The sequence below is a fragment of the Ochlerotatus camptorhynchus genome, unplaced genomic scaffold (genome assembly GCF_037179485.1).
Source record: "Ochlerotatus camptorhynchus isolate MF236.1 unplaced genomic scaffold, CSIRO-AGI_Acam_v1.1 ptg000041l, whole genome shotgun sequence".
Taxonomy (NCBI): domain Eukaryota; kingdom Metazoa; phylum Arthropoda; class Insecta; order Diptera; family Culicidae; genus Ochlerotatus; species Ochlerotatus camptorhynchus.
Window position 1 is genome coordinate 786,607 of NW_027040532.1, and position 72,089 is coordinate 858,695.

At 39.1% G+C, this 72,089-nt stretch overlaps 2 protein-coding genes across 6 annotated transcripts; one reads left to right on the forward strand and one right to left on the reverse strand.

Annotated features, from left to right (window-relative positions):
* Window positions 1–3,241: 3,241 nt before the first annotated feature.
* On the reverse strand, window positions 3,242–59,446 carry Sec16 (Secretory 16). Of its 4 annotated transcripts, XM_065236670.1 has the most exons (18): window positions 58,883–59,446; window positions 45,126–47,887; window positions 44,784–45,064; window positions 44,308–44,722; window positions 31,028–31,315; window positions 30,487–30,677; window positions 30,170–30,423; window positions 29,250–30,107; window positions 29,052–29,183; window positions 28,833–28,988; window positions 28,633–28,770; window positions 28,210–28,578; window positions 27,785–28,042; window positions 13,383–13,591; window positions 13,229–13,316; window positions 12,780–13,167; window positions 12,538–12,710; window positions 3,242–4,583 (listed from the first exon to the last, which is right to left on the reverse strand). In XM_065236670.1, the coding sequence occupies exons 1-18, from the start codon at window positions 58,913–58,915 to the stop codon at window positions 4,539–4,541; spliced, it is 7,038 nt and encodes a 2,345-aa protein (XP_065092742.1). In that variant the 5' UTR covers window positions 58,916–59,446; the 3' UTR covers window positions 3,242–4,538. The 4 variants fall into 4 exon arrangements, with proteins under 4 accessions (XP_065092742.1, XP_065092736.1, XP_065092754.1 ...); XM_065236664.1 differs by having other exon boundaries at window positions 28,210–28,770; XM_065236682.1 differs by lacking the exon at window positions 31,028–31,315 and having other exon boundaries at window positions 28,210–28,770.
* A 5,459-nt stretch (window positions 59,447–64,905) lies between these two features.
* On the forward strand, window positions 64,906–66,642 carry Sec22 (vesicle-trafficking protein SEC22). 2 transcript variants are annotated; one of them, XM_065236459.1, is made up of 5 exons: window positions 64,906–65,010; window positions 65,124–65,284; window positions 65,350–65,459; window positions 65,529–65,784; window positions 65,850–66,642. In XM_065236459.1, exons 2-5 carry the CDS (start codon window positions 65,210–65,212, stop codon window positions 66,042–66,044), a joined length of 636 nt encoding a protein of 211 aa, XP_065092531.1. In that variant the 5' UTR covers window positions 64,906–65,010; window positions 65,124–65,209; the 3' UTR covers window positions 66,045–66,642. The 2 variants fall into 2 exon arrangements, with proteins under 2 accessions (XP_065092531.1, XP_065092523.1); XM_065236451.1 differs by lacking the exon at window positions 64,906–65,010 and having other exon boundaries at window positions 65,044–65,284.
* Window positions 66,643–72,089: the final 5,447 nt, after the last annotated feature.

Sequence of the window (72,089 nt, forward strand, 5' to 3'; positions counted from 1 at the left end):
CTCAGTACCAAAATGCGAGGTTAAATTCGATTCAATTATAATAGACGATGATCTTCAGCTCTTGATCCGTCTTAAAAATGTCCGTAGGAGACAATTTCAAAGAACACGCGATCCTGCCATGAAAGTTATCTGGCGGGATTTGCAAAAACAAATTAAAAAGCGATTCTCTGCCCTGAGGAACAAAACTTTTGAAAATAATGTTTCTAAATTAGACCCGAGTTCCAAACCCTTTTGGAAACTCACAAAAATTTTGAAAAAACCTCAAAAGCCAATTCCAGCGCTTAAAGAAGGTGGTAAAATTTTGATCACAAATTTGGAAAAAGCTCAGAAACTTGCTAAGCAATTCGAGAGTTCCCATAATTTCAGTTTGGGTCTTACTAGTCCTATTGAGAATCAGGTTGCTCGGGATTTTCGGAATATTTTCTCTCGGGAAAATATTTTTGATGATTCCTGGGGGACTGATTTGGACGAAGTAAGGTCTATAACTAAAAAATTTCAAAATATGAAAGCTCCAGGTGATGATGGAATTTTCTATATCCTCATCAAAAAACTCCCAGAGAGTACCTTGTCTTTCCTGGTAAAATTATTTAATAGATGTTTCCATTTGGCATACTTTCCTGATAAATGGAAAAATGCAAAAGTTGTTCCAATTTTGAAGCCGGATAAAAATCCAGCTGAAGCTTCTAGCTACCGTCCAATAAGTTTGCTTTCTTCAATAAGTAAACTTTTTGAAAAGATAATTTTGAATAGAATGATGCTTCACATCAATACGAACTCAATTTTTGCAGATGAGCAGTTTGGATTTCGCCATGGGCATTCAACTACTCATCAACTCTTAAGAGTTACCAATTTAATTCGTTCAAACAAATCTGAAGGCCACTCAACTGGAGTTGCTCTTCTAGACATAGAAAAAGCATTCGACAGTGTTTGGCATGAAGGTTTGATTGCTAAATTGAAAAAGTTTAATTTTCCACTTTATATTATGAAATTAGTTCAAAATTATTTAACTGACAGAACTCTGCAGGTAAATTATCAAAATTCCAAATCTAATCGACTACCTGTTAGAGCAGGAGTTCCTCAGGGTAGCATTCTTGGGCCTATATTGTATAACATTTTCACTTCGGACCTCCCTGATTTGCCTCAGGGTTGCCACAAATCTTTGTTTGCTGATGACACAGGCATTTCCGCTAAAGGAAGAAGTCTTCGTGTTATTTGCAGCAGACTTCAGAAAAGTTTAGATATTTTCTCTTCTTATTTACAAAAATGGAAGATTTCTCCCAACGCTTCCAAAACTCAACTTATAATATTTCCACATAAGCCCAGGGCTTCCTTTTTGAAACCTAGTAGTAGTCACATAGTCACTATGAACGGAGTTCCAATTTCCTGGTCAAACCAAGTGAAATATCTTGGATTAATACTTGACCATAAATTAACTTTTAAAGATCACATTGAGGGCATTCAAGCCAAATGTAACAAATATATAAAATGTTTGTATCCTCTTATTAACAGGAAATCCAAACTTTGCCTGGCGAATAAACTTCTAATATTTAAACAAGTTTTTAGACCGGCCATGCTTTACGCTGTGCCAATATGGTCTAGTTGTTGCACTACCAGGAAAAAAGCACTTCAAAGGATTCAGAACAAAATTCTGAAGATGATTTTGAAGTTGCCTCCCTGGTACAGTACTACCGAAGTACATAGAATTTCGAATGTTGAGACTTTAGCACAAATGTCCAACAAAATAATTAATAATTTCCGGCAAAAATCGTTACAATCCTCAATTGCAACGATTAATTCCCTTTATACTTAGATAAGATTTAGTTTTAGTTATTTAGTTTTAAGCTATCAATTGTTATACTGACATGCAGGTTTAAAAAAACCTGTTTAAAATACTGAATTGCCAAGACAGGAACAATGTAAAAACACTTAGATATATATCATAACATTTAAGGCTGGTAAGTTACTGTAGTAACTGGAGCACCTAGGTTAAAAATGAAATGTAATTTATTTTGAATTTAGAACAAATAAAGAGTTAAAAAAAAAAAAAAAAAAAAAAATGAAATACAATACACTAAAGAAACACAACATTTCCCTGTCTCTCCCCGTCCTTCTTATTTTCGGGTTAATTTTCCCACAGTTGAATAATCGTTTAATAAATGTATAATAAAGTCTAATTAAACGTTACTTCACATGAGAATCAAGCGTATACAGAGCATCACTGTTTTAAGGAAGCAGTGATGTCTAATAAACGCTGAATAATCAAAAATTGTATCGTATAAACTCTGTTACAACTCATATAAGTCGAATAAAAGCTTCTCTACAACCTTATACAACACCAAGTAGTTCAATGTTGTGGTTGATAAATTCTCCAGATTTGTGTGAACAAAGCCTGAACAGAAGTTATTATTAAAAATAGTACAAGTACTGTTAAGCATGCAGTTGAATAAAAAATGGCCAAGAAGTCGTTTCTTCAATAAACGATTGTTTGTTGGGTTGTTCCAACCATCCCAACAGCCATAAGGAGCTGACTAATTTCGCCAGATTTGCTTGTATAGAGGTTGAGTAAAGGTTGCCTCCAGACATGGAAAATCATTTGCATTCATTTCATATATTCATTTACATTCATTTGCCTCTAACTTTTTTCATCAACAGCATTCTGCAAAATGATGTATAGAGGTTTTGTAGGTTTTGTTATTAGCTACAACTTGCTCATAACTTAAATCTGTATCTCTTATGCGTTACGAACTAGAGCGGGCAGAACTTGTTACTGTTTTTCAGTGAATGTAAAATACATTCACTGAAAAACAGTAGTGGCTTCTGTTTGCTCTGGTTCGTCATGCATAAGATATACGGATTTGACTTGTTAACAAAAGTTGTAGCTAATAACAAAACCTACAAAAGCTCTTTACATCATTTTACGGAATGCTGTTGAAGAAAAAAGTTAGAGGCAAATGAATGTAAATGAATGCACGAAATCAATGCAAATGATTGTCCATGCCTGGTTGCCTCATATCGTATAACAGTTGAATACAGCTTAAGGCATATACAGGGAAAGTTATACATTATACAGATTATGGGTAGCGTATATCAAAGAAGATTTTACGTAGATGGATTCAAATTTTATTTCTGAAGCCTCCGTCGTGCCTGACATGGCCGAATGAATAACGTGGAATTGTATTCATTCAAGGTATAAGAATTTCTCTAATATTTCTAGATGGAGATGTCACAGACCGAAATGCTCTTTAATGAATAATAGGTAGATGTTTTATTTTGATTTTAAACTTCATACACATCATTTCACTAGAAAGGGGTATTACACTTCTTCTTTTTTTTATCTAGATCACCACTTGCCATGCTTACATATCTTTCGCTCATTAATCACTAGAAAACATGATTTCCTTTTTCACTATGATGCATCATCACTATCTACTGTGAAGGATTTTTATCTTTGCAATCACCTAGAATATTTGTTTTTTTTTTCAATAACTGTTTCGAGGTGTTCACCTTTTTTGTCTTTTTCTTATGCATTGTTTCGAAAAATAAATGAATCATTTTGCACCTAATCAGAAAATAGGAAAAAATCTATAGCATTGAAAATAAACTTTAAATAAAACATACATAAAAGATAATACATATCACATTACCTCACTAACTCAACTTTGCATACTTTTTCAAAGCATTCACTATATTATTCTTCCGGATGTGCTATTTCATTCCATTTCTATTATTACTACGATGAAAGAAACTTGACCATGTGTACATTATATGTATGTCCTAGGAGCAGTAAGTAAATTAAAGTGAGCAATCGAAAACATTCAAAGAAAAATATAGAACCTTTTCACAAAACGATTTAATACATACCACAAATCCAAGTGAATATTTCAAAAATCTGCCTAAAAATAATCAACGGCGTAAAACGTAAAAAAGCAACCAATCCGTTTCATTTCTTTCAAAAAACATGCTTATGTTAAAAAGAGGCACACATTAAACAAAATTTTGTAAATCATTTTTCTAAAAAAATAGGTTTATATGCAGAATCATACTGTACAAATTTATCAAAACCCTATATCGAAAGAAATACTATTACTCATATACACAAACGTAGTTAACATATACAAAAATTAGAAGAAGAAAAATTATACACGCATTAATTTTGACTAAATTCGCTCCTTTGTCCCAAATTCGAAGTTAAAAATGAACAACAGATGAGAAACGCACCACACGTCGCTAAAATTGGATCGTGAAATTTATTGTGTTACGATTATAATATGTCCTTGTCCTGCTATGAAAAAAAGGCTGTTTCTAAATTTTACATTCTGTCCTAGCTTTATCTAACCTCCTACAACAGTTTCACTGACTTGCACGCTGACTTTTTAACGTTAAATGTTGTTATGCTTTCTTTCATTGTTTGTGTTAGTATTGTTGCCACTTTTACTGTCGGCAGTCTCTTGGGTAGAATAGGTAGATGTTTGTTTCATTTATTTAGGCTACACATTAGTACACTTAAAGACGCGCGCGCGCGCGCATCTCTACTGCTGTTACCCTCCGGCGTACTGGTTGGGATTGTAGAACTGAGGTACTCCCTGTGTGAATGACAAGAAGAGAAGAACGATACATTTGATTTAGTTAGAATTTATTATTATTATTTAGCTTTATTTAGGAGGCTTTCAGCCTTAGTTAGAATTTGGGGTCTAGCAATTTCTTCGCATTTTTTTTTGCTCGAGACGAAGGAGTGTCGAATTTCGCAAACACGGACATCAAAATTGAAGAAGGAGATAACTTTTTTTTTAGCTCTTGATTTTAAAATACTTAAGGCTGTTTTCGACGTTCAATGGGCCAATACAATTGTCCCAAGCAGGGATGTTAGCAGGTCACTTTTAAGTGGCTAGGTCACTATTTTCAAGTCACCAAAAAGCGAGCCAAAAAGTCACTTACAGTTTTTTACGACCAACGTTCAGACTAAATCGCATCAAACTACTATTAAAACCAAGGGGCACGCAAAACAAAGAACCGGTGCGTTGAAGTTAACATACAATCAAAAGTACTTTAAAGTAATTAATGCTTTTTGAAGTAGTACTGACGGTAATTAAAATTATCCATCCGTAATTAATGTAATTAAAAGTATTGAAAATGTAATTAATGTACTTTAATTACGAAATTTCAACTGTAATTAATATTGTTAAAAGGTAGTTAATGTTCTACATTGTGTAATTAATGTAATTAAAGCAGTTGTTAATGGAATTAATTTAATTACAGCCATTGCCTGCGTTGGAGTTATTGCGTGCCCCTAGATTAAATCATACAGGTAAATTAAGGCTCGATTTGGTAACCCATTTGTGTTAGAAAGATTAATTAAAAATCAGCGTGTAAAGTCTAACTAGAAGAGTAGCGAACAACTGGGAACAATAACTGTCCAATTGGGTTGTTTAGGGGTATTGAGGTAAATCTAGATAGAGCTGGAATTAGGGCCTAACAGTTTTTGTAAACAATGTTTTCAAGGCTCACACACGCAAACCAACATCCTTATCGGGTAGGGGAAGTCTTTCCCTACCCGATGAGGATGTTGGTTTGCGTGGGTGTGCCTTGAATTTCTAGAAATCATCATGAGAAGTCATTGTTTACAAAAGCTGTTAGGCCCTAATTCCAGCTCTATCTAGAAATACATATTCGTTATCTTCATTAAAAATGGAACCGAAATCCAAAATTTCATCAATTTTGGTACACTGGAACTATTTTAAATAAGTACGATTACATTAGCAAAAATCACCATCTTAGCTCCCCTTGGTGGGACTTTGCATGGGATCGAGCTGTCAACGAATAGATTTAGTGTCAACGATCAAAAATTTAAATATTGATTTAAAAATCGAGATGAATGTATAAAAATTGGTATATTTTTCGAAGTGAAACAACCCAATTGATATTGACGGAATCACTAATGTTTTGATTTTGTCCACTTTGTGATCTAGACTTTCCGTCTAGAAGTGAGTCCGTCACCTTCAAAAAATTTGTCAAGATTAAAAAAATTCAATTTTTTCCTGGAATCCGGTTTTTTCAACTAAGATCATGCCTGTAACCACTAGGCTGCAAAATTATTTCAATTGGGCTTCAGAAAAATCTCCAATAAAAGAACACTGGTTGCTGCGCATGCTGTTCAAGCTCATCTTGCACATTAGACAATTTCTCATTTATATGACACATTAGGGGCTGTTCATTATCTACGTAGACAGTTTATGAGGGGGGGGGGGGAGCAATTATCCACGGCCCATACAAATTTAATTTTTTTATGGACAATTGTCTACGTCAAGAATATAAAAAAACGGTCTACGTAGTTAATGAACAGTTGCTTAGACAACAAGTTTTTCAAATTATCTGCCCCTGTAAATTAATTTTTCGGTAAGGTACAGGTACGCATGTCTCATCTGGGAATACGTTCAATATGCGCGTGTGTATGGCTTACCACCGGAGGTTTCTGAGCATGAGCTAGCGTTAGTACTGGGCAAATATATATTTTTTTTTTGATGATGATGGTCCCACCTTCTACCCCTACAAAGGTTTGAGCTGGACGATTTATCTTTAAGATAATTAAATATGACATTTTAACCAGGTTGGCAAACAAAATCGAACTGGTTTCAGTTACAGATATAAATTCCCTCTAGAGTTTACAGTTGCTTCACAGCGATATAAATGTTGAAAAGCTCAGGCGTCCACCTCTTAGTTCGCCTTTTTTGTCCACCTAAAATATTCATAAGTATTACAAGCAATCAAGAGTTAATGATCAATCAACAAAGCATCATATTACACTAGTAACCCCGCAATCTGATGCTATCATAATTTTCAGTAATGTCAGGAATGCTCACGAACCCCCAACATTTGCCAGAAAACTTACTACTAACTCAAGGTATCTTCCAAATAAGCTTCAAAATTGCATTTTTTTTTATCAAATGTTAAATTCAGTCCTCTATATCCGTAATACGCGCGCGAGGCTCAAACCTTTGTAGACTACTTTTTTTTAAATTAATCTACTATTAAATCAAATATTAAAAATCCATCATCACCCTCGTGGCGAACAGAAATAGTTTTTACAGTGCTACAATAATTATTAAAAAGTCGTTATGACAGCTATCCATACAAAATAATCTGTTAAAAATAACTTCGTCAAGATACATAATTTGTCAATTCATAAAAAAAATCACTGGATAACCGTTCAAAAGACAGTTTTAACGTGTGAAATGCAATGTCTCTTAAATTCTGCTAATGTTGTTGAACGTTTAATGTGTCTAGGCATCAAATTGAAAACATTTATTCCTTTAAAAAATAATGAATTCTGTGAAGCACAAGTCAAGAAATGTGGTGTTCTTATTTCATCCGCGTTTCTAGTATTATATCTATGAAAGTCACTTCCTCTTTCAATTCGATCACACAAATATCGAGGCAGCAAACCGTTAACTACTTTAAAAATGAACACCATAGTCAAATATACAATTCTTTGCTTCACCGACAACCATTGTAAGGCGTCTAGCATCAAAGTTGAGGAAGTGAATCTATTACATCTCAAAATCAAACGCATTATTTTATTCTGCAAGCGCTGTAATCTCGATATTTGTGTTGCATTGGACAGAAATAAAATGGATGGGCAAAAGTCTAGATGAGGAGAGATGATTGATTTGTATAGCTGTATTTTACTGGCAATAATTAAATCGTTTTTCAATCGACATAGAATTCCATACTTCTTGGCAATTTTCTTGATGACATTGTCAATGTGAGAGTTAAACTTAAGTGTGTCATCAATAATCACGCCAAGATATTTAATCTCCTGAACGCGATCAATAGTCTCATCATCAATTACAACAGAGACGTTCTCATTTAATCGATTCCGCGAAATTACCATAAATTTAGTTTTACTTGTATTCAATATTAACTGCTTACACTTCAACCATCTACTTAGATACTGCAAATCTTCATTCAAGTGTGAGACGGCAACTTCTAAATCTTTAGCTGCAATGAATAACACAGTATCATTTGCAAAAAGGTTAATGTCGCAAAACCGTAAAACACGTCGCAAGTCATTAATAAAGGGTGATACGGTCAAAATTTGGTCAAGGGAAAACGCGTGTAAATCGGTGAAATCGTTTATTTAAAAAATCAAATTAAATTTCTTTTTCAAGTTCAATTAGTATAAAATTCAGGAAAAATATTCAGTTAGGCTTCCACTTTTCGAAATCCGAATTGCCGGGCCTTACGCTTGACCCCTGCCATCAGATTTTGTACAGCCACCTTGTCCACCTTCTTCGCCGCAGAAAGCCAGTTTGCCTTGAACTGCTGCTCGCCCTTAGCAGTTTTTTTGGTCTTCTTTAGGTTCCGCTTGACAATAGCCCAGTATTTCTCAATTGGGCGGAGCTCTGGCGTGTTGGGAGGGTTCTTGTCCTTGGGAACCACCTGCACGTTGTTGGCGGCGTACCACTCCATGGCCTTTTTACCGTAATGGCAAGGTGCCAAATCCGGCCAAAACAGTACGGAACAACCGTGTTTCTTCAGGAAAGGCAGCAGACGTTTATTCAAACACTCTTTCACGTAAATTTCTTGGTTGACAGTCCCAGAACCTATGAAAATGCTGCTTTTCAAGCCACAGGTACAGATGGCTTGCCAAACCAGATATTTCTTTGCGAACTTTGACAGTTTCATGTGCTTGAAAACATCTGCTACCTTTCCCCTTCCTTTTGCCGTATAAAACTCCTGTCCCGGAAGCTGCTTGTAGCCGGCTTTGACGTAGGTTTCGTCGTCCATTACCACGCAGTCAAACTTCGTCAGCATCGTCGTGTACAGCCTCCGGGATCGCGCTTTGGCCGTCGTATTTTGTTTATCATCGCGATTTGGAGTCACTACCTTCTTGTAAGTCGATAGTCCGGCCCGTTTTTTGGCTCGATGCACGGTTGTAGACGATACACCCAGCTTATTTGCGGCATCTCGGAGAGAGAGGTTAGGGTTTCGCTTGAAACTACCGGCAACTCTCTTTGTCGTCTCAGCGGCTTCCGGTTTTCGATTTCCCCCCGATCCAGACTTCCTGGCTGTCGACAAACGTTCCCCAAACACTTTAATTACATTTGTAACGGTTGATTTGGCAACTTTTAGCGATTTTGCCAACTTTGCGTGCGAGTAGCTCGGATTTTCGCGATGCGCGAGCAAAATTTTGATACGCTGCTCTTCTTGCTTGGACGGCATTTTGACAACTGAAGAGTGAATTCCAAAATCAAAATAAGAGCAACATTCTACACACACACACCTTCAAAATGAGGGGTGTTCAGGTTTTTTAAATGCAAAATTGAAAGAAATACGTCAAGTTGATATTGACCAAATTTTGACCGTATCACCCTTTATACATAATAAATAAAAGGGGCCATAATACACTTCCCTGGGGCACTCCAAGGTTGTTCCCCACGGGACTGGAAACAGAATCATTAAAAACAGTCCGTTGAGTTCTGTCAGACAAATAGCTTTCAAACCATTTATATGCAGTACTCGTAATTCCAAAGCGCTTGATTAATGTACTTAACAGTAAGGGCCTAGAAATTATTTCAAAAGCGCGTTTCAGATCCAAAAAAAAACAGCAACAATCGTATCTTTACGCTCCAAGTTGTCTTTCCACTTTGTGTGTTTTCGGATCCAACTGAGTTTTCAAAAACTTACGAGTATCTTCGCAAGGTTGTTTGGACTCTTTCGGTTTAATCACAATGACTGGACGAGTCTTCCGATTATCTGGTTTGTTACTTTTACTATTACTGTTACTATTAGTTTTACTTTGACTAACACGACTATGTCTTTTTACAACATCCGCAAAACTCGCATTTTCTTGAAAAACAACATCATCATCATGATCACTATGACTAATTACTAATTTACGTTTTTTGCGTCTGATATTTTGGTCCGATTCCGACTGAATCGTCCTAGATGAACTGCACTGATCATTCTTTACAGCTAATTGGTTTTTCGCATCAATTTAAAAAGAATGAACTTTTCATATTATCCAATTTCTCACAAATTAAATGTTCAAGACCATTTACATTTATTCTTATATCTGCCATCCCGCTTTTAACCACGATGTCCACCTGAGCAGCAATGTGATCTCGCATGCCAGTGATCGAGTCCGAGAGTTGAAAAACCTTCTTCATATCTTCCTCTATCCTTTTGACGCGCGAGATCAGATCATTCTGCTCGTCACAACTCTGATCTGATAGACAACTATCACACTTGAACAGAACATTTGCATTATCTGCTATAAGCCTCGCCGCAGTCTTCGTGAGTGCCGCACAAGCGAAATGGAACGTTCCATTGCACGGACCTACACATGTAACTGGGAGCCCACTCATAGCAATAGACTGCTCGCATACATTACACACATCCATTTTACCAAATTAAACGCTAACACTGTTAGCAGCAGACATATACAGGGGAGGAGAACACAAAATAAAATTTTACCGCCACAGCTCACTATACAAAAGCAATAGCGCGCCGGGGGGGAAATACAAAATTAAACAAAAACTTGTTGCTAGGCAACCTTTCCTCTACTTATCCTGTTAGAAAAACACCACGGGCACGCGTTGGAATAATCCTTTCGCGGCACACGCCACTATTTCACACGAAATTATGAATTTATTTTCACAGCACTACTCAACAAAAACACTACTTTATACGCCATACTACCATAGAGGTAACTCTAAGACCATTGGGTCCCGAAGAAAATCATTATTATTTTTGGCTCACTCAGTACCAGAACAACGGTCCCAAGCAGTCCCAAGCTATTTCACTCACCCCTGCATGTTCTGCATGAATCCACACACCCCTGATGTTATCTGTCAAACTTTCATAGCGAATCAAAACAAACATAGTGTAGTAATAGAATTTCAACTAGAATAGGGTACGTTAATCGTTTGCTTGGGACCAATAGGCTACTAAAGTGGTGAGCCAATTTAAAATCGTTAGTTTAGTATTGATTGTTGATACTACGCTACTATATGAGAAAGTAAAGCGTGTAATCCGGGAGAAATTTCCAGCTGAGCTGTGCTTCGACATGTACACAAGGTGTACGTGGTGTATACAATGTATACTATACATGGATGTGAAAAAATAAATCCACACATCGCTACATTTCCTCAATCGGAAGTGGAATATATTCTATGATGATAATAAGAATGACTGCTTCCTTTGTAAGACGGAGGAACACCGGATAGCATCTTCCCCCAAGCCGAAGACTGGGAAGCAGCTAGATAAGCAATGACAGGACGAAGAGCAGAGCGGTAGAAGCAACCGGTGGAAACTAACGATTTTAAATTGGCTCACTACTTGATTGGCCTATTGGTCCCAAGCAAATCGATTAACGTACCCCATTCTAGTCGAAATTCTAGTACTACACTATTTCTGTTTTGATTCGCTATGAATGTTTGACAGATAAAATGAGGGGTTCATGGATTTTCCTATGTTTCGAGGGGTGCATCGAATAGCTTGGGACCGAAGATAGTACCAGAGCTGAGCCGAAAAGTTGTGCACGTTTCTCCGGGACCTTCTCTGCCCATAATCGCAAGTCAGTCCCATCTGTAAAAATCTGGAAATGAGTAAACGGCGTTCAAAGATGTTTCAAGTTTTCTGATTTGACACTTATTTTGGAGTGATAAATTTAAAAAGAAACATACAATGTGATAGAATGCATCTATGTTTACCGAAAAATATTGGAAAAAATATCGTGAAATTTCTATTTTATGGCCAAAATCTGAGTGGGACTGACTTGCGATTACATTTAACGTCAATGAGAAAAATAACCGCAAGACAACAAACTCACACCGTAGACAACGGTAAAGTCACCGACAAACCGACATGAATGACCATACAAAGTACCATCACATTTCTGATCAAAGCACAAAACTGACATCTGCCGCCGTGTTCGCGAACAATTGGTATCCTTTTTTTTTTTTTAATTCTTTATTTAAGAGATTTTTAGCCTTAGGCTAGTTCATCTCTAACACAATGGGTATCCTAGTCACGAACACGCATGCAAAATGTATGAGTTGGTTCGTGTCTAATCTATTCCGGGCTAATTATTTTAATCTAGATAGAAAATTTCTATGGTTTTGACAGATGGGCTCGCTGCACATTTGAAAATGCCGTTATAGATTCTCGATCAAGAGTTAAGTTTAAGTTTCATGTCGGTTTGTCGGTGGTAAAGTCACGCACAAAGCTGGAATATTTTGTTCTGTGGCAAGTGTTGGCAGCTTTTGTGAACAGAACAAATCACGTTGCCAGATCGTCTGATTATAATTCCGTGAATCTGTATATAGGATTACTACTAACTACTGTATTGTATTCGATTAGCTACACTGCCGTTCGACGCATATTTGTCCCAAGTGTTATGGAGGTTTATACATACACATGGGGCAAATGTGCGTCCACAGGTTCTTCAATATTGAGTACAATCCGATTTTTCAAAGACTTTCCAATTTCCAAAAATCCCTCTTTGATGTGGACCGCTTCAAAACAGCATTAACATACCTCTGCTGCAGAACTCTCGTTGGTTTGCCCACCGGCCGGAGCCCCTCCTGGTACGAAGTAACCAACCTGCGGTGTCGGCATAGCAGGAACGGAAGGTGCCATTATAGCTTCCGCTGGCCGACTAGGTGCCGCACCGGACGGGTTGAACACATCCACGTAAGAGTTTTTCAAAGCTGAGAAAGAAATTTTTAAATTTATAGATTACCATAATTGTTAGTTAAACAGAGTTTCAAATTACGCACTTCGGTTCCTCTGCATTTTGAACATGTTGGACTGTAGCGTTGGAACTTTAGTCGGTTCGCCCATCTTCGTTGAGGCCGGTGCGGCAGGCATGTGGCCTACAGGCTGAACCTGCGTCTGAGTAGGATTTTGAGCACCGTTTGGATCAGCATTCAATGAAGTTGCCGCTCCGTAGTTGCCACCACCAACGGTTGGTGTTGGTCCAGGAGGAACAGCGGTCATTGACATTGCTGTTGGCGCTGCAACCGGCGCAGCCATAATTGGAGCTGGTGGAGGTGCTGGGCCACCTGGCATTAAGTCTGACATTTTTGGTGGTGGCTTAAACGCTTCCTCCCCGGCCTCGTCCCCATCCTTATTTACCCAGCGTTTCTTCTCGGGATCCCACACGATCTAGAAGACAGTATGATAATCGACCACTAAAATCCTGTAATGCAGCAAAATCAATACTTACGGTTGGGTTCTTATCATCAGGAAGAATCATTTGATTTTTTGGTTTCAACGATAATTTGTTCCATATTCCACCGAACCAACCGGAATTGCTGCGAGAAAAACAACGGTTGAATATTTTTTTTTTTTAAAAAGCAGTGACTAACAAATTACATTACCTCTGGGCATTTCCGATCAGTTTACCATCCTTGGCGGGAGGTGCCTTCTTTGTTGGTTCGTTGGCCGTTTTCCCGGATGAACCGCTTGGTTGGCCTTGCTGTTGAGACTGGGCTTGATCTGCTGGCGACGCATTAGTGTTGTCATTGCCATCTTCGAATCCCGGTCGATTGGACACCGAATTTGGCATCGAAATGGAGGGTTTTGGTATCTGTTTAGGGGCGAGGGGGGGTTGAGAAATTACACAATTAGTTCCAAGCCTTAGCCGACGATCGGAATAAAATAGATAAAAAAATTAAGTCCAAAAATAAAACGAATCAAATGTATTGTAATAACATAAATTGAATAGAAAAGACTGAGATTGGCTTTTTTTTTCGCTAATGCTCACAACAAATGTGATATATATTTCCGGCTTTAGTGCTATATTTCATCTTTTGCTAAGGCTTTCTTCTTCATTTATATTATTATAATACATTTCACTTTTCTCTACACAACAACAACGATAGATGACACAACATGGTTTTAAGTTACAATCAAAACAATCATTCGGTGATAGTTTCACACTCAAGATTTTTATATTTCCGAATTAATCACAAGATTGAATAGAAGTTACATAGGTGGAAAAACGAGAAAGAAAACTATCATTTAAAACAACCGCTTTCGGACGAAAGGGCATCGAAAAACAGGTGGGGTTAGTAGGAATATTATGGTTTTATTGTTTGATTATCGTCAATCTATTGTCTTAACATTCGGTGCGAATAGATTATCGTAAGCCGTGATTGTACTAATGTGGCATGATTTATGCACTACCAATTCTAATATATAGGTAGGGAGTTTTGTAACACGTTGGTAAATCATCCAATAATAATTAGAAAATTGAGGTTAATATATGTTCTAACTTTGAAAAACAAACAAGTACGTTCATATTGTATGTTAATTGTATATGGACCATATAGCAATGATCTCAATACTTCAGCAATCAAGCAGCTTATATTACCACACAAGTATAATGTAAAACATTTAACCTTAACTATTTGAATTAACACTGACTTCAACTAATTCACTAGTTAATAAATTTTGACACAGCATATTCTATATTTTAATAAATTTTGTATGTGTTAAAAAAACAAAATGAAATCTTTGTGTGGCTACAACTAATGGGAGCCCAACTAAAACCACGGAGAACAAAGCATATTAGACGCAATCGTATGTCTGGCTAGAATAACTATATTGTTCAATTGTTTTAGAGATAACTCGAAACTATACTTAATTTTACTAAATATAAAGCTCTGCCAATTTAGAATCGGTACACTTCTTTTTGTCTGGTACAGCGCTCCTAATGGTCGGGTCTGGAATCTTTTGACAGAAATTTGTTTACAATGTCTTTCTCTTGAAGTCCAGTGCAAAAATTTTACAAAAAGTTTTACAATTAATTCTGCACAAAAGATATGAAAACCCGAAATGGTCGCATGGAGTTAAAAATAGCCAAAACCATCGTCTGTGCAGCGCTGAAACGTTTCAAGGAACGTTTGTCTGTTTCCCTGAAGGTGCAATCAAGGCGTCGAACCGGTATAGTGGACCGGAAACTGCGTCAGAACGACATGAAGGCTTCCAAAGCAAATCCAGGACTTTCGGACGTGAATGTGGCCAACAAACTCGGTGCTTCGGTTTCTTCAAGTATCGGGCTTTTAAGCAACCGAACCAAATGTAAAGCAAAACATTACGGCCAAAACGCGGGCCCGAAAGCTGTATGACCAGGTGCTAACCAAATTCAACGGATGCATTCTTATGAACGATGAAAGTATGTCAACATCCGAGACAGAAGTTTTATGTTTCAGGGGTCGCGGAGATGTTCCCAAGAAATAGAAATTTCCCGGTAAGCTGATGATCTAGCAAGGAATATGCAGCTGTGGCCAGAAGACTCCGAATTTCATCATAACCAACAATATGGACGAACAGTCAACGAATGCCTGAAAAAACGTGTATTGTCGTTCATTAGGTCCCACCGGGGCCCCGCTAAGTTTTGGCCAGATTTGGCGAGTTGCCACTACAGTAAGAATGCGCAACAGTGCGTGGTCTCGCGATAATTTGATAGACGTCATTGAGAAAGGGGTGAACCCCCCAAACCGCCGATTCGAAATGTATCATCAATGCTGAAGAAGGGCGGAAAAATGGTTGAGGATGCTATTTCAATGGCCAGATACTGGCAAAAAGCAGCCGGTGAGGTTGACCACCAGCTTGTGCAGAAGTTGATGGCACGTATCAAGCGCAAAGTTCAAATTTTAATTCGAGAGGAATAAAAATCGCAAAACCCATATTGTATCTTTAAACTACAATAAATACATCACATTTTCTTCTAACAACGTTTTATTCTAAACCAAACAGATTCGGCGATACATGCGATTGAAAGCGTACCTATTCTAAATTGGTAGGGCTTTAGAGGGCAACAATTATATTCCATAGTTGGCTCATCTATATTTTTCAATCAAACACGACGCAGGCAAAAGAACTTAAGAATTCCATAACAAACACTTATGAATTTTAGCCACAAGAAATCAGTATGAACTTCATTGATTTGCCTTATGAAAAAAAATAATTGACAAAAAATAATAAATCGGAGCAGACTTGAACCGAACCATGGACAATGAGATTACGGGGCCCTATGTTGACCACTCGTCTTTCAATGGTTGGAAAAATGGAATGATTAAAGGCGTATAAGAGCTACCTCATGTTACCCGAAAATCATTCATAAGTCACGCTTATGAAATTCATATGTGTTGTTCATAAGTCGAACCTAATAAAATTCTTAAGTCTATTTGCCTCAGTGAACTTCAAAATACAACTGTGTTTTAATTGTGTTGATTCAAGTAAACTATTGTTGGGAAAACTATATTTTAAAATGTTTGTTAAATGAATTGCTCTTCATTATCGACATATTTAGGAAGTTTTTTGCTTCTTTATCGACTTCAAAAACACCACCGCAAAATCTTATACAATGTGATAAAGCACTTTCAACCTAGATTTGAACCATGTTCCTCTGTGTAAGAGCGAAGACATCATATCAAGAAGACTGGCAACTTTGCCAGAATCCAAGTGACCGATACAATAGCGCTGGGCCTGAGTGAAGGTGGAAGCAATTCCCATGTACATATTTGAAAAAGCATTGTAAATTAATTAATAACTTTTCCATATTAAAATCAGTTGCATTCGAGCTTGCATGTGTTGTTATATCAGCGAAAAATATGGCAACTCAAAAAGCTGAACTGTAACTTGACCTCTGGACGTTTGTATTTCAGAATGGGACTGATATGCGATTACTTTGCTTGATGGAACAAACTGAATTGATATTGTTTTCACATTTTTCATGATCCAAGTCCGTAGTACGCAATATGAAAGTAAATGCCAATTGATAGTGGATAACGTTGGTATCTCAAAATTGACGAAAATCCATATGGGTATGCGATTATAGGCAGTAATCTTTGCTATCAACTTCGTTCGAAGCATTTACCTTTGAGCGGCAGATGACGCGATTGTACCTGTCTCATAGCGTTCGTATGAGAAAATGGAAGAGTTGCCATTCTTCTTTATTTGTTGTCTTCGGTAAAAGCCACCTATATTATCGCCTACTCTGGGGTTCACAAGTTAAATGTATGTGCATTTATGATGATGACTAAAAGATGTAGGGGAATTTACGAATTCTCGTCAATCTAAACAGCATCCACACTTCTATTAGAAATTTCTCAGCTTCACACACACACATATGACGAAGTTGTTTGTTTACATTTATCTGCTGCTTGCTATTCTATCCATTACAATCGGCAAAATTGTCCAAAACGGTTTGAAAACGATTTTACAACGCTCCAAACTTCTCAGGTGAGTGTGACTATTATCGGCAGCCTTTCCATTTGAACTACGCGTTAACCATCTGTTCTATTATCGGCAACTCGAAATCAGCCGTATTTTGTACTGCGTATATTTTATTTGAAGAAAAACCTGACATAACAGGTTTGCTCAGTCGTAAAAATGTAATCAGATTGAAGCTGAAAGACTAAGGAATCGTTTGAATACATTCAGTGAAGTGTTTTGGTGAGAAAATACAGCGAAATTAATGTTTAAATTTTGGTTGCCGAAGCCATCATTTGCCCTAAATAAATTACATTGACGGTTGCTAAAATTTATCAAAGTTATAGTTGAGTTGAGCATAAGATGAACATTTGAATTTATTGGGTACACTAAGGAAAAGGAACGTTTTTTTCCTCTGTTCGGGGCCTAACACTACTGCGACCAGTAAATTGATCTATTGTAGTATATCCCGTGTCCTTAGTTTAGTGCATGTCATATTACCATAGAGGTAACCCTAAGACCAGAAGGTCCCGAAGAAACGTGCTCAACTTTTTGGCTCAGCTCTGGTACTATCTTCGGTCCTAAGCTAATTGATGCACCCCTCGAAACATAGGAAAATTCACGAACACCTCATTTTATCTGTCAAACATACATAGCCAATCAAAACAAACATAGTGTAGTACAAGAATTTCGACTTGAATGAGTACGTTAATCGATTTGCTTGGGACCAATAGGCTAGTCAAGTAGTAAGCCAATTTAAAGTCGTTACTTTCCACCGGTTGATAGTAGTCAGGAGCAAAACTGACTTTTCTTGAGTTCACTGCCGGCGTATCTTTAAATGATTCAGTGAGGGTGTGAACTCCAATTAGCCCTCGTTTAAATTCAGAAAAATGTGGTAAGATTTGAACACTGCTTACCCTGCATCCGTTCTTCCAGGAATTCGAAAAGCCTCCAGGGGAAGTGGTCGGACCATAACTTTTTCGTTGCAAGCGCTTAGACTCCACGTGAGAAGAAAATCTCCTGTAGTTCGGGCAATTCCGCATCCTTAGGCAAATTGTGAAAAGATTTTCGCTTGGTAACTCCTTGTTTATTTGCGAACCAAACAAACAATGTTTAGCTCACAACAATTTTGACATTTATGTTAAGATGCCGTCTGCCGGTCATCGACGTCGATGGGCAGCGACACTAGCACCACCATGTTTGTTTTGATTTTCTATGAAAGTTTGACAGATAAAATGAGGGGTTCGTGGATTTTTCTATGTTTCGAGGGGTGCATCGATTAGCTTGGGACCGAAGATAGTACCAGAGCTGAGCCAAAAACTTGAGCACTTTTCTTCGGGACCTACTAGTCTTAGAGTTACCTCTATGGTATTACCATAGAGGTAACTCGAAGACCAGAATGTCTCTCTGGTACTCTCTTCGGTCCCAAGCTAATCGATGCACCCCTCGAAACATAAGAAAATTCATAGCGAATCAAAACAATCATAGTGTAGTACTTGAATTTCGACTAGAATAGGGTACGCTTATAGATGTACTTGGGACCAATAGGCTAGTCAAGTGTGAGCCAATTTAAAATCATTACTTTCCACCGGTTGTCAGAACCCTAGTCTTAACCACTTCAACCTAGGGAACAACGAATATAAGATTAGGAATCACATACATGAAGACTAACTAACTAATGTTTTCTTTCATCATCCTCGGTGGACAAAGCCGAGTCTTGTCACTATCAACAAAGCATAAAAAGTAACTAGGACTAAGATGTGTTCTTTTGATTACTGAAAAATCCTGTTCCCCTAGTTTGAAGTAGTCAGGACTAGGAATCGGTGGTAGATCTTACATCCCGTAACGTACCACGAAAAGGTGATATTCCCCACGTTACGGCGCTAAAAATGGAAACGAGGCAGGAACGTTATAATTCCATTAGAATCACAGACAAAACGATTTCTTATGTAAATCATAAGTTTGGCGTATGAAAAAAAAAAATCATAGGTTAGCTTACGAAACTTAAAAAGTAATATAAAATGTAGCAGACCGTAATCGAATCGTTTTGATTATTGACTCCGTGATTTGTTCCCACGTCTATCAACGCTCAAAGGTGTATAAGAACCTCATAGTACCTCATGTATTACGATTATCATTCATAAGCCGTGCTTATAAAATGCATAACTCATGACTATGGAATGTCTCAGCATCTTATGAAATCAAAATTGTCCAGGTTTAGAGCTTCCATCCCGGGATTGTGACATTTTCCGTGACGAGCTGCAACTGTTCAAAAATTCAAATGACATCTTTTAGACATCCTTCCAAGATGGAAGTTTGATAAGAGAGTATTTAAACGATATGCAGTTGGTCCGAGATTTAAAGACCTCTGGATATTTTTCAAGACTTCAGGTTGATCAATTATTATTCTTAAGATATTCAACTGTTCATAAAATTCAAATAACGTCTCTAGATAATCGTTCAAGATTGCTGGTTGGTCAAATATTAGTGAATTCAGGTTGATCAGGAAATCTGAATATCTTAAACTAGTCAAACATTCAATTGGCTCTCTCAAGCTAGCAGATCGGTTAGGAAGTACTTAAATATCTCCAGCTGATCGAAGATCACAATAAAGTCCTCTGGATATTTTTCAAGGTTTCAGGTTGATCAAGTATTATTGTTAAGACATTCTCCCAACACTATACGTTGATCAGAAAGTATTCAAAAGATCTCCAGCTAACCGAATATTGCAGTGAAGTCCTGTGGATTGATTGATTGATTCAATTGGATCAAGTTTCATACTGAAATATCCGATTTTGGTTACATTATTCATATTCAACAACAGGAAGAAGCTTAAAATATAAAGTCAAATCTTCATTTATTTACCAAAAATCTTCATATACCAGCTTAAAATTAAAAAAAAATCGATCGGAAGCCTCCTTCAGCTTCCGCATGTCTTGAAACAACTTCACAAATCATAAGATGTCTTCAAAATGTCTGCATGAAAAAAATACGTTCACAGAATTTTAAATGTCTTCAAAATGAAGATATCTCTTTAAATCTGGTGTCCCTAGTACTGAAGGAATCTCCATTTTTAATCTTTCTTCGATGGAGATGAAACATGCAAATATTAAAACAATTTACTATCTTTGTTGACTTCCCGGGATTCCGGGATATCAAATAAATATTTCTCGAATCCCGGGATGGAGGAAACCACCAGGTTCATTAGTCATGTCTTATGGAACCCTTAAGATTGTGTTACACTGAGGTAGGTATGATTGAGTTGATGGTTAAATTAAAGTTGGAATAAATATAGGTTTCTTTTAAACAACAATCTGTCCATGTGAAATTAACTATTAGGATTATTATAGGTTAAAGGTGTATAAGAACCTCGTAGCACCGACGAACCGACATCCCTAATAAATATAACCATAAAAGAGAGCTTAACGACGTGTTCGGGGTATCATCCAAACCATTTGTGGGATGGTTTACCAATTCGGGATACAGTTCGTTTATGGTTTTTGTTTATTAGGGATGACACTGGAGCATTTTGTTTGTCCGCAATTCGATTTGTCAAATGAGCGATGAACGGACGCATCAGTCAAACGAGGTGAAACGCAAACCAAGTCATTATAAATTTAACGTGAGCTCGTGTCCTTGCTCATGATATGTCGCGATCAGATGAGAAGATGCCGGTAGTGTTTAAAGTATTTTAAATATGGCGTCTTGGGCAAGATTTTGAGAGTAGCTTCTATGAGTTATCACGTCGGTTCGTCGATGCTCATCTGCTAATCTCAACACTTTATCATTTTTCAATGGGTCACTATTGAAAATTACACAAATGTCCAACAATTGCAATGGTGATAAAAAAAATATTGCCTGCAAAAAAAGTGGTTTCCCTAACACAGTCGCCGAATATTGATACCAAGCCACGGGGCAGCAATCAATGTCAATGTGATAATAATAGGGGTTAGGATGACTACAACAGACTATTCTTTCTAGCGATACAAGCGTGAAAGAGTAAGTTTTGTTCTTTGGTATCACCGTCAGTTTTACCGTTGTCAGTATGCCCAAAAGAGTCAGAGTGTCCAAAAATGTCAAAATCATGTGAGCTATAGTGCATCTATATGTGGTTGGGATCCCCCTGTACCGAACACGTAATCCTTCGTCAAACCTACGGTCGTGTCTTGTATACAACTTCTTTCTTTTTTTTTAAAGTATCAGAATCTAGAAAATCTTTCATTAACCGAGATCTAAAAAAAAAAGTCCTAGGTACATGAAAGTTGGTTAAGTTTATTCAAATCGCAATCATTTTTTACGTCAAATATTGATACATAAACATGACATATGTGGAACTCGATCATCAAAAATCGACCCCATTTCAGTGATTTCAAGTGGTATAGAAGGACATCGATCTGTCAAATTGATTTTACCAGCTGTAAAATGAGAAAGGGGATCAAGGTATAGTCGCTATATTCATAGTCTGCGGATAGAATCTCGGGAACCAATTGAGCTGTCAAATAGCGGAACCAATTGAGCAAATCACGACTAACAACAGAAAAGAGCACATCAGCTATTGCGAACAAAACGTCGGAAACCATTTTCTCGTGACTCAAAGCTCGCCTACGCAAACTAATATCATCTTTGGGTTGTGGAAAGTTTCCCTTATCCGGTGATGCCGGTAGTTTGCGTTCGATTGGCGTGGAAAGAATAATTTACGTTTGTTTATAAATGTTGATAGTACCTTTTCCATTGTTGGTCTAAAATATATTGAATTGGTTCCACTTTTTGATAGATCGAAATTCTATCCGCCAGACTATGAATATAGCGACTATAGATCAAGGGGCTTGTTAATTCTTTTAAATAATTCTACCGTGCTTTATAATTCTATGTGTTCCTAGCACTCCTGAACTCGTCTTACTATATCCTTAACCAATTATGTGATTTATTTATAATTATATAACTAACATTAACAAATTCATCACCTTGATTCACATAGCAAAACTGTGGTAAACTTATAAGAAACATGTATGTAACATTTCCTTCTTTGGACATTTTTTTTTGGAACCAATTGCATCAAACTTAGATTTCATTAGGTTTCGTAGGAGGAAAAACACGACCACGTAAATTAGGAATTAAGCATTTTGAAGTCCAGAGAGAAGCAGCAACATTTGGAACAAGAGTCAGAAGTCCCATTTGCAAAATATGCAGTGTTTTGAGATGACTTTGCATCGTTTCTTTCGCATGAATTTTGCAAGCAGGACGATAAATGAAATCGAGCGCTTATCAATACCTGCAATATCCCATATTTCAACACTCCCTATGTTTCTCAATTGCCGTCAATTGAAAAATCCTTCAAAAAACGTGGTAAGGTTGATCCTTATTGAGGCAAAGGAGGAGCTACACACAATCATTCTACCACTATGGCTAAGGTCCCAGGGTGAGACTCCCAGCTAGCTGTATCAAAGTTAAGCACTATTTACTAACGAAAATAATCGGTTATATGCATCAACTGGATATTTCGTGGTGTAATCATAAGTTGACTCTCTAAAAGCACAGTTAACAATATTTCAACATACCACAGACAAAATGATAGTTTTACATCTATTCAACGTAATCATCAAATCTTCGAATTGTTTGCATTAAATTACATTCAATTGGGTTCTTTAATTTTGAAAAATGTATCGGTATTTATACATCATCTGAAAAAGCTTCGTTTTCTAAGCATAGCGATATTTTTTTCGAACCCACACACTTCATCTTGATTTTTAAATCAAGATTGAAAACAAAATAATAACTTCACTGTTGACACTAAACTAACAAACTGACAGCTCGCTCCCATATAAAGTGACACCGAGGGGCGCTAATTTGCGCTAACGTGATTTTTGCAAATGTAATCGTACTTATTTAAAATAGTTCCAGCACGTTCCAGTGTGCCAAAATTGATGAAATTTAAGATTTGGGTTCCACTTTTAATGCAGATTACGAATATGCATTTACCTCAATACCCTTAAAGAACCCAATTAACATAATTTCCGTGAATCTGGGTTTAGACTAGACAAGTCAAATGATCAACTCAGTTGAATTCAATTGGCTTCAAAAGTTGAGCCTGGTTCAACTTTTTTTCAATTCAAGTGAGTTGATCAAGTCAGTTGAATGGGATGGTTCACACGTTCAATTCGAGTTCAAGTCAGTTGAATTCAACTGACCTGATCAATTGACTTGCCCTGTCTAAACCCAGCTTAATGAATCCAATGCAAACCAAACATATCAAATAGAATATTGCATCTGTAAATAAGCAATAGTACTGAATAACAACGCTCTTGATTGGCTTCTGACCGACTTGAAAATACTAGTTAAAAAATCATTTGAAAAGCCCCCTGTCGAGCTAGTCGAAAAAAGAATGTCCACACGTCAAACTCCGTCAAGCATTTAAACAGCGGAGGAACAAAAGAGACGACACATTATCTGGGCCTCATCTGTTTACATCTCATTACGCATTACCGTGACTATTGACAATTCGCCTCTTAGGTCACTCTGTAACTCTTCACTCTTATGGTAAAATCCCATTGGCAAACATCAGTCTGTGCGTGAAACTTGGTGAACATTTCCTTACCCTTTCACTCCTATGAAAATCCCATATTTTTTTATTTTTTTTATTTATCTGACAGTAGTTGTCTTAATGAATAAAACTTAGATAATGCACACAAAAAGCAACAGATAAACAGATAACAAAAATAATCACAATCTGCTCAATCGGTTTCGAAATTGGTTCGATGTTTCTCCACAGCTCTTTCACAGCGGAGAATGCCCGAATCACCGCAAACATTGGCTCATGGTATCCATATGCAGTCCGATCGAATCTTGGTTGTAGTAAGGATGATTCCCGCAACATCCTTTGAGGAACACGGAAGTTTAATTGTGAAAGCAGTTGAGGGCAGTCCGCATCGCCATTTAAAATTTGCGCTACAAATAAGGCTTGTTGCATTTTTTTTCTGTGTTCCAATGTGTCCAGGTCCAATAGCATGCATCGGTCTGCATAAGGTGGTAAATTCATTGGATTGGGCCACGGCAGGCTGCGCAAAACAAGACTCAAAAATCTTTTCTGAACACGTTCTATTCGGAGATTCCATACTAGCTCATATGGAGACCAGACCACAGATGCATTCTCAAGTATGGGCCGAACTAAAGAGCAATATAGTGTCTTCAAGCAGTGACGGTCTTTGAAATCTCGTGCAATCTTCGAAATAAATCCCAGTTGACGATTCGCCTTAGAGATGATCGAGGAATAGTGAAGAGTGAAGGTCAATTTTGGATCCAAAAGAACACCAAGATCAGTCATACGTCCTACTCTGCGAAGCGTTACATTGTCAATGCAGTAGTCGTAAAAGATTGAACTCTTAGAGCGGTGAAACGTCATCACTGCACACTTTAGAACACTGATGATGAGCTTATTGCGACGGCACCAATGCACAAACAAATCTAGCAGAGCTTGGAGACGATCAATCGAGGAAACATCGTTGAAGAATAACGTAAACAAAAGTGGACCCAGGTTACTTCCCTAAGGTACTCCAGAGGTGCTGGTAAACGTACACTGCAAAAAAAGTTGTTGAATATTACATCGAAACTGCTGCAACCAGGTCAATCCATCGGTTGTGTAATATCACATTGTACGATGTATATCGATTTTGCGAACAAAATTACATCCATTGATGTAGTATTGTATCTGCTTTTTGCTATTACATCATTATTTCATACATCAGCTTGAATTACGTTGATCGATATTACATTTTTTTTTGCTGTGTAGAAGACACACAAGATCCTAGTCGTACTCGAAGAGTTCGTCCAGTCAAGTAGGAATGTAATCACGACCTAAGTTGCTCAGACGCTCCTAGTCGAATGCGGCTTTCAGATCAGTATATATGACGTCGACTTGTGCCTTATCCACGTACTGTACTGGTGAAATCCAAAAGGTTAGTAGCTACCGATCTACCGGGAATAAATCCATGCTGGTCAGTTGAAATGTAGTTCTTCGAGCGATTCAGGACAAATTCGCTCAAGATGATCCCAAACAGTTTGGACGCTGCCGAAAGACTGATGATTCCTCGATAGTTCTTAATATCCCATCGAGTAGCACGTTGGACGGTATACTGGAATCTTTCCTTTTGCTGTTGACAAAGCTCCAAAATTTCGGGGTTACGCCGCAAATTTCACTGGACTCTGAGGACGTGTGATTTGTACAAGGCACTGTTAAGTTTAATGTAAGCGATACTGGCACGCTTGAAGTAACGCTTCGTGTCAGCTGTTCTGTGACGACGTACTTTTCTCTGGACTGCGTTACGCTCACGCTTCAGCACTCTAAGCTGAGGAGTAGTCCGAGCTGGTCGTCTTTTGAGAGGAACATTTGATTCCAACCAATGTTGAATCTTTGCGTGAATAAACGGCGGCTTGCCGGAGGAACGCAGAGATAAGGCAGTCCGCTAGAGTTTATGCACAGATTGTCAGATGCTTATGGGATTTTACTGGGAGTAAAGAGTTGCAGAGTCGCCGTCAACGTCAATGCTTACTTTTGTAAGGGCCAATGCTGCAAACGTAAACAATTACTTTTTGCGTGAGTTTCTCGGAAATGAAAACTCACTCACAAAAACCAATACCATGATTGTGTAGAGAAAGAGTCGACCTATTCGATAAAATTAGTGACTTACATGGATTGACTTTGACCTAAGAGACATTTACGAAAGATCGATATCATGAAAATTTTATTTTGACTTATCGATGTCCAACTATGCAAAACAAAAAAGAGGTCAGCTTTGAGTCATCTGTTTGCATGAAGTTCCACATGTGTTATATGGTTTTTGGGATCGTCTTTAAGTTGCAGAATCAACCGTTTCCAAAGCTGCTCATTCTAGTTTTTTTTTCTCAAAGACGCCAACCCCCGCCGTGGTAGTCAAGTAGTTTTTTTTTTTCCAGTACCTGTGGCAAAAATCGTAGATTCATGAAATTCTCAGCAATTTCGCACTTATCTGCAAAACGGGAACTATCAGCGGATCTACAAAAATTATTCACTATTGCCAGTACATAAATAATGATAGTATAAATGCCGTAGTTTTCGTATAGTCGATCAAAAACGAGCAATTTCCATACATTCTCAGATTTAAGGTGGGGTGCCTCCTACATGTGACTACCTGCAGAAGCGGCTTCCAACAGTTAATTATGGAGTTCCAGTTTCTCGCTCGAATGGTTTTTCGCAGTTTTGAGATGCAAAAATTCCTAAAAATGCTAGAACAAAAGAGGTTTCATACAGCCTAAATTGATCGTACTCGTTAAAAAAAATGTTTTAAATTATTAGTATTTGAATTGTTTTTCAATTGTTCCTCTGTTTAATTTTCAAGAATAAAAGTGGCAGAGAAAAATGACCATTCGGAGAAGTTTCAACACATTTTGAATATTTAATGTTGGAACCAAACCGAACCGAAAAGTGAAGGATCACCTGTGCTACCATAGGAAAGAGATGGTTGAGATTGTTGTGCTCAGTGGTGAGAGAAATAAGTCTCATAACTGAGCGTTATCAATCGATTAAGATAAAGATGATACATTTTATAACGAAACATGGAAACCTGAAACGTATTTTGTATTGATTTTAAAAACATCACAATGCTAAACTCCCTAAGTGTATGTTTTGTTTGTAAGAACCATGACTACATAAACGAATCGCTTTGCGGCTAAAATTGTAAAACATACCGCTGATAATGCTGATCTAAGATACCAAACATTGTTAATCGACTGTGCTGAACCCAAAGCACTTGGGCAGCCGATACCTATGCAAGCAAAGAACCACACGCACACCAACCGATTAGATTGGCTCGTCTATGGCAAACGTTTTAACATAGTTACCCCCACCCGTGCTCCTTTTTCTGAGCAGATGATCTGCCGTCGTTTCCGCCTGAATCTGTCTGATTCGGGCTTCGAATTCCCGGGCACTGTCCAAATCAGTGTCGGTGCTACTGAGACTAAAGCTACCGTTTTTAAAACGGCTGCAAAATGGCTGATCAATGGGATAGGTTCCATTGTAGACAATGTCCTTCAGATCGGGAACCCCCGAGTTTTTATTCAGACAAGCATAGAGAAAAGCCTTCGACGGCGGTAGATTGGTTAGTACGTCCTTTTGATGAGCTTCCGCTCGGGCAGCCTCCGAGGGCTTGACTTTTTTACGTTTCTTTCTCGTTTTTCGGACACTTCTAAAAATGGGAATTTGATTCAACAGTCTCGCCTGCGTACTGGTGGCGGTACTGGAAGCTGTAGTATTGTTATTAGTGGTAGCAGCAGCTGTAGCGGCTGTGCAAAATCTGTTATTGACACTGAATTTATTCTTGAGCAGTGGAGCAGACAGAGCGATATTATTAAGGTGGAATTGCACTTGCTTAAAGCACGTTTTCTGACTAAGGGAATGCTTGCGACTAGCGATTGTGGCTGCAGTGACGGAGGCGGCAGCAGCAGTGGCGGCGTTGGCAGATTTTGCGCGACATTCGTTAGCGGGACGGTATGTTTCCGATAGCGGAGAGCTGCTATCGCTGCTACTTACGTAGTTAAGACCAGCACCGCCCGTAGCCAAGCTGTCATAGTCTCCTCCGTGTGGGTGAGACGACGACGACGACAGAGGCGCAGCTGGGTGCGAATCGTCGTGATGTCCGGGCGGTACTGGTGATGAGGAGTAGGGTGTCTCGCGAGATTTCTCCTCGTACTCGGGTATGGTATCGACGGCGGTGGTTGTACCCGAACGAGCAGGGGATGCACCCTGCTGCTGTCTAGTGGACGCGGACGCGACTCGTTTCGAACCCGGCTGCATTCCAAGTATTGGAAAAGGGGAATATTATGTAAAGGGCAAGCTCGCTTATTGGAATCACTACTGTATCGTTTCTACTACTTAGGCAAGCTAAAAAAGGGGAACTCAAAAGTGCCAAACGCAGGGGTCAAAACGAAAAGGGATAACATTTATTCTAAGCTCACCTCGGCATTAGCTCCCCAATAGTCGTACGGACTAGGCTGTTGACTGTCCTGACCAGGTACTTGCGCCGGCATAAACATGCCTGGTTGCGCGGAAGCGCCATCGTACCCATAGGGATAAGAAGACTGAAGTTGTTGGTGCTGATCGTAGCCCTCCTGTGACACTTGTTGTTGTAGTTGTTGCTGCTGTTGCTGTTGCTGTTGCAAGTGGGATTCATCCTGCAGGGAAGATTGGTTGATCGAATCGTAGCCCTGGTCATAGCTTGGAGCTGCCATCTGGTGATCGTATTGATGGTGTGTTGGCGTTTGCTGTTGCTGCTGTTGTTTGTTCGGATCGTAAGCATCCGTGTACTGCAGGTTCAAACGACCAAGCTGTTGATTGATTTCAGTGAATTCTTTATTGATTTCTGAAGAATCCATGCTTACAGATGATTCCTGATTGGCAGGCTGTGACTGCTGTTGCGTCATTTGCTCACCGCCATATCCGGAGCAGCTATTGTAGTTAGTGTAATCTGGTGCCCCTTCGTAGGATGTTTCGGTGGCGTGGTTGGAAGCACTTGCAGCCTACAAGAAAATGGCTTGTCAATAACGACTTTATTTGGATGGAACACCTTGCATCAACTTACACTGTAGTTGCTTAGTATTGCACTTAATCGTTGTAACCAAGCTGGGTCCTCGATGTTTGCATAAATGTTGCCTTGACCGTTATTATCTACGGATTCGTCCAAGGCCTTCTCCAGTACTGGATCGTAATATTTAAGACGATCGCCAAGTGTGTAAACCTGTAAAAATATACAAGACAAATTAATTCAAGGTTTCAATAGCTTCAACCGATCGTATCTTACCTTTTTGATGAATTCTGATTCAAATCGATAAGGATCCTGCTGGATCTGCTCGGCGATTTGCTCCATGTAAAGAAGACACTTGAATTGCATGCCATAGTCCAACATTCGACTAGCTAGCAAATATTTATAGTACTGTAACGAAACGGGAAATCATTTTGTTTATTCTTGTTCCCAATGGTTCCTAACTTGGCCACCAACCTGCAACTCCGTAATTGAGTAACGTTCTTCGTTCAAAGAACGGGCATACTCGTAGATTTCGGTCATCATAATCGATTCATTTGTCGAGAACTCTTTGAAGTTACGTTGTAAGTGGGTAGAACCGAGCAAGATTAATCGCACTACCGTATTGGCATTGATGGTCGATCCGCAGTCCTGCTTTACGTCGGAAAATTTGCCGAAGCTCACATCCGACAGTAGATAGCAAAAATGAGCCGCGTATAGATCACCGCGATTATACAACGAATCGCCCAGTGTGGTTATGGACTTTTTGATAAGTTCCGGCTTGGCGGAGCTATTGGACATAAGCATGGCTAAATGTGGTCGCCAATCGCCCCACTTTTCATCAAGCACGCAAGTCACTGCTGATGGGGTTCGTCCACTGAGCAATTGATACAGCGTTTGCAGAGGATCGTTCAAAGTTAACTTGTTGGCAAACTTCATCATTACGTTAGCATGCTGCCGTGAGTCATACTTTGAAGCTAGGAACAATGCATGTCCCCAGAGGTTATTTTCCGTAGCCCACTCCAACGCATCGCTGATATTACCGTAGATAAGATAGTTCCTGAACTTGTCGGTAATTTCTAGCTCGCTTAGCTGTGTTTTCTTCTCTTCTAACAATGGTTGTTCATATTCATTCTCGGCAGCGTCCCGCTGTTCCTCGGTGTCTGCATCCATATGCCCATCACCGTCCAGTTCCCGGGGCTTGCGATCAACATTCGAAAGCGAAGAATTTCTACCGCTTACGTTTGCAGATCGAACGCTAGCTTGATGGGAATCGAATGGAAATTCCACTTTATTTTCCATCAACAGCTCGGAAATATCAGTTCCAACAAAGGTCTGCAAATAATTTACGTCGATTACTGACCAGAATCAAAATCATATGTATTGGCATTACTTACTCCATTCTGTCTTAACAGAAGAATGATGTAGTTCCACAGAAGGGTATAGGAACCACGATTTACATTTGGACCTAGCGAGTGCAAACTGTTGATCGAGTTGCCACGTGACTTCACGACGGCCTGCCCAATGCCACCGACCGGACCACTTCGCAACTGTTCCTCGCAGAACTCAATTACAGATTTTTTGTGAGTTTTATCCTTGACCAGCGGTCCCGGGTATGATTGGAACAGCTTGCGTGTTGGTTCGTGGGTACCTAAAATGATAATTTAATAATAACACACAAGTGCCGAAGAGTAAGTGCACAGCAACAACCCACCCAAGCTCCAAATTTTCACCAAATCGGTTGTTCCATTGATGGTCAGGCGGTTCTTGGCAGTCACCAACAACCCACAAGACACACTCACAATCGGATGAATCTCCGGGAACTTGCGCGGAGTCAGTCGCTCCGGTTCCATCATGGCTATGGCGCTCGGTTCCTGCCGCAGCGAGCCATCGGTATTGTCCAACCTAGGATTGGAAAGAGTATCGATCATTAGAAGCTGTCGTCAGCTACGCCATATCCCATTAGAATCATTACTGATATTAGTTATTAGGAAACCGACTGCAAAGCCTTCTCAAGTAATCCGGAATAAGTGTGGTTAGTATCTCAGCAACTACTATCTACGAAAATTACAGCCATGCAAAAGTGGATTTTTCTGTTAGAAGGGTGCAGCAAATAATAAGTAAAAATTCGATCAAGAGCAAATCAAGAGAGCAAGCGTAATAATTGGTGTACGTGGTTTGAAGATAGAATAAAGCAGGGTGAAAATGAAGATACGGAATGATTAACTGAAATAAAATAAAGACTGTAAAAGCACCTTGGCTGGTAATATCCACTATCAGTGTGGTACGACCTGTCCATAACCAGAGGAGTGGCCCGTTGCTGCTGAAGTTGCTGTTGTTGTTGTTGCTGCTGCTGCTGTTGGAATGAGGCCATCGCTTGCTGATGGTGGTACATTGGCAGTGACGTCGGTTGACCGGAAACTTCACTGAGGAAGCTCTGGTCGAGCATGGCGGATGGTTGCGATTGATTATTGAAATGACGATGATAGTCTTCCGGATTATACATGCCGGGCTGATGGAGGAACGGTGTCGTGCGATTAAACCTAAACAGAGAAGAACAGGGCCGTGTTGAGAGGCAGGGAAGATTTTCGTTTTCTGTTAGGGGGCTGGGGCGGCGGACAAAGACGCTTCGCATTCGGGTTACACTGTTTACATGGTTGAGAATCTTAACTTGAGGTCACCGATTGGCGAGGGTGCAATAATCGTAGACACATGTTGCACAATGAACGTTATGTACAGCTGAAAATATGTCCACATATGTAAAGTTGATTCAAGCTGTGATGGCCATTTTAAGGATTCGGGAGATTCAGAAGTCAGTTGTTCTTTACTCCATAATGTAGGTACACTCAGAAAAGCGAATGTATGTGATCTATGAGTTTTTTATGGAACATAAGAAAGCTCTTCGTAAGCTGTTGTGATAAAACCACAATCTTATGAAAATGTTGATTGTTGTAATAAAATGAAGTTGTAATACTGGCTGATGACTCCGATTGACGCATTATGGTAAGGTACACCGGTGCAAGTTGAAACGGACGGTTGATTATTGGCGTAAACTACTAGATTGAAAATAATCAAAGCGATTATTCAGTGCGACTAAGAAATACACCTTCCGTTCCAACTAGCCTCGGTGTATTTAATAAGTTGGTGTAGAGAGAGAGACGACATCTCACCCATTTGACAGGCTATCTGCTCGATTGGAATTTCGTTTTCCATGCCGTTGAAAGATAATCGATTGTTGAAATTTTACCGTGTCGTCACTCTCTCTACAGGCTTTCTAGTAAATACCATGGGACTTGTCTTATGAACATCATACGTGTATTTTTCGCAGTGCATAGCACTGTTTCCAACCGTAAGACTAAACATGACAAACAAACCGGCCTACATAATCAAATTAACACTATTATTCAGTATTTACATATACATACATAAATTCCACGACATGAAGAAGCGTAAAAAGCCAGGAAGAAGAAACAGTTAGTCGCATAGTTGGTGTAGACCCAATTAGTAACCGCATATCAGTCATTTTTTGCGTAGTACCAAAATTGGGGATTTTGAATCGAAATTGATGCTGACTGACATGATTGCAAACAATAGAATAACACCACGGTTAGGTTTCGCAACAGATGTCGTTAGTAATAAAACTTACGGCACAGACAAACAGACATGACATAACACTCGCTAGTTGTTCATCGAGCAAGCATTTAACGGACAATTTAAAAGTATCGGAATTGGTAGTACCGACACCTGTGGCGCGCACAGTCAATTCTCTTGCGTTTGACGTTTACACACTATCTCCATCTGTTCAGCATAGTGCCCACCACAGTGTACTCAACATATGGCGGTAATGTTTTAGTGACGATGTTTTACAGTGAGAAATATTTAATGTGTTATGTCTGTTTGTCTGTGGTTACGGTGTTGATTTTCAAATATGTTTTCTGTTTTCAATTCTAAAATCGATATTTTTGGAAAAAAAATAAATCAAATCTCCATAGGGTATATGTCCCTAACCTCTGTCTAATATGCATGCTTCATTTACATTTTATGCCGTATCTTATAGAATAATTGAGCTGCAGTCGATATTTCAGTGGCAACTTGTAAGCTTAGATATTCTTATTACATATTTGGGTATTGATTAGGCACGACTGAAAATTGTTTAATATTACCATTATAACATGATGACTTAACAGGTAGCTGGATGTAATGAAGGTCTACTGTACTTAAATTGGGTCTATAAATTGATGCAACTTCGTCCTATCGACGATGATCCTCGATCTACACAGGATCGGCATGTGAAATCGCGCTTCTTTTTCACTCCTTATCATTCATAAGTAACCACATTGTTGACGTCACTTTCACTGTTGACGTCACCACACATATAACGAACTATCAAATCAAGTAATAGCAAGCCGAACAATGCATTAGGTCCAAAGAAACATTGATAGATTCTCTCCGTCGACTTTATCTTTGTATCTCCACGGCCATGTAAAGACATTCCCAGGTATTTTCAGCACACCGATCGATAAAAGAAGCTATTATCTAGCATCTAATACGGTAAACACGGCAAGAAACGGATTTGTAGCCAAGTTATTAATGAAAGAGAAACTCGACGAGAAGAATCGATCAATATTACTTAGGACCTAATCAGTGTTGGTAAAATCAGAAATCAATTGATATTTTTTCCACTATCATGCACTCGCAATATCACGCATGATATTGGAACAAAATATCATGCTTGATATTGATTTTACAAGCTCCTTTTATATTGCGAGACTATTCACAACGTGCAAAAATCAAGCTGAGAGTTGACTTGACACAAAAATTATTCCGTTGCACATCGTTTTCTTAGAAAGAGAAAGTATAGTATGCTATCTCTTTTTACTCTTCACCGATGGCAGACACGAAGTGACTGCTGCCAGCCGTTATGGAAGTTTCGGTTGCATTCGGGTGTAAAGCAAAAATCATGAAACTCAATCTCACCACAGTTTGTTGAGATTTGCAGCTGCTGAGTTTTGTTAGCTTGATATTCCAAGCTGCGATATCACAGCTTGCAAAATCAACCACAGTTGTTTGCTTGTCGATTTTTGTCTACGAAAATCAAGCGTGATCTTGGGCGTTGATGATATTTGATTTTTTGATATTTTCTAAACACTGGACCTAATACATTGTTTGGCTTGATAGTTTTTCGAAAGGCCTACACTCAAAATAATCCTCACATCAATACTTCGTGAAAACACACATAGATTTTTTCCATCGCATTCTTCATGTAAGACTTACGTGATTCTCATATGGAGGCACACAATTCAGTGAGCTTCAACTTCACTGGATTAGCACGTAGAAGTTTCGTGATTTTTCCGATAAAATGCATGGAGATTCCAATTGATTATTTAATTCCGATTCGATTTAAATAAAATTCGACAGCGACAAAGATCGGGAACAGGAACACTAACAAAAATGCAACGGCTTATAACTTCCACTTGATTTAAAGTCTATACATGATGGTCATTGTCATCATACTAAAAACAGGAACAAACTAAATTAACCTCCATGTAAAATTTTAATTAATTACACTTACAACTCGAAATTGTCTCAGTAAAGACCAAATCAATCTGGATTTCAATGGCATGTAAATATGCACAATGAACTAGCGCCATATTGTAAAGCAATATGAGTGAATCACTCATTAATTTTTTCAGATGTGAAAATCACTTAGGGTTTACGTGAAACGAACATAGAATCTGTGTATGTGTAATTCACGTAAACTTCACTAAAAAATCTGACGATTTTGAAAGGAGTTTCGGTTCACATGTAAGTGGTATCATGTAGAGTTTAATTGGGCCTCGTAAAATTGACAGCTAAGGAAAAAGAGATACCCTACGTGATTTTTCACGTAACAACAACGTGTCGATTATTTTGAGTGTACACGGTAAATGAGTAAGACTCATATTTGAATCCCGATCACTCAAATTTGCAAAAACGTCATAGAGTGAGTAAATGTTTACTCAAATATGATTAAATGTCACTCGTATATGAGTAAATGTCACTCAAATATGTGTGAAATTTAATCATATTTGATCTACGAGTGACCTACGCTTTTGCGTATTTGAGTAAACGGTACTCACATATGAGTCGCTTTCATTTGCCGTGAAGTTTGTTTTGACGGCAGGATTTACTGCACGCTTTTTCTATAGAACTCAAATTTGACTAGGATCTACCCATATCCGTCAAAAGTAGGGCTATCCTAAATTGAGCAAACAAAGTTGGAACTGACAAGTTGACAAAAATGAACAACATCGTTCGGATTCATGTCGATTTTTTCCATTCGTCATCTCGATCCTACTCAAATTTGGGTTGTTTAGAAATAACGTGTGTACCGTGTGTACCCTCCTTCACTCAAAGATTATCATTTTTCCTACGATATTTTTTCAGTGGAGTGAAAGGATAAGAAACGATCCGGTATGTTTCACGAAATTAGCCATTTACTTATGGGGTTTTCCTATAGGAGTGAACAGTTGCAGAGTCGTCGTCAACGCGAATGGTTTCAAAGTTCGTAGGCCATAATTAGGAACAAGCATCAAAATTACGTCCCAAATGTTCGGTCCATAGTTATAAAGCGCTAAATGCGTTAAATCTTCTAAATGTGCAGTAAGAGTGGAAAGTATGACATTGATTTATTAGGCTAGCATGTTACAAAAAGGTAAGTCCTTTCAATTCATGAAATTATCAGGTTTTTTGATGACCACCGCTGTGTAGATTTTCGTTAGTAATACGGCAAGATCGTGGCGCCTAGAAATTGAAAAATATGAAAATTTCACTTAACGGGAGGTTCACTTAGATTTTGTCGAAAAAATCGATTTTTTTTTACAAAAAATGAAAACTGCACATGTGTAGAATATATGTGTCAAAGGATATTCCGATACAATGCGTATTTTTTGAGTTAGAGCGTCTCGAACGGACCAATGTCACGCCAAAAACTTTAAACGCGTTTTTCTCGGAAACCACGTTTTAGAACTCTTGTCAATGATAAGTCTTGTTCTATTCATTCGATTCGTTTCATTCAAACATAGTTTTAAAGTGAATACTTTTCTTTACGGCTTATACCTATTATCGGCATGATTTTTTTTTATAATTTTTAAACGAGATCAAAGTAAAAAAAAAGAGAAAAAATAAACTTTTTTTTAATGTTTTTGGTGTGTTAGGTTTTTTTTTCGTTAAAAATTTGTTTAGGTTAGGTATATTTTTTTTTCCTTTGGTTTGTTTTTTCCGTCGATCTTCTTTTCCGTGCTGAGCACCAATGCTACCGGCGTGCCAGGAAGGCAGCTCCCACACCTGGACCCTACCTATCGACCCATCAACTCATGAACCGGGGACCAACGGCTTTACTTCCCATCCGAAGGAAGGCGTGATTAGAGATGTTATGCCTCAGAACATCCCGGCGGCACCGACTGGGATTGAACCCAGGCCTGCTGGGGTGAGAGGTAATCACGCTTACCACTACACCACCGGCGCCGTTAGGTTAGGTATATGCCGTAGGAAATTTTATGTATTTTTCATAATATATGACAGTTACTCATTTCAGTTTACCACGCAAGGCCCTACAATTGACAGCAGGGGACATTGTTTCGTGCGCAGAGGCCGACGAGATCCGCCATTTTGAAGCCGCCATTTTGAATTTTTCAAAAACAAAAAACATTTTGTAGTCATCAATGTATAACGCATTAAAACTCAATAGCACAACTTTGTAAGTCTTTTCGTTTTCCAACAAAAAATTCGCACGATTTTCGGCCAAATCCAAATGAACCTCCCCTTAACTGTTTCTTTGAAAAAGAGCAATAATTGATCGAAATTGGTCCCAAAAAGGCAAATAATTTACGGATTACAATTTCACAGCAAAGGTGCCATTGGTTTTTCATAACTATTGTGTATTATTGCTGAGTTAATGAGTTATGTGCTTGATAGGCCGAAGTGAGGGGCTACATCCCGTAACCAAGGTTGCAAAGACTCATTTCAGCTAAAACAATGTTTTTCTAAATTATGAAATAATTAGATGCCATGATCAAATTTTGAATTGGTAGGATACAAGAAGAGGTTGCAAAGAATGTGTTTGACATATTAAACCTGTTTATTTCACTTCATGAGAGTCACAATCAGCGATTTTTCACAAACTCACTCACTCACTCACTCAGCGATCAGCAAATCGCTGATTGTGACTCATAGAAAGCAAAATTTACAGGTTTTATGTTTCCAACGCATACTTTGTAACCTCTTCTTGTAAGTTACAAGTAAAACATGCCATCATACCATCTTTTGGTTTTATTATTCCGAAAAACATTATTTTAGCTGAAATGAGTCTTTGCAACCTTGCCCGTAACCCTATAATTTATTTAAAATAACTTTTTGTGGCGGCGTTATGCTGTCATTAATTGTGAGATTAAAACTGACAGCTTGCGTTAATCCATTGAGTATTACTTTCCACTAGAAATACTCAGAGGGAGAGATGGGTGGAGAGAATGTTTTGAGCCAAATGAACTGTCAAAATCTGAGTTAATCGAACATTCCCATTAGAATTTTTCTTATTCTTACTAGAATAAATTTGAGAGTATTGCAATCGAACAGAAATTCAATCACCTTTATGTTTTGTGTGCTTCTCAAATTCAACTAGTTTTTGTAATCAAAAACAATATTCTAACTCTATTGATTAATTGATCTTCGCCGGTTAATGAATGGCACCAAGAAATGTGCCAAATATTGCGATGCAATCAATTATTATTTTGCACCTAAATCGAATCAAAAATACAAGTCATTTGAAATGCTAGCTACTAGCAAGGGTTGCAAGATAATTTAGGAACAAATCCGTGCTGCCGAATTGTATTTTGTTTTCTCCGCCTATCTCTCCCTCTGAGTATTTCTACTTTCCACCATGAAATCCGACAGTTGTCGCTTCGCCAGTGGTGGATAAACCAGTTTCACCAGTTTGAAGTCTGAAAACAATGTGTAGGGGAAAGTGGGACATCATCACTTATCATACAAAATTCAGTGGAAAATTCGAATGATGTTTAACCAAATGGATAGTTTCAAGCCCTATTTACATCATGAACACAAATTGAATATTAAAAGTAAACTTTTGAATCTTATGAGCACCCTGTCGGGGTGGTATGAGGCTTTATGAAGGGTCAACAATGAACAGTTTTAGCATAAAAAAAATTTAACAGAATAAATTAAATTTCAGAAGTACTGCCTATTTAAGGCTATATTCACAGAACAGAAGGGGAAGTGTAAACAAATAGGTGAATCAAAAAGTTGTACATTTTTCTCCTCAACAAGCAATGCGTTGTGGTAGCGTTCCAAAAGGGCTTTCGATGCACACTCACACTATCATAGCATGCTGCCTATCTTAACGGCAGGCAGAAGATGCCTTCTACCGCTAGATGCGCTAGTGTTCGCTAATGAATAGTGGAGCCACTTTCTGATCCGAAGTTCCCCTTCAGTTCTGTGCTATATTTTTTCAGTCTTGTGAATGACTGATTTTTTTACCAAAGCAGCTGTTTTAAAACGTTATTTCATATGATACAGTCTTATTTATGAAAGGAATAATGCTAAATTGAAGAATTTAAGTTAAAATATAAGTGGTGCCCGTATTGCCCCGAATGGACTTAAGTAATATTCTGTTAAGAAAATTTTCAATATTTATTAAAATCTAGTAAAACATCGTGTCATATAAGAAACCAATGACCATTTATAAAGCTGGTGAAGGAATATCAACGATAAGTTATGAGGGACTACTGATAGACCTTATTTTATGATTCAGAAATCCTATAACAGTTTTGACATTTTAGCCCTAGTAGCACGCTTGTCACAAATCAATTGTAGAAACTTATATACGACTTATTTCAGTCATAAACAAGTTGCTGTGACTTATTGTGTGTGCTACTCCGGAGGCTAGTCTAACATTTTTCGAATATTTTCTCTAGAGAAAAGTATTTTGTTAGACTTAAATGAAATGGATAGTTGAAGTAGGCTTCAAGCGTTAAGCCTGCAACAGATTTTTTGTAAAATATGTTCAATAAGTTGGCCCCACTTTCCCCTACCAATCAGTAGTGCTTGGAATACACACATCGGTAGCTTTCAAACCGATTAGTCTGGATTCTAGTCTATTATCCACATTCCACAGCGACACGCATGGAGGCACTTTTCCCACTGGGATGTCCTACGAAAGACTGAAATACTTAAGGCTGAAATCACAAAAGGCCGAATTGACAAAAGACTGAATAGTATTAATAGGCTAAAATTCTGATTTCAACCAGCCGCAATGGATCATTGAAGATGCTGAGGTTTTGACAGCACCGTACTGTGGCTACCACAGTATTTTACATTGGTTCGTCCGTATACAGTAGCGCCAAATGAAAACTGTGGTGGGTTCAAAACTCAGCCATCTAAAATGATCCATTGCGTTCAAGAGTATTGTGCTCTTAAAATTCAACAATACTACTGTTAGATGCTGAGCATTTTTTCAGTCGATTTAACTAAAATGGCTGTATGAAGTTATAATTCCTTCAATCCATGCCAGCAAATTAGAGATCAATGATTCAAACTAGGAGAACATTCTTTTGATAAATGATGTCAACATTGCTGTTTGTATGGCTCTTAAATACCGGCGAATGTCCATACGATGTTAATATGAGTGTAGGGACGGACAAACTTCTAAAAGAAAGGGATGCCCGTCGCTGCGCTTCTTTATCTAAAAAGCCACGCAGTAGTTGAGCGTTTTCGAAAGTTTTTTTTAGAAGCTTGTCCGTCGCTACGCTCCTCTAATTAAAAACAAGGGCAGCACCGTGAGGGACAAAAGAACTTTTGAATACAACGCACACCCGTTGAATGTATTAAAAAGTGCTATTAAATTACGTTCAATATAACTACATTTTAATACAATTTAATTACAATTTAATACTTCCTTTTTTATTATAGTCACTTTAACACTCTTGGGTCATTCGTGACTTGTCCGGGTGAGATTTGAACTCGTGACTTTGGCGTGAGAGGTAAGGATGTTAACCACTACGCCAGGGTCGCCCCCAATTTAATACTTCGATTACTATTAAATACATTTTGATTACATACCTGGAGTACAATTATATACATTTTGATTACATGTCAGTACTATAAATACCAATCAATTGGTACGATTACTTTGATTACGCTTTTCGACGAATACGATTGAATACCATAAAAATGATTTAAAAATTCTATGAACCCAAAAGGTACTCAAAATACCTATATAGAGGAAATGGATGTAATGTCGGCCTAAATGTCCCTAATTTGGGCCCATACATAAATTCAGCAATCGACTAAATTTTCAATAGTGACCAAAAATATCCATTAGTACCGTCCCAATGACGAGTTCATCTAGATACAATTGATAAATAGCAGCTTTTTAGCTATGGGCCCAATATTAGATCTATAGGCCAACATTAGAGATTTCCCCTAATACCTTAAAATACAATTTAATATATTGAATACCATAAAATAAATTTTAAATACAATTTAATACTTAGCTATTAGAACCCCAAGGGTGCAAAGTGCGTGGCGATGATGTGAACAAGCACGCTTCTCGGAAACGGGACAGGAGCGCAGTGTCACAGCATCGCCTAGCATTTTACACCCTTCTGAAAATTAAATTGGTTCTGTTAGTTAATACCGTTTAATATATTTTGAGTACCGTAAAACGGGGTAACAGTGATTAATTTTTATATTTTTAAATCAAGTACTAAGGATCCAGGAGTTAATTCGTTAGTTATTTGTTTAACGGAAATTAAAGCATATGCATTTTTTGTTAAGTTGTTTGACCGAACATCAGTATTTTGATTACGGGTTACTTTGATAATGCTCGATGAATGTAGAAAAAAATCGTGAAACTCAAACTTTTCAGTTCTTTAAATATGAAACTCTGAATGAGTATATAATCAGAAAACATCATAGGCAATAAGAATACAACATTGAATTTGTGATGGCTATATCGGAAATACATTTCATAAATGATGGTTTGAGTGCTTTTTCAAACAGGCGAAAAATACGAAAATGGTTTTTTAATCTGTTTTTAAAATATTTAACACATACTATATAAAAACTATATACGATATCAACGGAAATACCCTGAGTTACAATATGGAACCACTATTTCTAATTTAGAGAAAGCGCAGCGAGTAAATTTAATCTTTATATTATACTATCAAAGTTGCCTGCATTATCAAAGATACCCCGTTTTACGGTACATATTAATACTTTAAATAAATAGTGTATCTTATACAGTGCTAGTCGTAGATTTCTAAACCTCCTCTCGCCCTTAGTGCCAAACATAATTAATGGTTCATCCTCTAACGAATTTCAAATGCGGTTAGCCTGTGTGTGAAAGGACGGTGTAGTCATCGTGAAAGGATTACCGTCAGCTGCTCTGTCTATGCTTTTCTAGGAGCCAGAGTTAAACAAATCATAATGCATGCCAATTAAAAAAAAATCTATAAACTGGCTGGTCATTAAAACTAGTTTGTTTTTGACGTAGGACTACGTCTTTCTTTACTATACTGACGTACGACTACGTCTTTCTTTACAATACTGGGGGTCACATTAAGAAATCTAAAATGAGACATGTAACGAAAATGTGGGGTGTTTTCAAACGTATATTTCTCCAAAGCGTTAACGTGAAATATGCCATGAAATATGCCATTCGATGGGGAATTTATCCAACAATGTTGTGACATATATAAAAATAGTGAAAATACTAACAACTAAGAAATTTAACTAAAATTGCAAGCATCAAAATGTCCCATACATTTGCTTGGCCTCAAGGTTTCTTTTCTAATAGAGATATCACATAGTTGGTACCAAACGAAACAAGCCGAAGCCACATTTCGGATTATGTATACCGGACATTTTGATTTAACTTGATAAGATTTGCAGGGTTGTTACAAGATTTTCTAAATTTGATCCGCGAAATCCGCGATTTCTCAAAAGAAATCCGCGACTTCAAATACTTTTCCGCGACAAAAAAACTGTTTTCATTGCCTAAAAATAGCATTTTTATACTACTACATGGCATTTCAAGCTTATTGCTTATAACATACTAGATATTTACCTGCTCTCAACTTAATGTTCTTCGAAGTACTTTTCACATTTTAATTGAGAGCTTTCTATGCCTGTACCATCCTATGCCCAAGGAAGCAGAGAAATTTTGCAACCCGTAAAATTAATAGACTGGACGGGAATAGAACTCGAATTTTTTTAATAACATTGTATCATCTTCAGTTATAGTATAAATTCTGAGTAACACGGAGGCGAACCAGCCTCAGGCTGAAAGCCTCCATAATAAAGAAAACTTAACTTAACTTAATTAGTGAACATAATAAAACACCCTTACATCATGAGATTCTATTGAATAATACCGGCCTAGATTTGATGAAACATTAAAAAATAATAATGCATTTTCATTTGAAATGCAAATTTTCTTGAAAATTAACCTTTGCGTCTCTGACGTATTTTGCTGTCCTAATCGTTGTAGTTAATTTGAGTCTAGTTTTCTCAATTCCATTTCCATTTCCATTTCCGATTCAAACCAAATACCCTGCACATAATCGAGTAAATACCAGAGTTTCATAAGTCACGCTTGTTGGTCACGTCGCGGTTGTGTACTTACACGGACATTCTTAGGGTCTGTCCAATGGTGAGACATTTTCATAATATATATTTTTTATTTCTAATATAAACCTAGCACTTTTCGTTGTCAAATCAGTTGATTTGTTCTACTAGATCAACCAAGACTGCAATTATGTCTGTAGTATCGAAAAATATCCAATCAGAGTAATCCAGATGTTCAAGGTTCTTCAAATCGTCCTGGAATTCAGATAATTTGATCTACTAGAACAACCGATATTGGGACAATGTCTTTAGTATCGAAATATTTCCATACAGATGCACAGTGTCTATGTGGATCATGCATGAAATATTGTCATGTATACCAGATGTTTTAAGTTCTCCAAATCGTTCTGGGCCTCATAGCCTAGTCAGTAAAGGCACGGTATTACCAATCCGGAGGCGGCGGGTTCGATTCCCGGTCCGGTCGAGGGAATCTTTTCTCGACTTCCCTGGGCATAGAGTATCATTGTGCTTGCTTGCCACACAATATATACGAATTCATGTATTGGTATTGGCATCGAAAGCTCTCAATTAATAACTGTGGAAGTCCATTTAGGAGAACACTAAGTTTAGAGCACGCAATAAGCTAATATGCACTTATCAATAAGCTTGAAATGAGAATAGGAAGAAGAAGAAGAAATCGTTCTGGAGTTCAGATGATTTATTCTACTAGATCAACTATGACTGGGATAAAGTCTTTAGTATCAAAATATGTCCAAACAGATTCACATGCCGAATAGAGAAGCCATAAGGCGCTGTTCGTAAACTACATACGACGGTTTTCAGCGAATTTGAAAGCCCCGTTGTGTTGACAGTTGTTCAAACAAACTTTTCAAATATTTGTAAGGACCATCGTCGTTTATGAACAGCCCCTAGCCATAGAGGTAGACCATTACCATGACCAGAACCATTTGGTAGTTCCTTTACCGCATGTTTTTCATTATTTTCCTTGACAGGACACATCTCTGCATAATTGGGAACTGTACCTAATTCTGCACAGTAGTATTTTTTAATTGTATTGAGTTATTTTTTTTGTTTGCCTACAAAAGAACTAATATATCTTACAAGCTATGGCAAATACTTCGATTTTTCCACTGATTGTCACTTTAAAAATTGTAAAATGCTTTGATCGCACATTTTTGCGTTAGATCTAACGAAGCTTATTTGTATGCCGTTTTCATTATTTTCAATTGAACTCATTTGTTTCCCTCCTAGCAAATATATTATTGTAGTACCTATTATTATAACACTTAGAAGAAAAATTATACCGTGGTGATTGTAATGTTAAATATTGATAAAAAGTAAATATAAGTATGAAATGCGCAGAATTAAGAACCACTCAGACTAAGACGCGGCCACGATAAAATATAAATAAAAATTATGAAAGCGATAGAAGAAAAGTAACGATAGAGATGAATTTCAGCCGCTCCATACCGAAAATATGCGATAGTAAATGGATTAAGTACAGATGCGTCTCAACTTAAATTGATTGTTGATCGAGTAGAGTTTAAATTAGGATTAGAAATGTCGGCGCACATTGCTGTTTGGATGATGAGTGTTTTTTTTTAGTTGGAGAAATAGACAGCTTCGACTAGATAGTGGTGATATAAAGCCTTCACAGAAAATAATATCAAAACCATAACTCAATTGTTCGAACACGCAGCAGTTATGTCACTCATGGAACAATTGTGGCGAACACATTGATGCGCCAAATTATCACGACAATTTAAAATAATAACTAGGTAACAGCAGTGTTAAACACTCACACACACACCCACACTTTCAAACCGTACACACGAGGTGGTAACCGACGACAACTAAAACCATCCATATTTTGGTTAGCCTTGAAACTCACCTTTCTTTATCGTTGGCTGAACTGCGACCGGAATGCACCGATTCGCGACCATCACTGGTCAACAGATCACGCTGCATCTGAGCTGCCTGCATCTGACTGTAGTACGTGCGATACCACTCGGCATACGCTTGCGGATTAGTACGTCGCAGCTGTTCGTAGTACTGCTGGTGTTGAGTGTAGTAACTGTACGGATCATAATATCCCGACGCTGCCGCTCCGTACTGACCGCCGTAGGTCGACGATGGATACTTGCGGTCCCGCTCCTTGCGGTCATCCCGTTCACGGCTCTCACGAGCTCGATCCCGGTCCCGTTCTGTACCGTTTCGGCTTCCCGCTCGGTAGTCCTCGTATTCATAACGCCGATCATGGCGATCACTTCGCCGTTTATCGCCTCCTCCTTCACGGTAGCGATCATCTAAAAAAAGGTGAGTTCATGTTACGACGCCAAAATATGATATTAGCAAAAATCATCGTACCTTTCCTTCTCTCATCTCGATAGCGGTCACCCCTCTCTCGATCCTTTTCCTTGCGATAGCGGCGATCGTCGCCGGTGCCGGTGCCGGCACCGCCTCCCCCACGTTCCCGTTCCTCTCGTTTGCGGTAGTACTCTTCCCTGGACATGTACCGCCTGTTACCGTCACCTTCCTTGTCGTAGCGTGTCGATCGTTCGGTTTCGTACTTGGACCCATCGGTTTCGTAACGACTGTCGCGATCGTACTTGCTGTTCCGGCCGTAGCGATCCCGATCGCGGTCGTATCTGTAGGCGTCATATCATGTAAATATTCCGAAAAACTATATCAATCAAACTTGAGTCTTACCTATTTCTATCCTTATCCCGGTAATCGTAATCACGATCGCGATCTCTTCCACCGTCCTTCTTCCTTTCTTTTTCCTTCTCTCGCTCGCCACGCCTCCGTTCTCTTTGCTCCAAACCGGCACTACCTTCGCGTTCCCTTCTCCGTCGCTCTCGATCGCTATAATCCGAATCCTCCGTGTCGTAACGGTCCCTTGAGCTCTTGCTCTTTGTCGATCGACGCAACGGATCCTCCTCTCTTCGAGCTGGCTTTCCCTTAGCGTAGAACATCGATCGCTCCTTATCACTTTCATCAGCCGTGGATGTATTCGATGGATCCTTTCGAGGCATATCCACCATTAAGTTAAAATCGGTTTCCCCATTGCCACCAGCAACCGCTCCCGAACTGCTACCGACCGGTTCATCTTGTGTGTTACCTCCTTCTATCGGTTCTTCGCGGCTTATTTCGCCGTGCAATGGCTGCGGTGGTGGATCATGTGGGTTCTCGCCATCCATAACCAGTTCCCGTTGCTGTTCATTGATAGGGATATCTGTAGGATGTTGAGCCGAGTAGCTGCCAGCGCTAGTACTCTGCGGCGGACGATCGTCTTCCACTCCAGGGATGACACGTTGCTGGTTGTGGTGGGTGTCACTTTCCCCAGGAACCTGGTAAAGGTTTCGATCACTGATTTCCTCTTCCCGATGGTGGTGGTGATGATGATGGTGATGGTGGTGGTCTGCCTGGGATGATGATGTGGTGGACGAATAAGATGGCCTAGGGTTAGGATTGGCTGCCGAATCAGATACTTCACCATCGGCTTGCCGTTCCATATTCAGATCGGTTGCGTTTTCCAAATCAGTTCCGGGAATCATCCGATCGAGCCCGGGCGGAGGTTCGGGATAGCTGTGACTGGCTGGTTGCTGATTGTTTTCCGATTGTTGCTGACCGGGAACGTAGCGCGATAGGCCAGGTGGTGGAAGGCTGTCATCTCCCGGATGTTGATCATTCGAAACAGCGCGATGGGATGACGTGTAACCTTCTTCGGACAGATGTCCTGTTTGGAGATACTGGTTACGGTCGTTACTAGGAGCTACTTCGAGGTTTTCAACGTTGTCGGCACGTGAGTCCGGGATTTCTTGGTTTTCCGGTACGAGATTCTCTACATTGGGGATCTCTTGCGGTTGATAGAAAAAGGTTGGGTTAGGTGCCGGAGGCGGGGTGACTCCCAATCCAGGGGTTGCGATGTGGGCACGTTGTGCTGTTCGCTTGAACGGGTTGGATGCCGACCCTTTCGGAGGTCCCTGAGCTGGGGGAGGTCCTTGACTTGGTGGTGGAGCTTGAACAGGCGGTGTGGCTTGAACAGTTTGTTGACCTACGTCCGTAGGTGGTGGTGGCAGCGGTGGAGTCCTAGACGTAGGTTTCGGAGGTAGCACCACACCATCGGACTGCTGACTTGTTGCAATTGAAGGTGGAGGTGGTGGAAAAGAAGACTCCCTGTAGTTATCGGAACGTTTTTCCTCCACCATTGCCTGCTCCTGAGGTTCCAGTTTAATACTCAGGGAGTTCAATTCCACGTCCAACTTATCCGGGACTTCAACTTGAGTTGGAAATGGTTTATCATAGCCACCGATGTTCTCGTAGTTCTCAACCTGATGCTGCCTTCCGGATGAACCGTCGTCGGACGGTCCCGTGTTGGAACTTCTGCTTTCACCAATCTCTCCACTCTCTATTGAGCGATCACTGGAGGTTTGCGAGACTTGGCTTTCAATGGACCATTGTGGCGATAGAGTTTCATTCTTGAGTCGTGTTAGCTGCGCTGGCTGTACCTTGGGCTGTTGCAGCTGAGTATTGTTTCCGACACCAGGTATACTGAAATTGTTTTGCGGATAGCCTTGCTGTTGATTGTAGGTGTCTTGAAATGCATTGGATTGGGGTTGAGGTTCGACGTGCTGTTGTGGTTTGGGACTAGCGGCTAGTTGGCTTTCCGACAAGTTCCAGTTCCAGCTGTCGTTAGCGTTTGTGGTGAAACTATCGGAGACGGTTGGGTTCAATGACGGAACGGTTTGCTGGGGTAGTAGTTGAGGAGTCACCGACGCCGGAGGATGTGAAAGAGGTCTCTGTGGTGGCTGGGTGAAATAGTTGGTTGCAGCCTGAGGTTGCGTGTACTGAGGCTGTTGCTGTGGATAGGGTTGCTGTTGGTAGCTGGGTTGAAATGGTTGTTGTTGTTGCATGGGAGGTGCCGGAGCGGAATAGTTTGGGTACATCTGCTGTTGCATACCAGTAGGCGCAAGATTGGGTATGAAGTTTCGGTTATTTTGATCCAAATGCAATTGTTGAGTTGGATACTGTTGTTGTTGTTGTTGTTGTGGCTGGAAGAACTGGTTCGTGTTCATATGCTGTTGTGGTGGTGCGGCTTGCTGATGTTGTTGTTGATGCTGTGGGGGTGGAGGTTTCTGCTGAGCTAACGTATTGGAATTCTCACCCCAATCGCCCCAGTCGTCTCCCCAGCCATCGTTGTTGTTATTATTGGTAAATGCTGTCGAGGCCGAAAATGGTGCAGCCATGTTTCTTCCGTGGTACAGATGTTGTATTGGCTGCAACACGGCTATGTCTGATCTCACACAAATATCGTTATTGTCGATTTGTTGATGGTAAGTATCCGTTACGCTTCTTCCATTTTGATTAGGTGAAGCTGGTTGAGAAGTACTATTGGCTTCTGCAAACCGACTAAAGTATGTGCTCGTATGTATAGGTTGAACTGCCTGTTGGTTCCAATCGTTCAGTATCTAAAGAAAAGAAAACATGACATTAGATGGATTTTTGTGGTTTGTTCAATAATTGTAAAACTACAATCGTAAAAAGAAGGAATGACAATAACGTATATTAATTACTTTGAACCTAATAAGCGTAAGGAAACGAAGCAGAAGTTACGAAAAAGATAATTTTATCCAAGTAGGTAGGGGTAAGAGGGGCATAGTGAGCATCCCGTGCACCAGCTGGACTTCCGGCCGTTCGGAACAAATTGGTTGGTAGTATGATCAATATCATAATGATATTGAACCTACTACCAGTAGATTTGTTTCATGCAGCTGGAGATCCAAAGCCAAACTGCGGGACGGTCACTATGCCCCACCTGTTCACTATACCCCTCCTCCCCCTATAGGTTGCCTTGATGATACAACAAGTATTTTTTTTATCAGTTTTCGATAAGTGTTCACATCGAGTAACTACAAGCTGACATGTGCAAGTCCATATACCGCACTACCAAATAGAAATTATCGACATATAGCTGAATTATTCAACTAGGTATTATTCAATAATACGAAAAACAAGAGTCACGTACATCATTGCACCACCGTCATCATCAGCGTTGACACCGTGTATGCAAATGTAAAACAACAAAGAAAGACAAACAAAACTGCAACCGGGGAGAAAATTTAAGATAGCAACATGAAACATACGTACAATCGGTAAAACCGAATACCGAAACGAAGAGAAACATAGGATTACTTTCACAACCTGCGCCAGCAGCCACATGTCGGGTGGTTACTAGTAGTAGGATATCGTCATATCGTGCATGTATTGAGCCTCCCATATCGAACGACAAACGAGTGGAAAAGAAAAAGTGGTGAAGAAGGCGTCAACAACATGAAAGATATACCTAGGGACACGTACAAGAGGTGGCGAACCGGTCATATCGATTGGAAAGATGCAGAAAGAGACGGTGCGCGAAGGTGCGCGCACCAATAAAACGATCGAATATCCGTGCGTTAGCGAATAGGGGATGTCGAGGTAAACAGAGATTAATGATTTAATGCCCAGATTCTGAATGATAATTGATCAATGTTTTACAAGTTCATGATGTCGAATTTCTATATTGTTAAAAATTCGTTTCTAGTCCTAGCTTTTAGTCCGGGTTCTTGTACATGTTTCTAAGCATGACTTGACATCGCAATTCCAGTATTTTGATTTTTTATTTAAATCTAAATTTCATAGTCTAGTCTCATGATCTGTCCTGGTTCTCGAACCTTGAATAAATGAGACCGAGATTTTACTTTTTTTTCCTACAACGTAGACCACCGGTAATCTGACCGTTTTTAGTTTGAACCCCGCTAAACTGCACGCCGCCCTAATAAAAAATACCATACCCGAACATGATTGAACTTTTCCACAAATGGTTTGGATGGTACCCTGACGTGTTCAGGGTTAAGCAAAATAACCATACAAATTTTATTAGGGCGTGCAAACTAAAAATTTCTCAAACGTCATTTAGCACATGGAATGGAGAAAATCGAAATGAAACCATGAAACGATGCGAAACGAAACGCAGAATCAAAACAAAACAGCAAATAAGGCTATCAGAAACTCACTTTTCCGATGGTCGTAGAGTTACTAGAAGTTCAAATTAAAAATGAGCCCCGTTAATGTGCACGTTCAGATTAACGGGTGCCCACTAGAGTGATGCAAAATTTGAAATTTTCGCTCCACAATACTGAAACAATTCCAAATCGGATCCTGACTAGCCTCTCAAAATTTGAACCCATTTGGTGAGAAACTGAGATCGCACAAACCATTTGAAGTTTGTATGGGAATTACTATGGTAAAACCAAGATTTTTGTTCATGTCTATCTAATAATTCACCATATCGGTCTACTTCAAAAACTTTCAACTGTACTTGTAGAAAATTTTTCCAGCTACAACATTGCTGTAGACCACTTTTTGATTAAATACAAGGATCGAAAGTTATCATTGGTTCAATGCACTGATGTCTTATGATCATGCTCAATCAACTGCTCAGCAGGCAACATTGGTGTTTCTGGGGCGTTGAATAGGACACAAAGTCATGGCTACTATGTCACACTGCAAAATACAGTGCTGCCTACAGAGCAGCTGCTTGATCATGTCATAAGTTTACCAATCTCTTAAATAATTTTAATAACTTTTTCCTGTCTCGTTTTACATGGTACAAAAAGTTGAGATTTTCCATAGTAATTTACATGCAAACTTCAAATGGCTTGTGCGAAGTCTGTTTCTAACCAAATGAGTTGTAACTTTGGGAGGCTAATCAGAACCCAATTTGAAACCATTTAAGCACTGTGGAGCGAAAAAGTCAAATTTTGCATCAGTCTAGTGTCCACGGTATCTCAAAATATTAACTCTTCCAAGCAGTGGAGAAAGCCAAGAGTTTAAAATCTGTTGGCAGTCAGATAGCATCAGGTGGTGGAACCAAAATGGATATAGGTGCACGGTGCACGAATCAAAAAATCTAGTACTGCCTGTGCAAGTTTGCCTTAATATATGAAGATCCAATGAGGCTGAAATTTGTGTTGCTATTCGCCAGAGTTTTAGCATTACTCTTAAGAGTGATTTATCAAATAGCTGGTATGCAGAAAAACAGTAGCATCATCACACGGTAACACATGCTCCGTGACTTTGCGAACGATATCGATGTCATCAGAATTGCAGGGCTGGTAGTGCTGATACGATATAATAGTAGTGACTTTAGTGACTAAAATTACGGTAATAGTGACCAAATAGTGACTTGTAAATACTAAATAAGTAACCATTTATATGGAAACGGTTTGATATTGAAATAAACTTTTTATGCCATGGAACTTAAAATCAAATTTCATAAATTCCTCTAGTTTAATCGAATCTCACAACGGAATCTCCTGTGAAGAGCATTTGAATTGATTTGAATAATTTACTTTTGCTTACGTTATACATGATGACTAGCAAATAGTAATTCCCATTTTTATGATCTTGAATTTGATTCTGCGTTCGAAATCTCTAAATATTTGATATATCTAGGTAGATAACTTTGATAATTTGCTATGAACTTCTCACAGAATGTGTTCGGAATGATCTCAAGAACTTTATTAGAACAATTCCCCTTCTCTTAAACTTAGAGGCAAATAAGCTTTTACAAACATAATATTGCATTCTTGAAATTCGTTGCAGAACAATCAACAAAATTCTTGGAAATAGATTATTTTCGCTTAACATCAAATATCAGAACTAAAGTGGACATTTTCTACGATAGATGAGGAGATGAAAGTAAAGAGTTCATAGTTTCGTTATAGTGTGGCAGTGTGAAATTTGTATATAGAAAGTAGAAAGCGAACAAAGGATAATTTTGAGGAAGGTACGAATAGGGTAGAGCATCTCCTTTACCAAGCTCATCCGTTAATGAGGGATGATGAGGGGTATTACCCCTGCCACCACTGGCAAAAGGGATGACCTCAGATGTGCGGAAACAGTTCTATTGATTGTTTCACACTTCTTTCCCTCACACTGTAAACAACTATCCGATTAGTACCTTCCTCAAAATTGTCCTTTGCTCGCTTTCTACTTTGTATAGACAATTTTCACACTGCCGTACTATTTAAGTCTGATATTTGACGTTAAGCATCTCCGACTATGTAAATCGTTGAATTCACGCATGAAGTAATAACACATGATTAGTAGAAGTAGATTATTTTCGATTTTTTATTGATTCTTTTAGAAACTCCCTGAAGACTCCTTCCATAAATCCATCCTTGGAATTTCCATGCAATTAACCTCAGAAGTTTCATAAATTTCTGCATAGTTTAATCTTGGACTTCTCCCTTGCATTCAATTGGAAATTCAATTTGTATTCTCCTTAGAATCCCGATAGTATTTCCTCAGAATTCTCAAAACAAAAATCCATCACAAACTTTGAAACTCTTTTCAGAATTCCTTTGAGATTGAACCCTCAAAATTCGAGTCCATTGGAATTCTTCTCGAAATTTATTTCGAACTCTTTAGAATTCTCTTGGAAGTATCGTCAGAAATCACCCCAGAATTCTTTTGGAACTATCCGCAGAGACCATCTTTGGAGTTCACGGTATTTTCATGGAATTTTCATCAGAGCCTCTTAAGCAAAAGTTCTAATGTTGGATTATTATTAGAATTGGACCTAGAATTCTCATCCAATCATCATAGAATTCTTCTCAGAACTCTCGTTAAAATGCACTCTCAATTATATTAAAATTATTTCCGAAATTGTTTCGGAGCTGAATTTTGCGTCTCTAATAATTTAAACAATAATCAAAAGCGACGCTCGTATGTGTTAAGCCAAGTTTAACTATATAGATAAACCTGGCTTAAAATTTAAGCGGAGATGAAGAAATCGGTTCTCAGCACACTTTATTTTACATGAGACTTTCGTAGTCTGTACTTTGGTATTCTTCTCAGAAATATCTTGGTGTCATCCCTAAAATCCTTTAAAATTCTCTTTTAAATCGAAATTGAACGCATTTTCCAATAGTTTTCCTGGTGTTCTAACGTTTTGCGGTTCACTGGTCACCCTGGTTAAAATTTTCAATTTTTTAGCTGATATGTATATTTTGTTAAAACTACCGTAGACTTTCTTAGTGCCAAGTACTCAATTTAAACATTTTGTGAAAAAGTGACTTTAGTGACTATTTTTAGGGAAATAGTGACTTTAGTGACTTTTTGGTGTAAAAAGTGACTTTTAAGTGACTGGATTCAAAATAGTGACCAAGTCACTAAAAAGTGACCTGCTACCAGCCCTGGAAATGATTGTAGAGCAGTGAAGAAGGCGTTTGCGTTTCCTAAGAGTGAGAGAAGCATAACGAAGGACATGGTCGGCGACAAGGACAGCGCCCAACTAACAATTTAAGCTGCTGTGGGTGAACATTGATGAAATTTTGACTGAAACTAGCTAAGAGTGTAATGTTTACGCTGGCAGAGTTTCATCACAATCTGTCAAGTGGTTATCGAGATGGCATCGGAGCAAGAGCAGATCCGCCAAAAAATCTTGTACACCATCGTGGAAAATCCGACCGCGTCCCACAGATGGATCGGGAAACACCTGGGAATCCATCATTCGACGATTTCTCGGTGGTGATGTCATTCAAGGAGACCCAGACGACCTAGCGGCGGGCAGGCTGCAGCAGAAAACCGAAGACAGCTGACCCGGTGAAGGCCAGGAAGGTGTTGAGTCTGTTCAAGCGTCGGCCGAATCTTTCGATGCGGCGAAAAAGGCGGATGTTTCCATCTGGCTTGCCTAAAAAACGATGAAACGTGCCGACATCCACGTCTGCAAGGTCCGGAAGGCAATGAACCGAAACCGGACAAAAAAGCACAGTGGCCAAAACCCGCGCTAGGAAGCTGTATCGGGAGTGGCTGACGAAACCGAGGTACGTCGTGATGGACGACGAGACTTACATCAAAGCGGGGTGAAACCGGTTGTAACTGATTTTTTTCATGAATTATTATTCTTATATTTTTTCGGATAAATTTTAGCCTCAAATGCATAATTCCAGGATAATCCGGCAAGAATTGAATTTTGTGAGTAATGGTAAATATGACATTTCTCGATGAACATTTCAAATGGTCCTATCTGCTTTGATCGATTCTCTTCATCGACTTTTTCTTTCGTTAATAACTCAGCTGCAAAACCTTTCCCTGTTGTATTTGACGTTTTGGACGCTAGATAAGAACCTCCTTTATCAAACTATGTGGTAGAATTAGCGCGAAATATGTTTGCATAGCAGTGGTTATGAAAAGAGAAAGTCGATGAACAGAATCGATAAAAGCAGATAGGACCATTTGAAATGTTCATCGAGATTTCTTTGAAAAACAGCAAATTTTTATTCATATACACATTGATTTTTCAACAAATTTAATGTGTATATGAATAATTGATCATTTTTTTTACATCCCCAACGAGATAAACTAGCACTTTATACAAAAATGACCTAAAATCTGATATAAGCTTTAATACCCCGTTCACATTACAGCGTATATCACGTGAAATACGCTGTCTTGCAATGAGCACTCATACATCTAGTTTTCACTCGAGATCCTATGTATGAGTGTTCATTGCAAGACAGCCTATATTACGTAATATAGGCTGTAATGTGAGTGTATAAGCTATTATATTACTAAATCACTATTTTACATTGAAGATAATGTTTAGACATCTGTAACTAAAATGCGCCCAATTACGTCAATATGGGATTTGCACTACAGTACTTTATCAGCCCCATCTGAAATTTTAGACTGACAAAATCGGGAAATTTTCTTTTTCAATGTTTTAACCATCAAAATGATTTTGAAATAAAGTTTAACCATTATTTATCAACTATTAATGGAATTACTGATAAATGTTTACTATTCTTACAACAAAGGGTACACCAAATTTCTGGCAAAGTTTGCGTACGGTTTGTTGATCCGGTACGTACTGTTCGGTTTCCTTAAATTCCGCTTGGTTTTCAGCGCTGCAATCAAGGCTGACCCTCCATATCTCAGTATCAACGAAATAAACTAGCCAGGAGCCGTCCCGAGATGTTCGGTATGATTCTGGCTACCGCGTTGATGCCCTTCGCTGCCTTCTCTTAGGCGTAATCTACGTGGCTATTGAAGCCAAACGGTCGTCGACCATCACTCCCAGGCATTTCAACACGCGCTTCTAGTTTATTACGTGCTCCCCAACGGTAATTTCTTACCGCTGCAGCGCTTTAAAGTTACTGATCAATACCACCTCGCTTTTGTTGTGGGCTATCTGCAGCTTCGCTCCATGTATTAGGTTTCCAATCATGTTAACCGCCTCGGTCGCCAACATTTCCATCTATTTCAGTGTCCAGCCTGTTACCACAGACAAACAGACATAACACTCACAATCACATTCATCGCAATACGTTGCACGATTTTAGGGATGAATGACCTTAAAGGTTAAAATCCCTCAAAAATAAATAAACAACAACAACAACGTTGTAAGATGTACACAGAGTTCGAGAACAAATCATGTGTGACTGTAATATTCTATCAATTTATACCAGTTATTGATGTTCAATACTTCACCATGAATATCATTGATTGATACATGATTTTTTTTCTGTGTACACATTGAAGCGATGAGCGGTGGTAGAAAGGGCACTAATAAGTTTTTTTTTTTTTTTTTCTTTATTTACAAGGCTTTCAGCCATTGGCTGGTTCGCCTTGGGAACTCCAGAAGGGAGTTCCAAAAGGTTTGTAAGAGCTGCTACAGTGTTTGTATAACCATTAACACCATTAACATAAAACACAAATCAGTATAAACATAAAGGACATATTAAAATAAGAACTGGCGTGGTACATCTGCGTTAATTCAGTTGGACTTCCAATTGGATTGCGGTAAGTTGTCATCAGGGTTCAGGGTTGAAACGTATCGTGTATGCCGGTAGTTGGAGCTAGTCATTGAGGGTTGCGTGGGTCGAGTAGTTTAAATCATATTGAAGAGTACGGTTTCCTTCAGGAAGATAAACAGCGTAGCAGTCCGAACGGGATCATCGGAGAGGACATCCCGGATGCTGCCGGAAATGTCGTAGCTTCTCCTGGTTCCATCGTATTTCGGGCATATGCAGATGAAGTGCTCGACGGTCTGTGGGATGTGGCAGTGGTCGCATATCCTCCGGAAGGGTCCGTCCCCCTTATAGTTGTGGGAGACGTTTGTGTGGCCGGACCGGAGTCGCGATAAAACAACCTGCTCACGGTGGAGGGGTGGATCCTCCCATCTGCTGGTGTCCCACTAATAAGTGATGCATTACCTTGTTTAAAAACTTGTTTCCAGCAAAATAAAAAGCACACTAAGCAAACAAAACAAATCCCTAAATAAAAGTCTTAGCTTCTGAGAATTTTTCCTACGGATCCGTATTTTTGCAGAATTCAATCAATTCAATAGATCTTTGGAAAATTTCGTAGAACCGACATCACTGACTTCCATCTGTTTTGTTTTTATTCAACACAGCTGACGCGTTGACAGAACGAGGGAAAAGCAACTAGTGAAAAAATTGTATGTACGAGGGATGCTCCGATTGCAAAACATTGCTTGGGAATGTGGATGATAGATGGTGCTAGTGCGCATGCAAAATACGCTTGACGATATATTTTGAAGAATTTTCTTCTAAGAGTTATGTATGTTTGTCTGTGCTGTTAGCAACTCGTTTGGGTAGCTTCAGCGTTAAACTGTCGTTTTAAATCACGTTGGACCAAAGATGGAGCCTTGTGGAATTCCCACCGTTATCCTAATCGATATCTGTCCCATATTTGGCTCGTACACGCTAAGATCAGATAATCCAAATGTAGGTTTACTTTACCCAAATCAGGCGTAAACTGCACAAACTCAGATATGGGTAAATTTTTTAACTAAAATATGGGTAAATTTAAGTCAAATTTGCATAAAAGTAAATCATTTATGGATCATAAGAACCCATATTTGCGAGTTTGTGCAATTTACGGCCAATCTCGGTAATCTCTTTGTACCGTCTGGGTATTAGCGTGTAGATCAGAACCCGGTTCTGGAAGTAGCGTAGGCCTCCCAGCTGGAGCTGTTGAACGCATTCTTGACGTCGATCGTTATCACGGCGTAAAATCGATCTCCTCTCCCCTTCTGTTTCTACGCCTTATCGGCTCTCTCGCAACTGTCCGAATTGCATCCACTTTTGCTCTTCTGTTCTTGCTCTCTGAACACGCCTTCTGGATTTTGGCTCTGAGACAACTAGCGCGGAGGGTGCTAATTGCCTCGTTGCAGCAGTAAGCTGGAGGCCGTCTGTTATTTAGCTCCAGTTTCCTCGGCATGGTCGTGTCACATGCTCTCCCTAACGATTCTGTCAACTCGTTTTCCACTTCAGGTCGCAAGTTTTCATACACGCAGTACTGCCACAGGATTCCGTTGGCCGATGCCATATCGGATTGCCTGATGGTCACTATGGGTATATCCTTCACACACTCAATTCATGTTTTCCACCAGTGACGGACTGCAGTCCGCATAAAGTGACGTCGATAATGGATTCCCGGCCATCTCTGCGAAAAGTGCTGGTGGTGCCTTTATTGAACAGCCTAATTTCCAGCTTCGCCAGAGCTTCCAGCAGAATGTGTCCTCTTGCGTTGGTACATCTGTTTCCCCACTCCACTGTCTAAGCATTGAAGTCTCCTCCGATGACTGCCGGTCTTCATCTTCGGTAAGTCCAACCAGCGTCTCGTGGAACTGCTCTATCGTCCATAGTGTGCGTAGCAACTGCATATGAATATTCCGTCAATTTTGGCGATCACGAAACCTTCTTCTTGAATGGGGTATCTGCTCATAACTTGTATTGCAGTCATGCAAGCTCTATCCGCCATCCAGTTACCGGTATTGGGAGGGACTCGAAACGGTTCCGCAATGATTGTAACGTCGCACTTTGTCTCCGTTGTCGACTGCCACAACTGCACAGCTGCCGCAATAATTGAGGCTTATTTGAGTTACCTCTGTTATTGTTGCGACAAAACAATTAAGTGTCATTTGGAGCGAAATGCTTGAGAATTCATGCTTAAAAACCAAAAAGTTCAGAAAAATCGTCAGGCTGACAAAATCGGAAAAAAGCTGACAAAATCGGAAAAAAGCTGACAAAATCGGAAAGCACTGTATCTGGAGGGTTTTTAAAACCTTTCTAAATATCTGAACCACATTTTGCTCAAGTTTGTGCTTCTATATGTATTAAAATTGATTATTGCCACGAAGATCATTTTTTTTTCGGTTCTAGGGTTTCGATTTTGTCTTGAACTAAAGCGCTAAAAATGTTTAATGATATTAAACCAAATCTAGACAACGACCCAGATAAGATGCCATCATTATGTTCAAACTTGCATGATATTTTCAATACAAACTTAATAATAAAAATCAAAACCACCCTAGCATATTAAATTTTTTAATACATAATTTTCAAAATTCTGTTTCAGGGACATAACATTGCCTAAAAAGTATGTTGGTTACGACAAAAAAAATCATTATGACCGGCTTTTGTATGGGGTCAGCCCACTGTGCAGTGGTTTCTCGTTATAAGAGTGGCGCTTAAGTCACTGAGTTCATCAAAACCTCGAGCGGTTACAACCTAAGTACTAGAATGCGGTGAAGCATGTTGTGTTACGAACGCCGAACTTCTAACTTCAACTACAAGCATATAGATTTGAATACGGTCAGCCACTGCGATGAGGATTGGGGATCCGACCTGGATGACCGAAAGTCAACTACATATCTGAGACTTATAATTAGGCACACAAGATTCTAGATTTAATTTTGAGCAGTCCTAGATAATAAACAAGCAGCCAAAATTTCAGAAATCTATCTACCGTGCCGGGACCATAGCACAGCAAACAAGGAGTAGCAATTTCAAATTTGTATGTTTTGTGGAATCTGACATTTGTGCCTTTAAAGTTTCACGCTAAGGCTTTCTTAGAGTATCACATTAACTATGTAGTTTTGCGGTGATGACATTTTAAAACAAATCATAGGGTACGCAAGGTTAGGAACCGCGCAATGATGTGCAAGTGATTTTCTATTATAGTTGGAACATTGAATATTTACGCTGTATAAGATGATCATTTTGTTAGAAAAGGAGCAAAAAGTGTTCTGGTGATTTCTATTAGGACTCATAATAGCTGCTCTTAACATGTTTTGTTTATTGACACGACCAAAAAGATTCTTCTTTATTGAGCTTTTCCAGCTCGGCCACGATGATGAAAACTATTTACCTACCTATACTAGCATTAATTGAATTAAAGATCAATTGAGCTAATCTCGACCAAGTTTCTCCTACCAAAAAACTACAAACCATTGAAAGAAAACGCATGTACGTGTGCGGGCGGGTGATACAACTCTAGCGAGCCTCAGGAGAAGCAGACATAAGTGTGGACCGATTGCAAGAGCACTTTCCTACGGCTGTAATTTCGATTTTTTTTTTCATTTCGCTAGCGTTTGGATACGTAGTCGTTACCTGGCGTTGATTGTTTTGATTATTTTGAGCCATCCTCGCTGCTTCTAATCCGCACAAGCAGGATCAGTTGTAACAATTCCGGATGTGTCCAAAACTTCCGATCCAGTACACTACAATGTTATTGCTCATCCACTACAATACCAACACAGGATGTAAACCATCAGTATTTTTTTACCTCTGGCAGGTTCCAAAATGTCACACTGCCTGCACGTCAAATTAGCCTTGCGAGAGGCTGACAAATGGTGCAATCAAATTCCTTCGGAACATCGAAAAACCAGAGCGAGCTTATATTTTTTTCGTTCAAGACATGTCAATAATTTGTCCTCCTACTGCCACCACCAAACACCACTCCTCTTCTGGCCGTTCACTTCCTCCGGTATACCAGCCAGTTACGCTGACTGGCTCTTTCACCACTTCAAGCACACACCAACACCAACTTGTGACTTCGTGGCTCACTTTGGAAGGCTTTTTTCATGTGACGTAGGAAAACACTTCAATGTTAACTTTACAGCAACTTCCTCGAATAACTAAAATCACAATTCGCTGATAATGGCAATGATGATGATCGGCAAAAATAAAAAACTATAAACCAATAAATAATACTGAATTGAAGGAGAAAGCAAAATAATGAAAGGTGGAACTTTTCTCCGTGCTGCGCTGCGAATATGTAAATTTTTCCTACTCACTGATGGCTACATGCACACACAAAAGACGGAAAACGAACTAGAATCTGCTTCCAGTGGACGAAAACACTTGCACGAAACGAATACGCGTCGGGAATATCGCAAATTTGCTGATTTTAGCAAGGATTTTCCGATTTTTGCAAAAGATTTCCTATTCCTGCACTGCACTCGCTCAAAACACGGATGAATGCCAGGTTGGAACTTTCATCAGTCTGGTGATTTTTTCGCTTCTGGCTTCTGTGCTCCAAAAATGGCATCTCGCGTGAACGCGAAACGGACTGACAAATGCGGAAAATGAACGATGATCAATTCATTTCGAGGGGCGAGATAATGCGAATAATGCATGTGTTGATCGTAAAATCTCTTATTTATTTCAAAATTAAGAATGCAGGCTTAGCATTTGTAAACAAACTTTCTAAGGCAACTTATACCAACCTATACCTATGCTAATACATAGGATTTCCAGTGAAAACTAGATGTATAAGTGCTCATTGCAAGACAGCTTATATCACGTGATATACGCCGTAATGTGAACAACAACTGGCAACTTAACACGCGAACCAAAGTACGCCCACGCAAACCAAAAACAATCGGATAAGGGCAACTATCACCTTTCTTTGCTTTGCGTGGGCGTACTTTGGTTCGCGTGTAAAGGGCCTTAGAAAATTTGTTTACATATGCTTTTGTGCCGTTATCAAAATGTTATGCCTGAATCGATAATTGTATCAACCGGTGAACACTCGTGTTTATTTCAGTTACAATGTGGACGTAATTTGTGATGAGCCCCGGTCCCTTTCAAATTGTATCATTATTTATGTACGGTCCATATATTTTAAATGACGTTTCGCATTCATCTAGTGATGGCCGATTTTCATTCGAATTATTGATTAATCGATTAACGAACCGAAAAGTAAACTTATAGTACGTTCAGACTACAGAGCTATAAAATGTTATATATAACGGCGCCGGTGGTGTAGTGGTACGTGTGATTACCTCTCACCCCAGCAGGCCTGGGTTCAATCCCAGTCGGCGCCGCCTGGATGTTCTGAGGGATAACATCTCTGATCACGCCTTCCTTCGGATGGGAAGTAAAGCCGCTGGTCCCCGGTTCATGAGTTGATGGGTCGATAGGTAGGGTCCAGGTGTGGGAGCTGCCTTCCTGGCACGTCGGTACACACAAAAAACAAAAATTGTATTGGTAACAATATTAACCTTTCAATTTAAAAGTATCAAAAAAATCGTTATTCTAACTACGAAAATGTTTGATACAACAAGGTTGTTTTTAATTCAAAAGTGATTGTTTTAATTTTAACTTGTAGTTTTAAAAGCGCAGATTTTCAAATTGAAAATTGTTTAACTGTCAAAATTACTTTTCATGTGTGTGCCATACGGCCGGAAAAGAGAATTTTTTTCATTTCAGTTGCAGCTGCTTGACATTGTAGTTTGGGAGAGATTTTTTTTATTAAACCGTAAGTAATTTTTGAGATCAGATAATTTGCATAATTGAACCACTGACCCATGATTATTGCTTATACGCAGGTATCATTAATTTAGCCGAGAATTTAGTCGTGAATGCTCACAAAGGGAATCCGGCGAACGTTGATCCTTTTCCGGGCGAATCAATCCGGTAATTTGAAATTCTATTCCGTGGAATAAATAATATTTATTGATTGCTTTTGAAATTGTAGGATGAGAAACACGCTTGCACCAGGAATTTGCGGAAAATGGCATCCTCAGGCAGTGGCGAATCGCCAATAGGCCACGAGCATCAATCATACACTGTCTATCGGAGACACTTCGTAGCCTACAGTGGTGCAAGATGTTAGAGAAGGCCCTAGCAGGTTTAGCTGACGGACGCCGAGAGAAGTGCCCTCAATCAGTACTACAAGGATCTCAAGTGAAAAATGTCTAAAAAAAACTGACATTCCAATCCGACGAATATGCAGTGCGGAACCAGACAATGATATCAAATTGTGAATAAAAAATAGAGAAATAAATGAATTTGTAATTTTTAATAAAAAGGATGTTACTATATTGAATATACTACTTTTGAAATAAAAATATTTAATTTGGATTAAAAATAACAATTATTGTCATTTAAAGTATACCGTACTTTCATGTCAAAAGTTTGTTTTGAATTAAGAATAATACGCTTTTAATTTCAACCATGTCACGCTTTTAATTTGACAGTAGAACAATTTATTTTGAAAGTTTAAACTTTTAAAAGTCATGAGCGGGCAACTTTTAAACTGACAGTTGACAAACTTTCGATTTAAAAGCTAACCGCTTTCTACCAAAAAGAACCAACGCAAACTTTTAATTTCACCAATGCTTTTTTTAATTTTACTAAAGATTTTTCTTTGTGTGTAGCATTGGTGCTCAGCACGAAAAACAAGATCGACGGAAAAAACAAACCAAAGGAAAAAAAAAACATGTTATAGCACTATCTTGATGGTGGTTTCTGTGTTACAATTATTTGACAACCGTTATAACATGTCATAACCAACCGGTAAACACTCGTGTTTATTTCAGTTACCATGGAGACGTAATTTATGATTAGCCCCGGTCCCTTTCAAATTGTATCATTATTTATGAACGGCCTTATATTTGAAATGACGTTTCACATTCATCTAGTGATGTCCGATTTTCATTCGAATAATCGTTTAATCGATTAACGAACCGAAAAGTAAACTATTTATAATCGGTTAGATCATGCCGATATAAGCATTAACATCTCCACAGGATCATCACCGATCGTTTCAAACATGTGCTGCACTCTCATTCGTGGAAAAATGGCAGCACAGCGAACAAAAAATAATCGATTAGTTGTTAATCGAGTAATTAAAAAATGGGACATCTCTGATTTTGGTGTGATTGTTTTGATAAAAATGAGCGCAAAATTTCATCTCTTCCGAGGGGGCACCAAAACCACAAAATTACCTTGAATACGGGGGGTTCTCATTGGATGAAAGGGACCGTGAAAGAAGACACTAAAATAGAAAGTTTTTCTTTCGACAGTTTCATCTTAGTATTCATCTTTGTTATAACTGCTCAGTCTGGCCAGCGTTTTATTTGTAATCGGTTATAGTACGTTCAGACTACAGAGTTATAACATGTTATAGCGCTATCTTGATGTTGGTTTCTGTGTTGCAATTATTTGACAACCGTTATAACATGTTATAACCATAGAGGTAACTCTAAGACCACTGGGTCCCGAAGAAAATCATTATTATTTTTGGCTCACTCAGTACCAGAACAACGGTCCCAAGCAGTCCCAAGCTATTTCACTCACCCCTGCATGTTCTGCATGAATCCACACACCCCTGATGTTATCTGTCAAACTTTCATAGCGAATCAAAACAAACATAGTGTAGTAATAGAATTTCAACTAGAATAGGGTACGTTAATCGTTTGCTTGGGACCAATAGGCTACTAAAGTGGTGAGCCAATTTAAAATCGTTAGTTTCGTATTGATTGTTGTTATAACTCTCCAGTCTGGACAGAGTTTTATATCATGCCGATATAAGAGCAACCGTAAAGGCCCAAGCGCAATGACAGCGGAAGCGGAACGGCAACGGCAGCGGAAAAGCCCGATCTGAGTAAGCCAACTTGTCGGATTGAAAACTTGTTGGAACCAAATCGACTTCGGTTAGGCATCTTGATGTCATTTGTGATAACTGTCAAACATTCCGTTTCCGTTCCGCTTCCATTCACATTGCGTTTGGGCCTCGGTTTGGGCCTTAAAGGTCGTTGTAATTTGCGCGACTATTTTAACAACGCACAGCGCTCGTTAAAATAGTCGCGCCAAAATTTATGAAATTTTGGACTTAGGTTCCATTTTCAATGTAGATGGCGAATATGCAAAAACATCAATACCGCTAAACAACCCAATTGGGTTGTTGAACTTTGAAAAATATACCGATTTTTGTACATCATCTGATAGAGTTTCGTTTTTTGAGCACAACGATATTTTTATTGATCCCGTAGACATTCATCTCGATTTTTTAAATCAATGCAGTGCTAACATTTGAAAACGGCGCAAAAGCCATTTGTAAACAAATGGTTTGTGGGCCCTTTACTCGCTACCCGAAGAACGCCCACGCAAACCAACAGCATCGTCAGGAAGGGGAAAATTTCCCCTACCCGATGTTGCTGTTGTGTCGCGTGGGTGTACTTCAAGTAGTGAGTAAAGGGCCCACAAACCATTTGTTTACAAATGGCTTTTGTGCCGTTTTCAAATGTTAGCACTGAATGTTTAGTTTTTTGATCGCTGACACTAAATCTATTCGTTGATAGCTCGCTCAAATACAAAGTCTCATCAAGGGGCGCTTCGATGGTGATATTTTTTTTAACGTAATCGCTCTTACTTAAAATAGTTCCAGTGTATCAAAATTGATAAAATTTTGGAGTTCGGTTCCATTTTTAATGCAGATAACGAATATGTATTTACCTCAATACCCCTAGACAACCCAATTTTGGTACACTGGAACTATTTTAAATGCGCAACGAAATAGGGCACCCCCAACCTAACAGCACTGACTGTCCGAGTGACCGGCATTAGAGTCGGTGTATAATGAGTCACGCCAAGAGAAAAACAGTTGAACTCGCATCACGGTTTTCGAAAGATTCCCTTTCTTTTAACTTGGCAACAGAGGACTTCTGCATCAACTTCAAATGACTTTAGCGAGGAAAAAAATTAATGGCTGTAGTAAATCATTATATCAGTGATTTTGTCGAATTATCTTAAAGAAAAATAGTAGAAATTGTCATTACTGATCAGTACAAAACGTATCGCATGACAAATGTAATGCTCACTGCGTGCATATGATCATTTCTTCGATTATATTTTATATTTAATTGCAATACCTTTCGTGGACCTTTCACAGCATCGTAATGCTTGTTTATTTTGCACGATAGGTTGCCGGTTTGACAGTTCAATAGGTAGACTTGGCTTCACTCTTAGCGTGACTCATTATACACCGACTCTAACCGGCATCATACACCCAAGGGGGGGAGCTGGCTGTCAAATACGAACAATCGTCACCTACCTCGCATAACTGGTTCCAAACGTAAACAAGCCATAAGAAACCGACAGCGTTTGTTTACGTATGGAACCAGTTTCATACAAGTATGATCAGTAGGCTGATATCACAGTACGTCCCCCCCCCCAGCATACACCGCAATAACGAAAACGACATTAAATGAGTGTGATTACATTTGCAATAATCGCCATCTTAGTGCCCCTCGCACTCTGCTTCCAAAACACACAGTTTCTGACACATTCATCCTTCTCGACCACCTCTGTTTGTCACGCAGGTGTTCATTTTCGGATTTTGTTGACTTTTTGTAGCGGATTCGCTTTCGCAGGTGACGTGTTGGAGATTTTGGTGATCGTCTCATCATACATTCATCGTCATCGCTAGCTAGAAATCAAGCAGGAATATTGTACGGGACCGATTTATTATATTTTTATTAGCCAATCTTCCCCAATCAACTAGCAATACAGTACTATGTTTATAGCGAATTTGTTTAGTCTACTGATAAAATCATTCTTTTAGCCGAACGGATATTGGTTTTGGTTGCGAAATTTTGCTGGTGTTTTATTTTGAACCGAACGGGTGAGTAGTATCTTATTCCTCCGAAAATGGCTCTGATGACGATGATTGCCCGGGTCGTCGACGGTCTTCCACTGGTTGGGACGATGCAGGAAGATGAGCAGGTAAGGGTGTTTAACAAGTTTATGAGGTGATGCAATTTTCTCGAGAGATCGGTTTACCATTTCAGTCTGGAAGGAGTGTATTGGAATACCAGAATCAGGCCAAGATGCTGTTCCGTAAGCTTGGACCAAACTCCCCGGCCCGCTGCAGCATCGAAACTGGTCCATATTTGTTTCAGTATGTACATTCTTATCGCACTGTGCGAAACAATCACGTCATCTTCTAATCAAAATTTTACAATTGTAGCTACCTGATTGAGAATGAGGTCTGCTATCTGGTGCTCTGTGATAAGATGTTTTCCAAACGGATTGCATTCAACTACCTGGAGGACATTGCTCAAGAATTCCACAATAACTACGGTCGGAAGGTGAACTCCGTCACCCGGCCTTATGCTTTCATTGAGTTTGATATCTACATCCAGAAGGCAAAGAAATCGCTTACCGACAGGCGAAGGAACATCAACACGATCAACACGCAGCTGCAGGATGTGCAGCGGATAATGGTAAGTTCCTGGATTGGTTTGGCAAGTTCATGGCAGTCACTAAATTGTGATGGTTTCAATTGTAGGTCCAAAACATAGACGATGTTCTGCAGCGTGGCACAGTTCTCTCAGAGTTGGACACAAAAACGCAAAACCTCTCGATGCTGTCCCAAAAGTACAAGAAAGATGCCACCTATTTGAACCGGAAATCGCTGTACGTAAAGGGAGCCGTCGCCGGAATAATAATAATAGTGTTCATTCTATACTTTTGGGTCATTTAATCTCGCCAATTCCCTAAATTAATAACTATGCGCAGCATGGAGGAATGATAATGACACATTTTTGAGTGATATGAAACTGCAACTGGAGGAAGTGAAATTGATTGAGCATAGTTTAGAGGGTATGGTGGAAATGCAGGACGTTTAGACATGTTTTGGGCCAAATTTAAATGCAACAGGTTAAATGAAAGTATCGAAGTGTACTGTGTGCTGGTTACAGTTTTATTAAATGAGTTATAGGGATAGTGAACCTACTGTTTATTGTTTGTTTATGTGAAGTTACAGCTCCCATCCAATAATTTTCTATACTATTCCTGTATGACAACACTTACTGTTTGTAGTAGCAGTCCTTTCAACTATAGAAACAAATGAAACAGTTGTAAATATTTCAAATGAAAGACTACTTGAAGCACGGCTTAGAACTACAAACAAATGGAAAAACGAAAAACTATCGAGGAATCTAATATAGTGTATATCACATATTCCGTTAAGTAAAAAAAAGGATATTTATGTTTGTGTTCCGACATTAGTTATCAAAATAATATTACTGTACTTGTTTTGCAGTACTTCCTAAGGCATGTAAACCATTCAATTTTACTTTATTACAGTGAGAAATAAACTACTTGAATATTCATAAAAGAACGATTTATTTCTTGAGGCATTACTTAACTGTTTACTTCGCTAAGTATAAATGCTTATGTCAAAATTATTGAATTTGGTACATTTAATTTTCAGTTGAATTTTTACAAGGTCGATTGATGTACTAACAAAAAATTATAGTTTGTACAATTCGACAGTGAGCATGCATAAGGGCGTAAACGCGATGATCGAATCTCTTCGTCGAGCATAGTAGCGTACGGCAGTATGAAAATTGAATAGAAGTTGAAAATGAGCGAAGGGCCGACAGTACAAAGTCAAACGCACACTCTTTGCCTAACCCGTACGATGTACGCGGAGATTTAAAGTATGTCTTCAAATCTACAGGCTGACTTTGAACGGTCGACTTCTATTCAATTTGCATACTGCCGTACTCTAACGGAACTATCTACCTACCCTCTTCTAAATATCATTCTCTAGCTAATAAATTATCACACTAAAGCTTCATGTTAGATAGCATTTCCAACCAACCATGACAATTGCAAACTTCGCGTATGAAGTAACATAAAAACACTTTGAATGCAAAATTACTATGCTCCACATAAAATTTTATATAGTATTGGGCCGTATGAATAAAAATAGTTTACTTTACTTTCCCGTGCTATTCTTACGGGAAAAGTAAAGTAAACGCTTTTATTCATACGACCTATTGTTGATAACATTAATGGTTTAAAGAATACTTCAAATTTACCATGTTACCATGTGGATATGGTAACATCAACAGAAATGTTGTTTGGTTGGAAAACAAAACGATTACTAGGGGAAATGGATGCAATGTCGGCCTAAATGCCCCTAATTTGGGCCCATACATATATTCAGCAATCGACCAAATTTTCAATAGCTACCAAAAATATCCATTAGTACCGTCCCAATGACACGTTCATCTAGATAAAATTGATAAATAGCAGATTTTTAGCGATGGGCCCAATCTTAGATCCATAGGCCAACATTAGAGCCATTTCCCCTATTTCACGGAAAACCTATTTCACAGATTATCGTTTTTCAGGTTGTAACTAAAATTGGAAGATAAAGTTGAACTAATGAATCATTGCTGTTGAGGAGGTACCTCATTGCGTTTTTTTTTTAATTATTATTCTGCGAACGTCTATCAGTAACAGCAAAAAATGGCAAGATAACAAATACTGAGTAGCGGCGCCGGTGGTGTAATGGTAAAGCGTGATTACCTCTCACCCCAGCAGGCCTGGGTTTAATCCCAGTCGGCGCCGCCGGGATGTTCTGAGGGAGGTATAACATCTTTGATCACGCCTTTCTTCGGAAGGGAAGTAAAGCCGTTGGTCCCCGGTTCATGAGTTGATGGGTCGATAGGTAGGGTCCAGGTGTGGGAGCTGCCTCCCTGGCGTCGGTAGCATTAATGCACCAATTGGTGCTCAGTACGCAAAACAAGATCGACGGAAAGAAATCAAGGAAAAAAAATTCACTCACAAAATATTGCGTATAAATTCGGGTTTTTACCATACTCGCATATCAGTTTAGTTCAAGCCGTCTTATCGCAATGTTATCCACAGTGCTTGCGTTAGTCTCAGCTGCTGGAGATGTTCTTGAAGTAATTGGAACCACAGTTGAAAGTGTTGGAGCAGGTGTCAGACAGGTTGGAAACATTATTAAAGATGTAAAAAACATTGCTATTGAAGCCTAGAGCTGGTACTCCATCAGTCAGAATTACCAAATCAACCTTGAAATTAACTGAAACAAAAAGTTCCTGCTTCGTTAAGTAGAACAACCGATGCTGATGTAACATCATGGATGATTAACTTGACCAAACCTATGTAAGTATCACTTAAATATCATCTAAATGTTCCTTACTATTTCTGACAGTTAATGCTCACTTTTAATTCTAACTGATTTTCAGACAGTCAGACGACTAATGACAAACTAATCAAAGAGAGATGGCCTAGGTAGAACAAATAATACTAGAGGCAGTATGTTGGAATATGTATTCAGACTACAGTTGATGTAATTTTTCTTGTCAATAATTCAGTGCTAACATTTCAAAGGGGCGTAATTGCATTTGTAAACAATGGCTTTAGCCGTCGATTTCTCGCAAATAAAAGCTCACTCATGAAAATTAATTACACCAACAGGTATAGGAATGTTTCCTCTACCATTTATCATTGTTTATTTGGAGGAGTGAGCCTTTATTTGCGAGAAATCGACGGCTAAAGCCATTGTTTACAAAAGCAATTACGCCCCTTTGAAATGTTGGCATTATATTATTATAATATGTTACAAGTTACAAGGGCACTAGAGGCATCATTTTAGTAAAATAAGCTTGTATAAAGCACATTCTAAAATTAAAAATGTAATAAAATTCAATGTAATACTTCATGCTGGCTGCTATTCCCTAATAAAATTGTTATGGTTATTTTACTTAACGACGTGTTCGGAGTATCATCCAAACCATTTGTGGAATATTCCTACTATTTGGGTTATCGTTCGTTTATGGTATTTTTATTAGGGTTTCCCAATCATAAATGTTTTTCTACTCTCAACTATCTAAGCATTGCCCAACAAACAATTTTAGCTGCAGTTTAGCTTATACAGACAAAAATTAGCTGCATAAGGCAAATTTTGGCTGTATAAGCTAATTTGCAGCTAAAATTGTTTGTTGGGTGACCTGGGACCTGGTCAAATTTCTGTCGATATCGTTAACCTTTAACTCTTTTCCATGCTGATCCACAACTGTCGGTCCGTCTCATTTTTGACAATCTACACGCAGAGAAAAATATATTAAACTTAATAATATTTGACGTAAATTCAATAAGAATTTCATTTTGTTTTGGCTGCAAACATAAATCATTATTGTTTCAACAATCCAGTATTTTTGTTCCTCAAAACCCATGGATTGTTAAATCAAAAGAAAATCTTTTCGAATTAAAAAGAGCTTTCATGGTTTTAACCGTAAGTTGTTAAATTTGGCAGCTGGATCAACAACAAAAATATGTTTGTTTTTAAAAGAGATTTCTTGTTGATCCAATCATATTTATTTTATGAAGCCTGACATTACACGCAGAAGAAATAAAAATATTTTTATTGATTCAATAATAATTTAGCGATTATTTTTATGTTCTTTTGACGTAGAACTACGTCTTTGTCGACTATACTGGGGTGCAAGTCAAAAAATATGTGTGGTGAAGGAGTGTTAGGTTTTGAACGCTTGTAACTTTGTCATTTATAGATGAAATTAAAATCCAAATACGCCAATCGATAGGATATTACATTACGAACCTGTTGAAATAAATATTTTTCCAATTTTTCTGTAATTAAACTTTTGAAAATGTACAAATGATAATTTTATCACTGTTTTCATGAAATAAGCCTTTTTCGCAAACCCAGTCATCATAAACGAATACCACTTGGTTGCACATCATTCTGCTTGAATCTGAAAAGATATAAATCAGCGCTGGTCTCATGCCACTGCTCATTAACGCTTCGGACGGCGTGGCGCTTGGTCCTGCAGTAAGCAGGACCAAATCAGCAGCTTAAGGGTGGATCACGGCGTGACCACAATGAGGAAAAGCACACACGCCCTTCACAACAATCTCTCGGCCCCCCCCTCAACAACCTCTCCTACCCTCCCCCACCATCAAACCTCTCCTACCCCCCCCCCCCACCATGAAACCTCTCCTACCCCTCTCCCCACCATCAAACCCCTCCTACCCCCCTCAAATACCTCTCCTACCCCCCCCCCCCCCTCAAATACCTCTCCTACCCACCCCCCCTCAAATACCACTTCTAAAACCCCCCTCATCAATAACCCGAAAACGAGACAGACTTTAATGATCCCTTTTTTCCGGGAAATAAATTTTAAACATACCACAATCATTAGTAAAACCAAGTTTTACCAAATTTGAACAAAAAATTGCATTGAAGACATGTTTGATGACATTCAGTTGGTGAATTACACACAACTGACGGTAAAACATATCTGGTGCCTCTATATATGCAATTATATTAACATCCAAAGTCCATCCTATTTTACATATTCTGCACAAAAGAAACTTTCTGCTCCGCCCCATTCATAAAAAACTGCGGGAAATCCTATCAGGTTCTGAACCTGAAAAGATATAAAACAGCGCTGCTGTCATGCTTTTGCTCATCATCATCATTCTCTGCTTGTTCGTCAAGCAGTACAGTCCGGTATTTGCTCGCTCTGTCGAGTTGTTCGATAGTTATTCCAAACGTTTATTCGCGTCGTCAGTAGTGTCGGTCGCATCGTGTGATGGGAAGACAGCGCTCCCGGAGCAGGCTCCGTGAGAAAGCGGAAAAGAACAGTGGTGAGTGTAGCACGAGTGTACCTATTTCAAATAGGTACGCTACTCTCCCCACCGATGTTGGGAATACCACCTCCGCCACGGTGAAGCGATCCAAGAAGAGGAAGAAAAACCAAGGCCAGTCCGATGGTGCGAGTGGACGTGATGACGTCACAGCAACGAACGCCAGCGACATCGGTGATTTCGGCGACACCATCGACAACGAAAATTCTGCCGGCCCGAGTGCGGCAAAAGTGAAGCTACCTCCATTGGTGGTAAAAAATGCTCATCTTAATGAGCTCATCGCGGATCTAGCGACGCTGGGCGTTAAAGCCGAATACAAGTTGGGCAGAGTCGGCACCAAGGTGGTGCTCCGTACCAAAGCGGAGTATGACTTGGTCGTTGCCCACCTGAGGAATTCTAAGGTGGAATTCTTCACCCACGACATTCCCGGTGAGAAACCATTCAAGGTCGTCATCAGGGGCCTACCAAACTTCGACCCGAAGTTTATCGAAGCTGAAATCAGGGACCGGTACAAGCTGGCCCCAAGTGCCGTCTATCGGATGACAAGAAGAGACGAGAATGTGAAGGCGTATCCGGATTGCCTTTTCCTGGTACACTTCCAGAAGGGAACGGTGACGCTCAACGCGCTGAAAGCCATCCGCTCCATCAATTGCATCATCGTCCGCTGGGAGCCATACCGTGGCGGCCATCGTGATGTGACTCAGTGCCAACGGTGTCTGAACTTTGGACACGGCACCCGCAACTGTAACATTAAGCCACGCTGCGGCAATTGCGCTCAAGACCACGCTACTTCCGACTGCCCTGCGGATGAAGCCGTGGCGTTAAAATGCGCCAACTGTGGTGGTGCTCACCAAGGTTCCGACAGACAGTGCTCCAAACGCGAGGACTTCAAACGCATCCGAAAACAGGCGGCAGTTAACAACCAACCAGGACACAAGAAGGACAAAGTCCCGGCAATTCGGACGGAGGATTTCCCGCCTCTTCGTGCTCCTCAGCAAAGGCAAGCGAATTCGCGGGTGCATTCCGCTCAAGCAACTTCTGGTGATTCTGCTGGCCAAAGCTCTCCATCCCCCCCTGGATTCTGGAGACAACCACC

Excerpts from the sequence above, each read along its gene's own strand:
- Sec22 (XM_065236459.1), top strand. The coding sequence starts at position 65,210 with ATGGCTCTGATGACGATGATTGCCCGGGTCGTCGACGGTCTTCCACTG. Across the intron at positions 65,460-65,528 it reads ACTGGTCCATATTTGTTTCA|CTACCTGATTGAGAATGAGG; the intron begins GTATGTACATTC and ends TTACAATTGTAG. Across the intron at positions 65,785-65,849 it reads AGGATGTGCAGCGGATAATG|GTCCAAAACATAGACGATGT; the intron begins GTAAGTTCCTGG and ends TTTCAATTGTAG.
- Sec16 (XM_065236664.1), bottom strand. The coding sequence starts at position 58,915 with ATGGCTCAAAATAATCAAAACAATCAACGCCAG. Across the intron at positions 44,723-44,783 it reads TCGAGATGAGAGAAGGAAAG|ATGATCGCTACCGTGAAGGA; the intron begins GTACGATGATTT and ends ACCTTTTTTTAG. Across the intron at positions 12,711-12,779 it reads CAAAATGCAGAGGAACCGAA|CTTTGAAAAACTCTTACGTG; the intron begins GTGCGTAATTTG and ends TTTCTTTCTCAG.